General features: G+C 35.5%; 2 protein-coding genes across 3 annotated transcripts; one reads left to right on the top strand and one right to left on the bottom strand.

Annotated features, from left to right (window-relative positions):
* Nucleotides 1-1,796: 1,796 nt before the first annotated feature.
* Nucleotides 1,797-40,525, bottom strand: rtn1b (reticulon 1b). Of its 2 annotated transcripts, XM_051138046.1 has the most exons (9): nucleotides 39,864-40,525; nucleotides 25,929-26,660; nucleotides 24,418-25,218; nucleotides 5,636-5,843; nucleotides 5,421-5,559; nucleotides 3,257-3,326; nucleotides 3,087-3,133; nucleotides 2,927-2,985; nucleotides 1,797-2,844 (listed from the first exon to the last, which is right to left on the bottom strand). In XM_051138046.1, exons 1-9 carry the CDS (start codon nucleotides 40,084-40,086, stop codon nucleotides 2,802-2,804), a joined length of 2,322 nt encoding a protein of 773 aa, XP_050994003.1. In that variant the 5' UTR covers nucleotides 40,087-40,525; the 3' UTR covers nucleotides 1,797-2,801. The 2 variants fall into 2 exon arrangements, with proteins under 2 accessions (XP_050994003.1, XP_050994004.1); XM_051138047.1 differs by lacking the exons at nucleotides 24,418-25,218; nucleotides 25,929-26,660; nucleotides 39,864-40,525 and adding an exon at nucleotides 18,567-18,773.
* An 11,557-nt stretch (nucleotides 40,526-52,082) lies between these two features.
* Nucleotides 52,083-59,519, top strand: ppm1ab (protein phosphatase, Mg2+/Mn2+ dependent, 1Ab). Its single transcript, XM_051138945.1, has 3 exons — nucleotides 52,083-52,465; nucleotides 52,910-53,782; nucleotides 55,162-59,519. The coding sequence occupies exons 2-3, from the start codon at nucleotides 52,925-52,927 to the stop codon at nucleotides 55,303-55,305; spliced, it is 1,002 nt and encodes a 333-aa protein (XP_050994902.1). The 5' UTR covers nucleotides 52,083-52,465; nucleotides 52,910-52,924; the 3' UTR covers nucleotides 55,306-59,519.
* The last annotated feature ends 1,429 nt before the right edge of the window (nucleotides 59,520-60,948 follow it).

The following is a 60,948-nucleotide window of genomic DNA, read 5'->3' as shown; positions in this document are numbered from 1 at the left end:
GCTGACAGATGGGGAGCGTCCTAATTTAAGACATTCATTATTCATATATGTAACACAACAAACATCACTGACAAGTACATTTTTCACTTCTTGCTACAGTAATGCTTCCCTCCACTTCCTTAACGTTATGTTCTTCTGTCCATCTTTAACGGCTAAAGTAAAATGTTTACACCGTCATACTATTTTAATTATATTAAAACTTAAAATGGAACAAAATGAACGCCCTGGTGAAAAAAACAGCATATGCTGGTAGGCATGTTTTGATGCTGGGATGCTGGTTAGGTATGTTTTGGTGCTGGTTTAAGCTGGTCCTTTGCTGGTTTATGCTGGTCATGTTGCTGGTCAAGGACCAGCATAAACCAGCAAAGGACCAGCTTAAACCAGCATCAAAACATACCTAACCAGCATCCCAGCATCAAAATATGCCTACCAGCATATGCTGGTTTTTTCACCAGGGCGTATCCACCTTTTTCCTTAGTAACCGATGAGTGACACAATGAAGGATTCTAACTTCCGTTTGGGTGCTTTACTGTTCTGGTCTCCACAGAAACCTATGTTAAAACGGGATAAAAAAGTTTGACTTAATTGAAACTTCTTCAGTATAACTAAATATAAAAATGTGCGCAAGTTTAATGTTATAATGTTGGCTCGAAAATACGTTAATTTGACAAGAATCACAAGAGACCGGAAATGTAAAGCACCGCTGCAGCTGGGCGAAACGTCCGTGTTCAGAAAAAGGTGTATATACTGTATATGTGACGTTATATATAATTTCAGTTTTAATTCTAACAATTTTAATAGCCTACTTCAGATGAAACTTCCTTCATTTAGTTGTCAAATCAACATTCAAATTTTCATTTTAAGTTTATCCAACTTTTCCTTCAATACGGTTCCTTATCGGTTCATTATCTGCTATAGGGAAATAACGAGAAGAATAACAACACCCCTGGTGAAAAAACAGCATATGCTGGTAGGTATGTTTTGATGCTGGGATGCTGGTTAGGTATATTTTGGTGTTGGTTTAAGCTGGTCCTTAGCTGGTTTATGCTGGTCCTTTGCTGGTTTTTGCTGGTCATGTCATAAACCAGCTAAGGACCAGCTTAAACCAGCACTAAAACATACCTAACCAGCATCCCAGCATCAAAACACACCTACCAGCATATGCTGGTTTTTTCACCAGGGATGGAGTAAACATTTGCACTACAAACCAGTGTGCTCATAATTAAGATAATACGTTAAAATAATAAGGCAAGACACACCAGTTTGCAGTATCAGGCAGCAGAACAAGCTGTTTTGTACAGCTAAAAATAGCTGGAAGCAGATGAGACCAGAAGCCAGACCTATAAAATGTACAAATGGCCACGCCCGTTCTTACGAGAAGAAAAAGGTGGATATATTTATATAAAGTTCATATGTAGCCTATGTATATGAAATAATTTGACACTAAATTAAGGCAAAGCTAAATGGGACATTTATTATAATGGGTTTACGTTACGATTGTTGTAATCTTACTTAAAATAAAAGTTCGATCATGTTGTGTAGGCTAATTGTTGTTAATACATTTGATAATTGGCAGTTGAAGTCTAAATGACAACTATCAGTTATACTGAATGGTATTTTTTCCTTAGAAATTAGAGGGGAAAAAAATCCAAAGTATTGGTATTGATAGTAGATTCTGATAGCAGTTAGTAAAAAGATGCTATTAAATATTATTTACAAATTCACAGTTAGCATTTCTAACATCATTAGCATCAGTAGTTACAACAATGTTAAAAGATAAAAGATGAGCCATGAAGTACATTTAAGAACATTTATTTTCGCATTCAGTATTGAGTACATCTTAAGTGCAAATAGTTAAGAGTCAATGGCTAAAAGAATGAACAACACTTAACATAGTACAAAGATTGACAGATTCTAGCTGGCAATCACTCACTGACGCTTCCTTCTCCTCCCTCTCTTTTGTTTTGTATCATTTTCAAAAAAAAGATCAATGACAGCACCTAAAAACATGTATCTCTGTAGCGGAGTCCTACGAAAAAGAAACATACTGTAATGCTACGAAGTGAGCTGACCATATCTAATCAGAACATTGCTAAATAGTTGCGTTTGTGCCCAGATATCATGAACCTCAGCAGATCCATGCGTCTAGCTGACAATGACGGCTATGTTAATCGTGTTTACAGATATATTGATGGAAGAGGAAAAGCCCCACCCAACGCCCAATACACAAAAAAAGCTTTTTTTTTTCTTTTTTTTTTCCCAAGAAGAGAGTGTCACTGGAGAGCAATAAAGCTGGAGAGATCCTTCACATACTACAGAGATTTTCAGCACAGCTGAGAAAGCACACAAACTTAAAAGATAAAAAGAGAATTCATCAGCACTTAAGACTCTTGACTTCATGCACTTTATGAGCAAATACATACAAAAAAAAAAAAATCACATCTAGTCTTTCTGCCAGATTTGAATATGTTTCAAGGTTACTTCTACAATTCATTGAGTAGTTGTACTTTTGACTAGATCCTGATTTGAGAGACAGCACGCTTTGCTTTTTTTTTCTTTTTTTATTTTTTTTCTAAGGTTACAAGGCGAGGATGGGACTTCTCCTGCACAGCTCGGCCATTGCTCTAGACGTCACAATGTGTACAAAGTGGAACTATGTTCCAGTGATGTTTAATTGTGTCTGATGTCTGTGTGTGCGTGTGTATGTGAGTGTACAAAGAGGAACCCTTGCTCATCGTTCAGCTCTCTCTGTAATGAGACGTTCAGGGGCTCACAACCTCCTCCAGGGGGCCCTGTGGGGCCTATTCAGCCTTTCGTTTGGCCCCAGGAATCTTCTCCTGGATCCTGCATTAAAACACACATTTATATTATATTATATCACATTATAAAGTATTTATTATAATAAATGCTTAAAGGGAGTACTTACTTTCCTACCACAGAGTTGACTTGGGTTCTTATTAGGTCCAAATACTGATCAATCTGTGCCTAGAGACAAGAGAAACATGTAAAAAGTGAGTCATTGTAGTCATAGTGCTTATGAATTATACATGATTCTGTAGTCATGGTAACAATTTTATCACTCTGACCTGGTATTTCTCATAGACCACAGGCATCGAGAACATGGACACCACCACTAAAACAGGATGCAATGTAAATGTTAAAAGATGGGACAAAAGAGTGCATAATCAGTAAAGGCAGTAGCTATTCATGTATGTTTTAAAGTACAGGTGCATATGGAATCAAAAAAGATGCTCACCCATAATAAGAAGAGTGAGACCATTGAAGAGGGCTCCCACGTAGGTCAGCAACCACATCAGCACTGCAAACTTGAGTCAAACAAACACAACACACACAATTCATACACATACTGTATGCTGATACTGTATGCAGGTATCATATGATTTATGCATTTCCTGTGCCAGTACTGACAAGCTAACTAAATTAAAACTTTTTATATTCATGATGATGCATTTCTTACTTATACAAAATTTTGTAAATGTCAACCTGAAAATTTACAAAGAACATTTGTGAAATGCATACATATAGTAAAATTCAAAACTTTAAGGACAGTAAGATTTTTTTCAATTAATACTCAAAATAATAATAATAAAAAATACTAAATAGCACAACTGTTTTCAACATAAGAAAAAATAAAAACTCTTTCTTGAGAAAATCATCATATCAGAGCGATTTCTGAAGGATCATGTGACACTGAACACTGGAGTAATGATGCTGAAAATTTAGCTTTGCAATTACAGGTATAAACTACATTTTAAAATAATTTTAACTTAAAAACTGAAATGTAAATTATATAATTTTAAATGATACGATAATAATTACTGTTTTACTGTATTTTTGATCAAATAAATGCAGACTGGGTGATCATTAGAAATAAATTAATAAATACTTAAAAACATTTTAAGTACATTTTAACACCCCAAACTTTTGAACATTAGGGTACAGCCTGGAAAGTAGTGTAAATGCTTTGTCATGTGTGCTGGCATCCGTTCAAATTCACTTAGAGTAATTTCTTGATCACCTCCTATAATTTCTATACTGTCCTATTAATTATCAATTTAAGGAAAAATGAATCGATAACTATGGAAGCCCGTGTCCGCAACTGAATAAAAAATAAAAAAAGGTTATTGCAACTTTTTATCTCACAATTCAGACTTTTTTTCTCAGAATTATGAGATAAAATTTGCAACTCCGAGTTATAAAGTCTGAATTGCAAGATATAAACTGACAATTCTGACTTTTTCCTCAGAATTGTGTAATATAAACTCGCAATTGTGAGTTATAAAGTCCAATTTTGAGGAGGAAAAAAGCGATATGTTCTCAGAATTTTGAGTTTATATCTCACAATTGTGTGTTATAAAGTCAGAATTTCAAGATATAAACTCACAATTCTAACTTTTTGTCGTAGAATTTCGGGATATGAACTCACAATTGCAAAAATAATTGTCAGAATTGCAAGATAAAAACTAAAAAAGAATTGAGATGAACTTGCAATTGTGAGTTATAAAGTAAGAATTGCAAGATATAAACTCACAATTCAGATTTTTTTTTCTCTCAGAATTGTGATATAAACTTGCAGTTCCAATTTTTTTCTCAGAATTGCGAGATATAAAGTCCAATTTTGAGGAGGAAAAAAGGGTGATATGTTCTCAGAATAGCCTGTTATAAATTCAGAATTTCAAGATATAAACTCACAATTCTGTCTTTTTTTCGTAGAATTTTGTGATATGAACTCACAATTACGAGAAATAAATGTAAGAATTGCAAGATAAAAACTAAAAAAAAAAAAAAGAATTGAGAGATATAAACTCACAACTCGCAGTTGCGAATTATAAAGTCAGAATTTCAAGATACAAACTCACAATTCTAACTTTTTTCTCAGAATTGTGCGATATAAATAAAATAAAAACTAAAAAAAGATTAAAAAGAAGAACTGCAAGATATAAACTCGCAACTGCAAGTTATAAAGTCAGAATTGTGAGATATAAACTCACAATTAAATTTTTTTTCCTCATAATTGTGTGATATAAACCCTGAATTGCGAGATATAACGGCCAATTTTGAGGAGAAAAAAAGGGTGATATGTTCTCAGAATTGTTTATATCTCAGAATTCTGACTTAATAACTTACAATTGCGTGTTATAAAGTCAGAAATACAAGATATAAATTAGCAATTCTGAGAAAAAAATCACAGTTGCGTGACATAAATTGCATGTTTATTCCTCAGAATTGTGAGTTTATGTCTCACAATTCTGACTTTATAACTCACAACTGCAAGAAAAAAAGTCAGAATTGCGAGATAAATAGTCGCAATTACCTTTTATTTTTTATTCAGTGACGGAAACGGGCTTCCATAGATAACTGAATTACCCTGCTGTACATTAAATGTGACAGAGGGTCACCTTTAGTGAGTCCACCAGATCCTGCACCAGAAACAGTCTGCGCAGTTCTTTCAGTGTGCTGTTGATATAGTGCTGGGCGTTTTCTGCGTACTTCTGCATCTGATCATGGGAAAGAGACATCTCCACCTCCAGATATGATCTGCATCCGCAATAAAACATTGTTAGTAACTCACTCAGTGACACTCACAGTCTGTACACACACAGAGCAGGCTTACTTGAAGGGATGTCCCTCATCTGTTTTCTGCACAGCCTGCAGCACAGACTTGTAGACTCTGAAGCTGATGGTGGCAGAGAGTGCGGCCAGGGCCAGATAGGCCACCACGCTGACCACACTGAACTGCGTCAGAGAGAAAAGCAGCAGCAATAAACTGCCAAACACCAGCCCACTCTGCTTCAGGTCCCGCCAGTACAGCAACGCCATCACTGGATGAACAGAGAAAGAGAGAGAGAAGATCAGGTGAGGTCAAAATCATGCACAGTTGGGATGGGTGGTAATGGTTTAGAGTATGCCATAATCTGTTTGTCATTGATCTTTTTAGGATCCACAATTCAGCACCCACTGAACGGCATGACCTACGATGATGTAACAACTGGTGAATCACTCTGATTCAGCGCTGAGTCAGAGATAACACAATTAGAAATGATCACACAAACAGACAGGAGAGCATTCGAAAATATGCCTGGATTCAGCCTGCAGTATGAGACAGAAGGCCTGTGTCCAAATACGCGTATGTCCCTGCTTCATAATATGGAAAAAGTCGTCAAATGAGCACAATGTCTGAATACTCATTATTTGTGACAGAACAGACAAAAATATTGTATCTGCTTCAGATTCTAAAGTGTAAAACAGATTTCATTCTTGAAGAGACAGTTCTCCTAAAAATGAAAATTCTGTCCTGAATTACTCACCCTAATGTCGTTCCAAACCCGTAAGACCTTTGTTCATCTTCAGAACACAAATTAAGATATTTTTGATGAAATCCGACAGCTTTCTGACCCTGCATAGACAGCAACGCAACAACCACTTTCAAGGCCCAGAAAGTTAGTAAGGACATCATTAAAAGAAGTCCACTTCCAGAACAATATACATGTAATGTACTCCCTTGTCATCCAAGATGTTTATGTCTTTCTTTCTTCAGTTGTAAAGAAATTCAGGATTTTTCTCTATTTGATGGACTGATATGGTGCCCCGAGTTTGAACTTCCAAAATGCAGTTTAAATGCAGCTTCAAATGATCCCAAATGTGGTTGTAAACAATCCCAGCCACGAAGAAGGGTCTTATCTAGCAAAGCGACTGGTTATTTTCATAAAAATAATCCAATTTATATACTTTTTAATGTCAAACGCTCGTCTTGTCTTGCTCTTTCCAACATCTGTTTTTTTTCCGGTTCATGACAGTTAGGGTATGTTGAAAAACTCCCATCCCATGTTCTCCCTCAACTTCAAAATCATCCTATATCGATGTTTTACCTTTTTATTAAGGGTGTTTGATCTTCTTTGCATGTTCACTTTGCAAAGACTGGGTCGGAACTTTTGCAGCGATGTAGGATCGTTTACAACCGCATTTGGGATCGCTTGAAGCCGCATTTAAGCTGCATTTTGGAAGTTTAAACTCGGGGCAACATATCAGTCCATTATATGGAGAAAAATCCTGAAATGTTTTCCTAAAAAAAAAAAACACAATTTCTTTACGACTGAAGAAAGAAAGACATGAACATCTAGGATGACAAGGGGGTGAGTACATTATCTGTAAATTGTTGTTCTGGAAGTGGACTTCTTTAAAATAGTCCATGTGACATCAGTGGTTCAACTGTAATGTTATGAAGCTACGAGAGTACATTTGCGCACAAAAAAACAAAAATAACGACTTTATTCAACAATTTCTTCTCTTCCGTGTCAGTCTTCGAAGCATGAGAGTCACGAGAGTACCACAACACAGTCACATGGACTATTTTACCAATGCTCTTACTACATTTCTAGGCCTTGAACATGGTATTGTACTGTTGCTGTCTATGCAGTCAGAATTTGTGTTCTGAAAATGAACAAAGGTCTTACGAGTTTGGAACGACATGAGGGTGTGTAATTAATGACACAATTTTAATTTTTGGGTGAATTATTCCTTTAATATATATATTTTTATTTAGCAATAATTGTATTTCAAACTTATTTTGAATTCACTATGAAAGTAGTCATAGTAGTGGGAGTCATGAGCAGAAAGTAGTAGGTTTTTCATCATCCGCTGTCAGAGCAATGCATGTCCTACCATGTTCCTCTCGGTCTCCGTGGCCTTTCTGCACAAATTCTCGGAAACATTAAATTCTGGCCAAGTGACAGCATGGTGGCCATGGCAACAGACTGGAGCCAGGTGCACAAATCTGGCACCGTGTGGTGCCTCTATTCAAATGTTATATAATGCTATGTCCATCTTAATCTGCCAGACTAAATTTGACAGTAATGCTATAACTGTTTCTGAAGCCTAACATCTGAATGGTACTACATACTACATAATGCTCATTTAATAAGCAGGGTATTAATCCAAGCCAATGAACTGGTATAAAAAAAGGCAACAAAGCTTGATAAATATTGGTCACAGACACAGAGATTTACTTTATTTATATTTATTTAACTGATTACTCACTAATAAAACTCTCACAGATCATGTTTTCAGGCCACTTACACCTTATTTTATGTAACAAATTAGTTATATCTAAGTGTTTAAGTTGTTTACTTGCTTTTTTAAATTAGTTTTCCCGTTAACGCCATTATATTGTTTGTTCAGACTGATTCACGAGCTTGGAATGTGCCTAAATACAAGAGGCGGAATTTATCGCATGAACCAATAACAGCCAAACATAACCAGTCATATCCAATCATATCATGTTTGACTTTCCCCCATTCATTCTCAGTTACCCCCACCAAACTCACTGCATACTTTAGGGGATCTGTTAAAACTCAACGGGCTCAGAGGAGGTGAGAGAGATGCGGACTCCTGCTGTAACTTTACCTGCTGGTGTTGCTGTTGGATTGGCGTTGTTTTAATTTTGTATTTTTGTGATTTTTTTTTTTCATCTAATATTATGAGGAGACACTGCCTCCCTTAGTCTCGCGTAGACAAACCTTCAGACTGATGGAAAATGGTCTGGGAACATTGGCCGCTTTAAATGCCCAAGGCCCGGCCAAGAGGCCATATGACTGACATGTAACGTAATCAGTCACATTTAGTTTTGTGCCATCATGTTTAGCGGCGTAGAAATGTTGCCACAATAACAGACCAGTGTTTAAAAATGTGACATCTGAGGCTGAGACTAAGCCTCCCTTGCCTTCTCTGAGGAAATGCCCTTGTTAAGGATGTCTAGGTATTTTACTGACAATCAATCAGTCAATAAAAATACTGATGTTACCGGTATTAAAAACCTGAAAGTCTTAAGATCTCAAACAAAAATTTCCTTTCATTGTGAGTTTTTTGTAAGCAAAATTAGTGTATTGTTGTCATTCTCACAGTAATTGATATGTGATTTAATCAACCTAATCTCATGACGAGAACATACCTGTGCAAACTTTTTTTGCAAGACGTCATGTAGATTTTGTGGCATATTCCGATGTGAAATGTCCACTGAGTGGTGCTAAATGAGTGTTCGTTTTTTTCCCCGGAACAGATGAACGTACATATGGTACGTTTTATGTGACATTGGTTTTGTACGTGTCACCGCTGTTCTGTCCATTGAGTGGCGCTATAACACTAATGCTCCGTAAAATTTTAAAATAACGTACCATCTGCACTACACCTAAACCTTCTCTATTAGAGGAGTTGAAAAACTCCCATCACATGTTCTCCCTCAACTTCAAAATTGTCCTATATCTCTGTTTTATCTTTTTTTGTTAAGGGTGTTTGATCTTTTTTGCATGTTCATTTTGCAAAGACTGGGTCAGTACTTCTGCAGTGATGTAGAATGATTTTGAAATGATTTTTAAAGTTGAGGGAGAAAATACGATTGGAGTTTTTCGACATACCCTAACTGTCTTGAACCAGAATACACAGAGTTCAGGCAGAGCAAGAAAAGGTGAGTGTTTGAGATTAAAAAGTATTTCAATTGTTTTTTTGTTGTTTGTGTTTTTTTAATGAAAATATCACTAGATAAGACCCTGGGAGCATTTACAACTGCATTTGGGATCGTCTGAAGCCGCATATAAACTGCATTTTAGAAGTTCAAAATCGGGGCACCATATCAGTCCATTATATGGAGAAAAATCCTGAAACGTTTCCCTCAAAATACACAATTTCTTTACGAATGAAGAAAGAAAGACACGAACATCTTGAATGACAAGGGGGTGAGTACATTATCTGTACATTTTTGTTCTGGAAGTGGACTTCTCCTTTAAGAAAAGTGAATGTGACATAAAAAAAGCTTGTTTTTCAGTCTCTCATCTTTTAGCTCTTTCATCCTGAGTCATGTTTTTCACAGGATTCGTACCCAAGGATTCCACATCCTAAGTCCAATCCCGTGCCGGCTGAGCTACCGACCAAGCTTGTTACATCTGGAAAGCAAAACATATGGAGCTTACACACAAACGATTACAAGCGCTCGCTGTTTTACTGCCTCTAGTGTTCATTTCTGTTGGAAACTGCAGTGATATGTACTTATTGGTACATATTTTGCACCTTGCCAAAAAGTTCCCACAGGTCCGTTTTCGTCATGAGATCAGGTAGGATTGTTGATGCTAGATTTAATTGATTTGCAATATCGAACTGACATGCCAATAAACAAATGGAGCCAAGGATTCTGTTGTAGTCGCATAGCATCAATCCACTGTTTCACCACACCCATTCCAACGCTCTTCCCTCTGCTCTTTGTTTTCCACCCAATTTAAGATGATGCAACAGCTCAAGAGATTAAAATTAAGCAGCTTATAGTTCATAATTATAACCTAATAGCAGCAGTTTGCTCTAATCACAGGTACGTATCTGAGCTTAATGGAGCTTCGTGCTCTAGACAAGAGTCCTGTGATCATTTCCTGTCAAACTAGAGCATTATTTTGGGCTGTGCTAAGTTACAGCTGTTCGTAAACTAGTGCTATGGATCCCAACAGCACCTCGGTGGGATTCTTTGTTTGCGTTAGGTGTGGCAAACTCTCCTTTAAGCAATATGCGAAGCTCCTTGCATCATGTATAATTCATAGCCACTGTCATTCTACAGCTCATTATAGCCAATGATCAATATTTAGTCCTTTTCTATGCATCACAGTAGAATAACAAATGTATCTCTATTTATTTTTAGGTGGAAATCAGCACACAATAGGACTCTTGCTCATTTGCGCCCACTCTTTCCCAGCATGCACCAACATCGCTTGTTTATAGGGTCATTACGGTGAGCTTCGTATAAAATGTGTCGGCGTGAAGTTGGCAGTTGAGCTCTGAGATGAAGGGAGCGCGGTCGCCACGGAAACTGGAGAGATGGGTGCAGTGGAGTGAGCAGTGATGCAGTTGCCATAGCGATGGAGCTTGCCCCCCTTCACCGAGCGCTGCCTGCCAGACAGAGTAATAAGGTACTGATGAAATGATGGGGGAGGGGAGCAGGAGGTAACACTGCTATGACAGACACACAAGCAAAGACCCTCTTGCTTAAATCACCCCACTGCTGACTACAACATGCTCCTCGTTCATGCAAGACCTTTGCTTTTTATCAAGCTAAAGGACAACAGCTAACAACCGTCCGGTCCTTGGGGGCAAGAATTGCTAAAAATAGCTAGCGCTATGTGACTGCACTGCAAATCATTTCCTCAATCATCTTGTTCTTCAGAAGTAAAATTGTGTAAGACTGTGTAAGACTTGTTTTTAGAGAATATATAATGAATTCAGTTTATTTTGTATTATATTGGCAAATTGGCATTTTTTCCATAGTTTTAAGGACATTATATTAGGGTTGTGCTTAAAACAATTTCTTACTTTTGTTTCTTAAGTAAATTTTTCTTATTTCAAAGAAGCTTGGGTATTTTTACTGGAGAAAAAAGACAAAAATGCTGCTGATGATGGTTGATACTATTAATATTTTTATTATTATAAGTATTTTGCAGTTTAGTAAATAAATTAAATAAATCTAACATTTTATTCAATTTTGCTTCTCAAGTATATTCATCTTACTTTTTAAGTTATATTTTATGTATTTTACTGGGAAAAAGATTGAAAATACAGAAAAAAATAAATGAATATATAAACAAATAATAAATAATAGTAATAATACTAATAATAATTACATTAATATTGTTTTATAGATGTTTGGATATTTGTAGTGTATAAAAGACAAAAATACTTTATTTTTCTTAAAATTATTAAAATAATAATACAAGATTATATTATTATTATTATGTAGCATTAAGTACATAAAATTATTTAAATATATATGAATTACTAATTATTAATAATAGGATAAATTAAAGTAAATTTAGTGATGTTTAAGCTTAAAAATTTTATAAAAAATTTGTTTCTCAATAAAATCTCAAGGTATCAAAAATTAAACAAACATTTACAGAAATCTATTAAAAAATATCAAAATTAAAGAAATCTATTAAATGTATCTAATTTACATTACATTTTGGGTATAAATATGAAAAATAATCATAATTATTATTATTTTGTAGTGTAGTAAAATAAACTAAATAAATAAATCTAACATTTTACCAAATTCAACTTCTCTTTTTACTGGGAAAAAGATTGAAAATACAGATATTGTCAAACTAAATAAGTAAATTAATATTGTGTATTTAAGGATTGATATTATATTTAAGGATGTTTAGATATTTTTAGTCTATAAAAGATGAAAATACTTATTAAAAATTAATAAAATAATAATATAAGATTATATATTATTATTATTATTCTCATGTAGTGTTAAGTAAATTAAATGTGTTAAATAATTAATAGAATAAATTTAAAAAGTAAATTTAGTCATGTTTATGACAAATTTCTATATCTGATCCAATTTTGTTTCTCAAAATGTATCTTAAGGTATCAAAAATTAAACATAAAAAATTAAGAAATCTATTAAAGTATCTAATTTAAATTACATTTTGGGTAGATATAGGGGAAAAAAGACAAAGACAAATATTTTTATTATTATTATTATTATTATAATTATAATTTTTATTATTATTATTTTGCAGTGTAGTAAAATAATGTTTTATCCAATTTTGCTTTAAGTAAATTTATTTTATCTAATGTATTTTACTGGGGAAAAGATTGAAAATACAGGCACTGTCAAACAAAATAAGTACATTAATATTGTTTTAAGGATGTTTAGATATTATTAGTGTATAAAAGAAAAAAATACTCATTAAAAATTATTTAAATAATACAAAATTATTATTATTATTATTATTATGTACCACTGACTAAATTAAATTAGTTAAATAATTAGTAATAGAATAAAAAGAAAAGTGATGTTCATGCTCAAAACTAATTTTAATATCTGACCCAAATCTGTTAAACAATAAAATGTGTCTTAAAGTATTTTACTGAAAAAAAGACAAAAATACTGATGTTAACAAATAAAATAAATACATAAAAAATTTAACATATCTAATTTAAACAACATTTTGGTGAATATATATTAAAAAAAGACAAACATACGTAATTGAAATACCGTTTTATGAGAAATATCGCTTAAAATTATGTTTAAGATTTAGCAGGAAATGGATCTAAAAATGGATTTAAAAAAATGGTTTAACCTTGTATAACTTCAAAATAGGACTTCATAACAAGACATGCTGTATAATATACATACTTCACCATTAAAGGACACTTACAAACACGCATAAACAATTTATGACTTATATATGTATATTCTACAAGCCGAAATGCAGATTGTTTAGTACTTTTAAAGGGACAGTTTACCAAAAAAATTAAAATCCTGTCATTAATTACTCACCCTCATGTCGTTCCAAATCCGTAAGACCTTTGTTCATCTTCAGAACACAAATTAATTAATTAATGACAGAATTTGCATTTTTAGGTAAACTACCCCTTTAAGGTCATGCTCCATTTCAGACCCGTAGCCTGTATTTGACATCAGTAGATCACACTCCTAAAACAAAGAGATCACTTCAGACAGGCTATGACTAACATCATTACACACTAGACACTAATCTGGATGACAACAATCTTGGCATGGGACAAGGAGCTTCAGAAAGACAGAAGGCAAAAAACATTTCTCTGCTAGCAATAATGAAAGCTCTTTCAAAGAAGTGTCACATGCTGTGACATCCACAACAGCCCCCAGATAAACATAAAAAACGGGCCTGGATAAAACAGTGAAGAAAACTATATGGATGCCACAATGAGACAGAAAGAGATTCAAAAGTCAGCAGTATTTAATGGCTGAGTTTAATCACTCCTCCAGACTGGTTCATCATACTGCCGAAGTCTATAGGGCATACATGTATACAGTAGTCAACATTTGAAGTGAATCAAAAAAGTTCATCAAAGTTGTCGTAAGACAAGAATAGGTATTGTTTTGGTTTTAAACTTTGATGAGGTTTTGATCCATCAAATTAAGCCAATTTAGGGATGTAATATATATTCTTGCTTAAATGAGACCTATCATGCCCCTTTTTAAAATATGTAAGTCTCAGGTGTCTGCACAATGTGTCTGTGAAGTTTCAGCTCAAAATACCCCACAGATCATTTACTATATAATTTATGCCTATTGATTGAAAGCAGAAACAGGTTGTTTTCATGCATGTCTCTTTAAATGCAAATGAGCTGCTGCTCCCCGCCCACTTTTCCAGAATAGGGCTGTGCCTTTACATCTTACATCTGTTTGGTTTTGATAATCATGTCTATCGGGCTAAAATCATGTGTTTTAAAGCCATATTTGTTTGAACTTCTGATAAACGAGAAAGTTCTCTGAGCGCGCACATCCAAAGCAGGTGCACAGAAAGCGGCTGTCGCACGGCATGTGAGTACTAAACTAAGTTCTTAATACGTTACGGGGGAGTGAAATCTGACGTGCTTGCAAAAAAAGGCTTTCCAAAACGACGTTGGGTTGACCTTTTTTACATTTTCTGGGCTGGTAGATGCACTGGGGACCTGATTATAGCACTTAAACATGGAAAAAGTCAGAATTTCATGATATGTCTTCTTTAAAAAACTGGGATTCTTTAAAAAAAAAATAGGATTCTGTCCCAAGTAACATTTTTGGACCCCATACAATGAAAGTCAGTGGGGTCCAAAAATTGTCAAAATGTCTTCTTTTGAGTTCCACAGAGGAAAGGAAGTTACACATATGAAAACAACATGAGGGGGAGTGAAAGATGACAGAATTTTAAGCACTGTTGCTAAGAGACAAAGTATCACACACTTATCTTAAACAATTTGCTTCTGTATTATTATGGGATTTGCCGTGACAGTATGTTTGGTTTGGATATTCTGACCCACAGGAAGGTCCGCAACAAACAACTGAAGAACTATCACTTTTCACAAATTTAATTACCACTACTGATGCGCCTTGTAATTTCACCAAGCAAATTGGGTTAAAAGGGGATGAAAACTCAAAAATAGACCTTCGACCTACATAACACTGTCGTTGTAGTGTCACCTTACAAAAATGGCTGCTAAATAGCATGTCCTGCAACATCCTGCTCTGATCACAGTCTAAAAGACGATATGGATCTCTGTTAGATCATATGACACAGTGATAAGCCTGGCTGACAAATGCTTCTCATATCCTCTATTGAATAACCATTAACATTAATCACATCTTAAAGGGATAGTTCACCCAAAAATGAAAATTCTGTCATTGATTACTTACGCTTATGTCGTTCCAAACCTGTAAGACCTTTGTTCATCTTCTGAACACAAATTAAGATATTTTTGATGAATCCGAGAGCTTTCTGACCCTGCATAGACAGCAACGCAACTGACATGTTCAAGGCCAACATGCACTGAAGAATGACACAGAAGAGAGGAAATTATTAAAGTCATGAGCGTTGAAAACAAAATAAATAACGGAATAGGCCGCCTTGTTGGCAGGGTTTATTTATATTACCTTTGCCCACTAACGTCACAACATTACAAAAGACGGCTGTTTAAACACGTTTCCAAGTGGTAAAGCGAGTAACTAGTATTTTTTTTTTGCCGCAAACGACCCGAGTCCATGTCCGCTTATTGCCGAAATCATTCTTCTGCATTTTACATCGGAAAGGCATTTGTTTTTTTAATAAAAATAAAAATGAAGGAAATAATCGAAAAGTTTGAATAAAGTATCGGGTAGGGTTAGGTGTATCTGAGCGCTTTCTGAGATGCTTTGTTTACTTTGCTGTGTTTTGGGAATGCAGCAGGGGCGAACAACTAGTAAAATCACAAAATGGAGTTTAATTAACATGCAGTGGTGCAGTGCAGGGTATACCCAAGTATAGTGCGTATACCCACTTCTTTATCAGTCAGCTTTGCGTATACCCACTTCTAAATCCCCTCTGATGCGCATCATACAGTAGTTTCCTGTATTAGCCAAAATCATGACAGTCCACCAGTAGCTAACATTAATCAAATTGCATGTGGATAAATGCAAATATTCCCTAAACACACCCAGTAAAGACAGCAATGCGGTCAGGACCGTGGCGCCTGCTTCCTTTGAAATATATTCGATGATTGCGTCTTATGCGCCCGCGCCCTCTCCGTCCACTCCTCCACCCCAGATGCTGCCTGTTCATACACGTGAGCGTAAAGTTTTAACTATTAGCGCATTCGTCATGTGGAATGGATTTGACTGATGGCACTCCAAAAAGTGCGCAGACATATCCGCCGAATTGGAGACGGTAAAAGTGGGTGAGTCCGATATCATTGGTCTTCAAAAATGGGTGGGTCCTGTCCCATCCCACATTTAATGGTTCCGATGCCCATGATTAAAGTTGTTTTTTTTTTCTTTGCACACAAAAAGTATTCTCATAACTTCATAAAATTACAGTTGAACCACTGCCACATGGAGTACTTTAACAATGTCCTTACTACCTTTCTGGGCCTTGAACGTGGTAGTTGCGTTGTTGTATATGTAAGGTCAAAAAGCTCTTGGATTTCATCAAACATATCTTCATTTGTCTTTTCTAAAGATGAACGAAGGTCTTACAAGTTTGGAACATGAGGGTGAGTAATTAATGACAGAACTTTCGTTTTTGGGTGAACTATCCCTTTAAGAATTTTGCTGTAACTGACTAACACGTTTGTTAGTGTGAAGTAATGAAATCTGTTTTATGATTTGCAGTTAATGGAAGAACTGGCAGAGATTGTTTTGGCCTAGTACCAAATGACCATCAAGACAGTAACGGCCAATGTGGCGACTCACGCCACAGTTTTGCCTAAACCGCATACTTGAGAGAAGACTGTGAGGAGAAACAGAAACTGCTGACTTAAGAAAAGCCAGCACCTTTGCTGCGGTTTGACTTTATAGCGTTGAATCGATACCTAGAGGACACAGATATTAGCAATCCTGAGCCAACGGGCATAACTAAAGAATGAGATGGCAACAGAATACACCACCCCGTGCTGACACAGACACATCCTCATCAAACACCACAACATATTTGGCATCTATAGCATTTAAAGGGCGAGAAAGCTTTGTTTTTATCATGTTTATATCTGTTTTAATTTTTTTAATGGCTTAGTGTTGCAGTGCCAACAGAGCACTTTAACAAAAACTGCACACTATGGTCTTCGCCACTCTAAGGAGAAAATAAATCTTAAAAGAGTCCAGAAAAGACCTACGTTTTCTTAATTCAAGCGTGCATTAGTGATAATAAGTAGTTAAATGATAAACTATATATAATGATAGATAGATAGATAGATAGATAGAAAGAAAATGAAATATCTTCTTAAATAGCTGCTTAAAACACATCCAACTTTTATATAGTCAATCTTAAAAAAAAGCAACACTTTGCAATAAGGTTCAATTAATTAACATTAGTTAATGCATTGGATATCATAAGATAATTATGAAAAATACTTTACATAATATATTAATCCAGGTTAATGTTATTTTCTACACATACAAATACATTTTAATATTTCAAATTGTGTAAATTAATATTATTTGATGTTTTATGAGTGACAATGAACTAAAAATAAACAACAGTAATTTTATAAATTAATATTACATTAATAAAGGCTGTAAAAATGTGTTCATTATTAGTTCACGATACCTAATGCATTAAATAACTGAAATTTATTGTAAAATATTTCCATAAATCTTAAATACGAAAGGAACAAAGAACAAATGGCATAAATATTTAAATACTCTCACATACAGAAGCATAACGCTTATTGAAATAGATCTATTTATGTTTATAAGCCCTTGAACTGTCAGAGATGCAAAATGCTCAATATATAAATAGCTACTACCAGAAACCCTCCCTTTTAAATCGTTCTAGTTTTCTTCCTCCTGCACGAGTCTCTCTAATGTGATCTAGGTATTGGATTGTTTAAAATGATAGATGCATCCATTGTACAATAAATGAAAGTCACTGTGACTATACACATAAAGACGCATCCGCATCCATTCTTTCAAAGAACAAGCAATTTTCAGGACAAAAATGGTTTACATAGACAACGCTATGAGCTGACTATACAGTCAGGTAGCCACACCCCACACATCTCTGTTTCGTCTTTTCTTCTGTCGCTTTCTGCTCCCGATGCAGCCTGAAGGCCTTTATGATCAACACAAGCAAGCCAAACATGAAGACACTTGAAAAGGCATTTGACAGCTCTTTATGGAACTATCCGCATTCAAATGCGCATCTGACCTGAAAATGAAGCAGTCATGCACATCAACGCCAATTAATTCTAATCAAACACACCCAGAGTCTGTGAATTCAGGATGGACCCCCTAAGTACAACGAGGAGGGAGGAGAGAAAGGGCGTGCCCAGCTGTCTCAAATCCCCCCAGTCTGGGTCTCATAAGCCCATGATGGCGGCCTCGATGTTAAAAAAAAAAATAAATGCGGGCGTGTGTCTGAGTGTCTGAGCATCTGAGATTCCCACATGCACCTCCCCTAAAAAATCCAGCAGCCTTAATAAATCAACCCTACAGACGTGCATATGCATCCTCTCCATCCCACTGCATTAAACCCCATCTTGCATCCCTTGTACCCCGTTTCTCCTACCCTGGCACTTCCAGTTGCTCCAGAAACCTTCCATCTTGGTTGAGTCTGTGGCTGCCATGGTGCTGGCCTGCATGCTAGGCTGGGTGAGGGGAAGGACTGCGAATCGCTCTCTGCTAACGCTACTGCTACAGCCTCTCCGCTGCTTGCGCCGTATCTGTCGTTTTCCCTCTCTCTCTTTATCTCTCGCTCACCGGTTCACACCAGTGCATGAATGACCCATAGGAGGAGGAGGAGACAGATAGGGAGGGGAGCCAGGGATGGAGGAGAGGAGGACTAGGAGATGTGGTGACAGTGCTGCCCACTGGTGGAGGAATTGAGAAATTAAGAATCGATTTTTTAAAGGCAGACATTTGGGGGAGGGGCAAGGCATCATGATTGACACCTTTAAAGGAAAACAAAAAGGATGTTAAAAAATACACCCAGTTTTGACAGTCCATTCACTTTCTTCATATGGAAAAGAGCAGCATGAACATACTACTAAGCATCTCTTTTTGCGTTTTACGTATAAAGGAAAACAATACAGGTTTTGGAAAGACATGTGAATAAATGATGACAAAATTGCAATTTTTTTGGGGTTGACTGTCTTTTTAAAACCCTGCTGATAGATTCTAAAGTGGGAGGGTGAAATATTTCTTTTTCTTTTTCATTTTAGATATGAGACTAATCCTAACTAATCTTTATAAGGATGTTCAAATCTGGTGGTAAACACTGCTGCAGTGCAGAGTCATTTTGCTTGTTCAGTGCAAAGGCTCATTCTGTATTTGATGCATCATCTCTGACAAATTTCACTCGAGAATGCTATAACAGTGAGTGTGAGTTTGTGTATATGTGTGTGCGAAGTAGGAGACATCATGAGGCAAGCCTCATGAGATACGAAGAATGACTCAGCTCTCTCGGTCGAAAGAAACGGGATGAGCGCATGGGCAAGCGGACAGTCCTGTCTAGTAGTTAGGGATTGACTGACCATACCAAAGTCATTCGGGCTTTTTCTGACCAAGCCAACTTGTGGGCAGGCTGTCAAAACCAAATCTATATAAAAAGTAAACATTACTAAATTTTCAGACAAAAAGTTACCATTTCATCAGGCCTATCATTTAAAGTGGCATATATAATATATACACTTCAGTTCAATAAGATTTTCTATGTTTTTTTAAAGAAGCATTTTATTTATTTGATTAAAATAAGAGTTAATAATGTGAAATATTATTACAGTTTTAAATAACTGTTTACTATTTGAACATATTTAAAAATGTAATTTATTCATTTGATGACAAAGCTGAATTTTCAGCAGCCATCACTCGGATCTTCAGTGTCACACGATCCTTCAGAAATCATTCTAACATGCTGATTTAATTTCAGATGCAAATGTACCCACACTTCTACACATTGTTAATGATCTGCACCACAAAAATATTATATTATATTATTAAATATTATCATATTTTTAATATGTTACGTTAAAATCTCACACTACGAAGTATCAGCTCTAAATCATGGTCTCTAATTCTAGTCATGGCGGGATGGCAGACTGTAATGAGACACTTGAGTGCACAGAGAACCTCACCATGATCCCATATGTCATGTATTGTAAGAGATAACAGTAACTGCACCCAGTTCATTTATCATGCAAAAGAGCAGTACTTCACTGTGAATTATGCATTATCTTAGACATCTCAAAGATTTAGCATGATGTTGTATATATTTAAACGTTTATGTATACAAAAAGAAGAAAAAAAGAAACAAATGCACATTCAAACACTGGCAGCTTCCACTGAACTCATGGTACATGAAATGCCAGGGGCCTTTAAAAGTTAAATGATTGATAGAGACACAATAAAGCATCACAGAAACTATAATGAATAACTGCTCGTGTTTGCCATTCTAAATGTAATGATTAATGACTGGTTTACCTACAAAATGTGGAATGACCTTGCCACAGAGTGAACTTTAAATTGACCCCCTCCAATCATAGTTTTTAGTGTGGGTACAGAACCCCAGAATAAAACTGAACCCCTAAACATACTGCTAGGCTAGTATAAAATGTTTGTTAAAAAAATTAAAGGGAAATTTCCCTGCTTGGCTAGTTTTAGCTAGTCATTCAGCCTGGTCTTAGCCTGGTCTTTTAGAGGGGTTTTGACCACTTAGGAGACCAGCTGAAACAACAGCTAAAACCAGCCTGACCAGACTAGCCAGGCTGGGAGACCAGCTAAAACCAGCTGGATCCAGCTTAAAGCGGAAGTTCACTTCCAGAACAAAAATGTACATATAATTTACTCATCCTCTTGTCATCCAAGATGTTAATGTCTTTCTTTCTTCAGTCGATAAGAAATTATGTTTCTTGAGGAAAACATTTCAGGAATTTTCTTTATATAGTGGACTTCAATGGTGCCCCAAAGTTTGAACTTTCAAACTGCAGTGTAAATGCAGCTTCAAATGGCTCTAAACGATCCCAGCTGAGGAAGAAGGGTCTTATCTAGCAAAACGATCTGTCATTTTCGAACAAATTGACAGTTTCTATACTTTTTAACCTCAAATGCTCGTCTTGTCTCGTCTCTACGATGCACGTGCGTAGCCTGTGTAATCCGGGTCAATACAGTTAGGGTATGTCGAAAAACTCCTTTCTCGTTTTCTTCTTCAACGTCAAAATCGTCCTAAATCCTTAGTCCTTTTTTTGTAAAGGGTTCACATTTACGTCACGATTTGGTCAGTTACCCGGATGCACGGCATTTTGTTGATACTCAGATGTAAACAACAGCATGGATTGCATGGTTAATGTACTACTGAATATGCTGTTCTTCTAATTTATGCTGTCTAAACCACAGAAAAAATGTTTGGACGTTGCTAAATCATATAGAGAAGGAACTAGTAAGCAGGAAAGGGCCCGATATTTTGACATGCTAAAGTTAATATGTGGTAAAGATACATACAAGCAGTATTAATTAAGATATTAGCCTAATATTTCACCCACAGTACCTGACCGGAAATGATAAGAACAAGAATAAGACAATAAGAACACAAAAGATTCTTGCCCTGGAAATCCTGGTTCAGCTCGGCCAACCACAAATGCCTTTTGTTCCTCAGACAGTTTTTTGCACTCTTCTCCTCATTTTATACAAACACACACATAATGAATGATGACAATGCATTACAACCCCTCTCCAGTCTGCGGGCTGACAGCCAGACACAGTCAGCATGTGGTAAACGGAGCCCTCTGCTGGAGGAAAATTGCATTTTTCCTAAAACTCATCCTCAGAATGTACATGTCCTTACAAAACCCATCTCATTTCTAGAGGCTTCGGTAAGACACTGAGCTCGACAAAGGAGGGGGGAGGGGGTGCGGTCAGACACGGACTGTGGCACCATACTTAATTTGCAGACCGCCACAGACATACACACATGCAATGATCAGCAAACAGCAAAGCCACACAGTTATCTATGTTTCAAGGTGCTGTAAAGAGGAATATATTGACTGAGAAGCATCATATAAAACATTGATTGTATTAGAAAATGAACTGATTATACAACCATGACTTGACAAATTTCCAGTTACATTAGTACTGAATGACAGGATGCAGAGCTATCTGCCAGCCTCTTGCCAAGATATACTTAAATGTTCATCTGCCAAGAATGGAATTATGAACCCCAAATGAAATGATATCAGAGCCTTTTATCTCACTATGTGACTGTGCAATTTCTCCTCCTCTCATGTTGCAGTGCGGCTATGTAATCACAAGACGGCAGCACTTACTGGTCACAAATGCAGCAGACAGAAACTGACCTGAACCATAGGGGGATGCTTTGTTCTGAAATCTTCAAACAACAGGCCAGAGCATTAATAAAAGGATGTTGAGTGCCTTCAACAGACATAAACAAATGACGTACCCATCTACTATTACACAATGTAGTCAATAATTATTTATTTTAGAGAAAACTATCATTAAAAAATTGAAAAACTATTAAATATTATCTAACTATATTTTTAAAATTGCTAAAGCAATTTTTTAGTTAAAATATAGCAAAATAGTGATTAGGTCCATATAAACAGCAACACAGCCATATTATCTCTATTTTTCATTATTTATATCTCTTACTCACTACTGGGATGTGTTCCATTCACTGAAATAATAAAAATGTTCCATAAATCATAAGGTTTTACAATGCACAGGCTGCTGTAGGTCAGCCAGATCTTTCATAAGCATTTTTCACAGTTTCACATGATATTTCCACTGAGCTCTGCTGAATCCTGAAGACACAAACAACAGATGCAGGGAGCAGTCAGGTGTGAAATAAAATCTAAAACATTAGCCGCCTATCTAAAGGCTCAGGGGATTGTGTGAGAAATGTGTCTTGTAAAATTGATATTTCATGTGCGTGACCTTCTTGAGTTCTGGGGATGATTAGAAACGTCATCTCACACTGTGTTGTATTACTGTGGACCACTGCTTTTGGATGATGAAGAAAAGCAATGACACGTGTAGTGAACGGTTAAGCAGGAAGTGCCTTTATGAAATCTGTACCTCATCACATCTGTCTCTGTCAACACCTTTGATTAATTTGTATCAATTCTGAACAATCACATTATCTAGGTCTGTTACTTTTTAAGTGCATGTAAACAAACTGATATCTAAAAGAAATTGTATTCAATTCCATGTTACCAATTACCCAGCCTTTATATAATATTAGGAAAATATTAGATGTAAGCTTGCCTGTGCTTGCCCAGCACTGACTGATCCTCAAGGGACTGATGCACTGAAATGTGTTTTTTTCCTGCTGTTAAAGCCAAAGGGAGTTTCCAGGGTGAGGCCAATAAGTGTGAGTCAGTTTTTTATTTTAATTTCAGCTATTACAGGCCTCTCACCTTAAAGGGATAGTTCACCAAAAAATGAAAAGTCTGCCATAATCTAAAACTAACCTAGACTTTTTTTCTGTGGAACAAAAATTATATTTTTAGAAATGTCTCAAGTGTTGTTTTTAACTGAGAACCAAATCTGTTACCAACAATGTTCAGAATGTCATGTTTTATGTTTCACAGAAAAAAAGTATATCAAACAGGTTTGGAATGACATGAGGAAGAGTAAATGACAGATATTTAATGAACTGAATGAAATTCAAGAATTTTCCATTTTCCACAAGTTTCCACAAGTTCATAATGTAGTAGTTCTTATTGTATTGTTTACTATATTTATTGGTCAGTGTCACTAGGTGCGTTTCCATTACAGATTTGCAAAATTTCATAAATGTCAATAAAAACTATTGTGAAAAGATGGTGTTTCCATTAACCAATGTTATATGACTCAAACTAAATTTTTCTTCTCCGTTTAGTCATGATGACCGATGTTGGTGGGTAGGGGTGTAACGATACGTGTACCAGGTTTATAAAAACCTCTAGCAAACCTTCATTTTTTGGCTAATTTATTTCTTTATTCTTTACTTGTGACTACACTAATTGGCACTGTGCTTTGTATATTGTGCTGGTTGATATTTAAATGAGATGTTGCGTCTGTGTTCATTAATTTGCGCATTGTTAGTAAATCACCCGGAGAAATTTCCCCTTCCATGCTGTTTTGTAATTGCGCTCTTGTGCTAATTTACCCTGTTTAGTAAAATTAGCCCTTAGACTGTAAGGACCTTCAGATAACTGAAATCATTTGGTGAAGTGATATGGACATGTGGTCAAAACCTGGCTGGAACTACTTTACCCGTGTGTTTCTCTGAAAGTAATTGCACACCCTACAACGTTTGTCAGCCAGTCAGATTTATGTGTTCAACAGCCCCATAGTATAACTCAAGATAGTGACCATCAGAATTGTGTCTTGAGGGGACTATTAGCTTTTGGGAAGCATGTGTTTACCTTTCTCCCTGGTTAGACCCTGGAAGATGACGGGAGGTGCAGTTGTTCTCTCAGAGCCCCTGCGGGCTTGACTGGACCGTCTCCTTTCTTTCTGGTGCACCTCCCCAGCAGGATGCTCCACCTTCAGCTCTGGCAGGCTCGGGCTAGGGGTTGTGCTGCTGGGTTTGGGCTTCTCTTCCACGGTGGATGTCTTCTCTTTCGGAGCACTGGTTGGGGCCGGTGCCAACAGAGGAGGCGCAGTGGGAGTCACGATTGGTTCTTTAGTTGCCGAAGTCGGGGTTGTGGGTTTTTTGACTGGCTGTGGACTCTCCTTCAAACCCTTTGTGAAGTCGAGGGTCAATCTTTTGGGACTTTCCTCTCCACAGGACTCCAGAGCCAGTTCACTATCCAGCTCAGCTTCACGTTCCTCCCTCAAGATGCTGTACTGCATTGCAGAACTCTGGGCAAATGCAGGGGTAGAAGACAGGGCGGGCACAGTGGAAGGTACTGTGGTTGATGAAGTGGTGGTGGGACTCTCACTGAAGCTCATGTAGCCAGTGCTGGGAGCTCGTGGACTAGGCTCTTCAGACACCAGTTCAATCTCTGAATCGCCAGATTCGGCGCTGCTGCCGTCGACATCCTGGGGGGAAGGAGGCAAAGTGGGTTTTGGGGGAGAAGACTTCATCTCCATTGGGAAACTGTCCTGCTTGGAAGTAGGTTGAGAAGGCGAGATGGGGGATGTTTGAGTCTTGTCTTGGGTGGAGCTCATTATTTTAGTTTCACCAGCCTGGACGTTTGGATCCAAAGGAGAGTCAGACTCTTCTATAAAGAAAGAGAAGGAGAGATAAAGGACAGGGAGTAAGGTAAGGTGTCTTGTGGCCATCTGGTCTGCCAAGGCATCCCACAGTGTAAGCATGTGTGTGTTATTATATTACTAAAAAGGTGGAATGTACAGCCAGTAAAGTCAATGAGTTGCTCCTCTTAAATCTTGGGTGTTTCCTCAATTATGGGCACTTTTGACTTGGTGGATTTTTAGAAGATCAACTCCCAGACAACTCCCATACTACACATACTTTGGTCTGGGATAAATGATAACAAGTTTCCAAGACAGTTTTCATGTAATAAAAAGAAAAAAAGGCTGAATTCCATTTGTTTTAAATAATCTTCTAGAGCATAAAAAGGGCCTGAAGTTGAAGAATCACCATTTTATTTATTTTGAAAATGCTTACTTTTGCTACTTCAATAGGTTTATGCTGTTTCGCCTTGCCTCACCTATTTCTGTCCTAACTTGAAATTTTCCAAAATGTTTGGAACAGGTTTTGCTGCTTTTTCCACCAGACCTGTCTCTTTTATGTTACAGAACTGCTCGTTTTTCAGATAAAAGTGAATCAACTGAATACATTCAAATGTATGAATGTTCCCAGATCGACAAATACACCTACACAGGAGCAAAGGGTCAGCTAGTAGAGAAATTAAAGATGGTGTAGTGGATACATTACAGTGAAGTGCTTGTGTGGGATGGTGAAGCCCACCTGTAGGGGGTGTTGATGACTCAGGGCTTTCATCCTCAGGCTCTGAGAGGGTGACGGTTGGCACTCCCTCCAGCCCCAGACTCAGAATACTCTCTTTCTCTGACACTGTAACTGTGGGGCTGTGCTGGACTGTGGTGGGTGATACAGATGTATCAGATGGCATTTCTGTCAGGGTGATTTTCACTGGGCTGGCACTGCTGCCAGTACCTGGAGACCGATAGGGCTGGTAGTCTGACAGCTCTTCATCAGATGGTTCCTCCACATATGGGAAGGTCTGCGAGTCCAGAATTGCAGCAGAACCGATGTCTTCCATGTCAACTTCTACTGGTGATGGGCTCTTCTCCAGTTTAGTGTACTGGATGGGTTCTGAGAGGCCGCTCATTCTCCAGTCCTCGAGGGGGCGCTGTGAGCTACAGGAGTCCTCTTTACGACTGATGTCCATGTAGTTGTAAGAAGAATCAAAAGCTTTCTCAGTGTCATGGATTTTGTGAGCGCTGTCACTCTGGTCTGCACTGGGGTTTATCTTAATGTCGGAGTCTGAGGTCAACAGGAAATTGGATCCAGAGGTGAAGTCTTCTGTGCTGGATGTATTTTTGTCACCAGATCTGCTCAGGCTGCCAGAAAAGTAGGAGGTGTCTTCATGTGAGGCATAGCTTTGATTGGACAAGAGGGAGGTGTACAGGTCATCCCTGTCATCAGTAGACTTTTTCTGGAAGTTGAAATCTGATTTATCTGCGTGAGAAGAGAGGAACATAAACAAGAATTTTAACTTATTTTAACATTCTTACAGCAACTTACACCCTTTTTAAATATGACACTATGGAGCCCATAAAGGGACGTAGTCTGGGAATTTACTCTGCAGAGGCAATGGAGGCAGTGCCTCCTGAAAATATTGGATAAAAAAAAATTATAATACAAAAATAAAACATTGCCAATATTACAAAACATAATATTAAAAACTGTATAAATCACTGGTTGTTCTAAAGAAACATTGTCCAACCAGCAGGTGAAATTACAGTGGGAGTCTGGGTCTTTCTTGACTCTCCTGAGCCCACTGAGTTTTAACATACCTCCTAAAGTGTTCAGTGAGTTTGATGGGGGGTAATTGAGAATAAATGGGGGTAATCACAAGAGAGGAGGCAATGCCTCTATCGTGATACGACTGGATATGACTGGTTATGTCCGGCTGTGGTTGGTTCATGTGATAAATCACTACATCCCGCCGTTCATGCCTAAATCCCTGTTTGTGCGGATTCTGTGTCCGCAAATCAGTCTGAATGAACAATATAATGGCGTTAATGGGAAGACTCATTTTAAAAAGTAAGTAAACAACTCACACACTTAGATATAACCACCTTGTTACGTCAAAATATGACTTAAAATGGCACGAAAACATGATCTGTGGGAGTTTTTAGTGAATAATCAGCTTGGTGAAATTTAAAGTAAATCTCTGTTGTGGTCAATATTTACCGAGCTTTGATGACTGATGATCTGAAAATTTCAAAAATAGTTCAAAGGAAACAATTAAAATAAATAGGTGATTATAAGTTCACAAATAAAATATATTACTGTCTTGAGTTGGAGTAAATGTCAACGCTTAAAAACACTAACTTGATGAGATTCATACTTGGCTTTAATAAATAAAATATTGATTACATTGTTAATGTAAAAAAAAAAAAAAGCCAGGACTTTGATCAAACATACGAAGTTTGGTGCAGATTGAACATGGTATGTTTGAGTTAGTGCAAAGCAAGATGTATCCTGTTGCCAACAGGGGGCGCTATGATTATAACTGACTATTGGCCATTAAATGTCATGGACCGGGACTCTTACCAAACATGTTAAGTCTAGTGCAGAATGGACATTGCATGTTTAAGTTATTGTAAAACATGTCATTTCTTGTTGTCAGCAGGTGGTGCTATGATTATAACTGAATATTGTTGTTATCGAACGGGTGAAGTTTGAGGCAAATTGGATATCAGTTTTAACAACCTCCTTTTACATGGTGAAACATCGAACTTTGTCATGCCACCACGGACACACCCTTTATCAAAAACTCAAGATCTTCGCAATTTAACATCACAAAGGCCTTTAGATTAGACTGACCAAATATAATGTTGATCTCATTAAATCTCTAGGAGGAAATATGCCACTTCCTTTTGCCAGCAGGTTGTGCTATGTCTATAGCTGAATATGGTCATGGGCCTGTGTTCAGGACAGGACTCTTATTGAATTTTGGTGCAGCTCGGACATTGCGAAACATCGAAATTTGTCACTCTGCCACGGACACGCCCTCCAACAAAAACTGAAGATCTTCACAATTTAACATTACAAAGGGCTTTAGATTAAACTGACCAAATTTGGTGTTGATCTGTTTAAATCTCTAGGAGGAGTTTGTTTAAATACAACGCTTGAAAATGGCAAAAACTGCAATTCAAAATAACAAACTCTGTGTTGGATTTCGGACTTTGTACCGCTGGACTTTTTTTGTAGGTATTGGTTTGTTACATGTGCCTACTGAATTTTGTACATGTATGTAAAATATATAGCTCATGGGGAACTTTGTTGAAATTTTATAGGTGGTGCTATTGAGCCATTTTGCCACACCCACTTCTGAAACTCATATCAGATGTAAATTTTCACCACTTTTGGCACATGTGCAAAATTTCATGAGTTTTCGAGCATGTTTAGGCTCTCAAAAATGCAATTCATTTTGAAGAAGAAGAAACTGAGCAATTCCAATAGGGTCCTCGCACCATCGGTGCTTGGGTGCTAAACAACTTTGAGGACTTTGCCTCCTATTTCAGAACACCACTGCACAGCACTGGGTGTATTGATGGGAAAAAAGTCATAGCAAAATGCTACCATTAAATGCTCTTGCGTTCACTCACAAAACTGTTGCGTTCCCCTGAAAAATTTAGCATTCACTTGCAAAATGTTCTGCATTCTCTCACAAGCGATTAGTGATCTCTCGCAAACTTTTCGTTCACACACAATGCCACAATGCTTTTGCTTTCATGTGCTTCACATTTGCATTCACTCACAAAACTGGAGAACAAATGGAAACCAAAATGGAAATGTTTCTCTGGGAATGCAGTGTTTTTGGAAAATATTTTCCAAAATGACACACAACCAAGTTTGTCATGGAAAATCCAAAACTACTGAGAAGGAACATAAAAGCAATAAAACATATTTCTTCCTCCCATCTCATATTTTTTATCACCATGTAAAGGGACATTTTTGTTGAGCTCAGTTAATAAATGTATTTCATATTACTTGTCACAAATACAATGGATTATTTGCATATTTTTATTTGTTTGCATATTTTTATAACCTGTTTTTAATGTCTCTACTAATACGATCATACATCATTATACTGTTCTGCTGCAGTTGTATTATATTGTTAAATAAATACTAGATGAGAGCTGCACACCAGAGCAGCAGTCTGACCTGATCTGTAATGGCACGCTGTGCCTCACAAAGCTTCTTACATCAAGTGACCTTGGGGTGAACTCAACTGTGTCCATGTGTTGTCTGTTGAAGTCAGATGCTAGAATAAGAAAACGTATGTGTGTGTGCATTTCAGGTGGTAATTTTTTTGAAGTGTCCTCGAGAGGGCTTTATTGGGGTGTGGAAGTGACAGCTCTGATCAGCAGTTAGTGACGGCACCGTCACACCGCCCTCCACACCAGTTATCCTTGTCTCTAAGTCCTTCTCATCAAATTGGCCACTCCTCTTTGTCTCTGTGTCCTTCTCTCCATTACTGCGGCTATTTGTGGCGAATGACAGTTTTCCAGTTCAATGTTTATTAGAAGGTCGACTGCAGTAGTGTCACAAAAGGGCTTGAGAATCACAAACACACACACTCACACATCAGGGATCAGAAAATGAGCAGATTAGTGGTGACACCCGAATATGTCCTTGCCTCAGTCTACAAAAAATACTGTGATAATTGGTGTAAAAACTGGAGGATCTCCAATGTGTTAATCTTTCCTTAAAAGGCAGTACTAAATATATATATATATATATATATATATATATATATATATATGTATATGTATATGCAAAATAAGAAAAAAAAAAAAAAAAAAAAAAACATTTCCTTTCTGCTCAAAAGTTTTCACCCCCCAGCTCTTAATGCATCGTGTTTCCTTCTGAAGCATCAGTGAGTGTTTGATTCTTCTGTAATAGTTGTATACGAGTCCCTTAGAAAAACCAAAGAATTTGTGGGACCTGAAGGATTTTTCTGAAGAACAGTGGGCAGTTTAACTATTCAGGACAAACAAGGGACTCATGAACAACTATCACTAGTATAAATGTAAAAAACAAAACAAAGAGAAACAAAAGAAATCCCTATCATGTTTTACATGCAAATGATCCAGACTTGAGGCAAAAATGAAGATTATTGAATGGTTTAAATTAATGTCATATCATAGCTAAAATTAACTTTGTGTCTTTTAATAGCTTCGCTGATTCTGATCATGCTGTAAGTGAATAGGTGAATGGACAGATGGAGAGGTGGAGAGAGGTTAAGGAGATGGATGGAGTGGATAAGTGTGTATTATTTTAGATTATCATTTTGTTTCTTTCTCATTTCAGTTAGTTTTAATCCATTTGTTTGAATGATGATTAAATTTAACTAGGCTAATTTTAGTTTTTTTCGTAACAGCGCCACACATACCATCTGCCTGTAATGAATACACACATATAACAGAAACTACATCACACTTAAATAACACTGAAAATTACCTTCATAGTTTAGCTTTTAGTTAAAAAAACACATTTTTATTTAAAATAGCAAAAATATGTTTCATTGGTTCAGTTTCTGTTGTCAGGTGTGTTTCCCGCCACACTACAGATGTGTAACTGTGGATAATTATATGGCTTGTGTAAATCGCCATATGAACATGACCCCACTCCATCAAAGAGCCTGTGCCTCTGTCTCTGTACTGCCCTACATTCACTGGGCAAACTAACTCCGTTGGGACTCTATTTTTAACCATCAGTAGCTAAGAAGTGTGAGGATCTATGAAAAAGTGCAAGGAGAGAAGAGAGCCACTGATACTTCGATAACAAAAACCACATCAACTCACACCCTTTGTCATCACATTGGTAAGTAACACAACAGGTTAACTGATATAGCAACCTTAAGTACCTGCAACCATATACCAATTTGACCATCTCAGTGACTGCCACAGAAATATGTCTCTATGTGACGGACGATCCTGCATGTGCATTCACAGCACACAATCTCCAGCCCACACCTTTAACCCTCAACATTTAAGCAGCATGCAAGCTATGACTCATCCTCTCAAAAACATAGTGATAGCGAGAACACACAGGGCCTTTCATTTCGAGTCCCTGCTACTAAAATGTCTTTCACCTGAACAAAGACGGTGCTTAGATTTTTAAAAACGGACATGTATGATTTGTTGCTTCTACCAAATTCTACTACACTGGTAATTCTCTAACTTGTATATTGTAAATGTTTTCTTTCTGTTCTAAACTAGTCATGTACTACAGTGTTTTCCAATGTGATCCACTGACAAGGATATTATATTTTTAAAGACTCTATGAAAATAGTTTTTGTGGCATTTGTCCTTTCTGTTTTTTTGAAGGGGTCATCGGATGCCCATTTTCCACAACTTGATATGACTCTTTAGAGTCTTAATGAAAAGTCTGTAACATACATTGGATAAAATTTCTCAGTGGTAATGCCTTGTCAAAAACAGCTCTGTTCACATCGACCCCTTTAAATGCTAATTGTGAGTTTATATCTCACAATTCTGTCAAAATTGTGGCATATAAACACAATTCTGAAGAAAAAAAGTCAAAATTGTGGCATATAAACACAATTCTGAAGAAAAAAGTACAAAAAAGTGACACGTACATTCTGAGAAAAAAGTCACAAATTTGAGTTTATATCTGGCTTTTCTGAATTTATTGCTCAGAACTGCGACTTTATTTCTCAGAATTGCGAGTTTATATCACACAATTCTGACTTAATTTCTCAGTATTGCAAGAAAAGTCAGAAGTGCAAGATGTACATTCATAATTGTGAGAAAAAAAGTGATAATTGTTAGATAGGATGTCACAATTACCTTTTTTTTCTTCCATAACTTTTTTCAGGATTTTTTAATGAATTAAAAGTTTGAAAGAACAGCATTTATTCTAAATAGAAATCTTTTGTAACAATACAAGACTTTTACTGGCACTTTTCACAAATGTAATGCAACCTTGCTGAATAAAAATATCTAATAAAAAAAATCTAACTGGCCCGCAAACTCTGGAACAATGTAATATAAATTCAAAGTTATGAAAAATAAAGTTGCAGCTGTAAGATATTAAGTCACCTTCCTGTTTCAAGAGAAAATACATCAACAAAGGAAAGAAAGCTACTTTCCAGCCATTGAAATTGGGTATTTTCCTAGGCCAAAGGCAGCAAGACATACATTTGTATGAACAACCAAGAGTAGCACAGCTAGCATTCCAGTATGGAATATGGATGATGTGGAAAACCACACCTAGATCAGCTGAAATGCTAAGACTTTCATAAAACTAGCTTTGTATGAGGGATGTCTTCAGCTTTACTGAAGACCAAGTGTCAACAAACAGCTCAGACGTCCACAGAAAAAGAACAAGGACATTTAAAACATAACCCTGTAGTATCCAAATGATGTGAGACATTGCAAATTGCCATAGCAAAATTTCCATTAATCATGGTTTTACTATAAATAAAACCAAAAAAACATAGTAACTATAGTTAAACCATAGTCACCACAAATTAATCATTGTTTTGCTACACTAACCATAATTTAACTATGGTATTTGTAGTAAAACTGTGGTAAATGGTAATCAATATGGTTACTACAGTTTTACTACAACAACACCATGGTTAATTTTCCTAAGGGACTGGCTGTGTGAGTGTTTGGGTGTGTATTTGTTGCATTGTTGGCACAGGTTCTGGAGCTCAGAGTAAAGCTCATGTTCTTACCTCTTATGTTAGGTAAGAGTCAGGCATTAGCCATGGGGCTAACACTAATGCACTGAAGCTAATCACTTCTCTGCTTAAACCTAAAGAACTCAGAGGGGAATTAGCAGGATCCACTGTATAATCATTAGATCTGAGACTTATAACACTATACAGCGCCAGACTCATCACTACATTGCTAAATTGTAACATGGATTAACAAAGTATAGGTTCTCCTAGCAGCTAAATGAATGTTCAGTTTCAGTTAGCACAGCACTCCAGAAACTATACTAAAGCCAGTGAAAATGATATCAGAACTGCTATTCTGACTAACCAGCAAAAAACAATTGTTATTGTTGAGCCCTGATCTTGCTCTTTCACAACTTGTTGTTTTGGATGTGCTCTATTTTATATGATGTTTTGATTATCTTGGTACTCTGACACATAAGTGTGTAATCTACTTTTGGCAAGAAGTGACTTTCTCTCTCCCTAGCTGTGCAGCTTTGACTGTTTTAAGTGAGCTTAGAAAGATCAGTACATTGTGAGGACTTCCTTCCTCTGGTCTGTGTTATTTCTGGTCAGCGCCAGGTCTATCTTCACAGGAAGACACTGATGAAGCGACACCGTAAACTTTCCTTAACAAACGAGAGTGACAAAAAGTGACTGGGAGGGAAAATATGACAGGCGTTATGTTTCAAAGCAGCATAATTATGTGCCACAGTTTTATATTTATATATATTTTGAAAGAAAAGCTCTGTAAGCCACTAAGATAGGCTGTATCTCTGCTGTGCCGCCAGCACATCTCTGCAGAGCAGTACACCTGTCAGACTGATAAGATGAAGGGAAGATCAGGATGCCACTGACAGGTTTATGGCACATGAGGAGGAGTTGGTGCCAACTTCAAGTCACTGCAGGCACACTTTCACATGGTTACTCCGTGTGTATGTGTATGAATGCATCGGATTTACTTCTTCATCAGAACAGATGGAGGTGGTGAGCCAGAGGCAGCTGTTGGAGGTACATCTTTTGTACCTGAAAACCAACTGTTCCAGCATGCCAATGTCTGCAGGAATAGTGGGTTTACAGTGAAAATTCGTACTCGTACAAAGAATCAAAAAATTATCTGTGAACTAACTCAAAGGAGAAGTTCACTTACATAGCAAAAATTTACAGATAATTTACTCACCCCCTTGTCATCCAAGATGTTCATGTCTTTCTTTCTTCAGTCGTAAAGAAATTATGTTTTTGGAGGAAAACATTTCAGGATTCCCACTTTTTGGAGTTTGAACTTCCAAAATGCAGTTTAAATGCAGCTTCAAAGGGCTCTAAATGATCCCAGCTGAGTAAGAAGGATCTTATCTAGCAAAACGATCTGTTATTTTCTAAAAAAATGTAGTTTATATACTTTTTAACCTCAAATGTTTGTCTTGTCTAGCTCTGCAATGCGCATGCAAACTCTGTGTAATCCGGGTCAATACAGTTAGGGTGTGTGGAAAAACTCCCATCTCATTTTCTCCTCCAACTTCAAAATCGTCCTACATTGCTGCAGAAGTACCGACCCAGTGTTTACAAAGTGAACGTGCAAAGAAGATCAAACGGCCTTTAAAAATTTTTTAAACTTTTTAAAATGATGTAGGTTGATTTTGAAGTTAGAGAAGAAAATGAGATGGGAGATTTTTGACCTAACTGTCTTGAACCGGAATACACAGAGTTCATGCAGAGCTAGACAAGACAAGCATTTAAGTATATAAACTGTAATTTCTTTTTTAGAAAATAACTGATTGTTTTGCTAGATAAGACTCTTCTTCCTCGGCTGGGATCATTTAGATCGCCTTTAGGCTGTATTTAAACTACATTTTAGATGTTCAAACTCGCAGGCACCACAGAAGTCCACTATATGGAGAGAAATCCTGAAATGTTTTCCTTTAAAAAACATAATTTTTTTACGACTGAAGAAAGAAAGGCATGAACATCTTGGATGACAAGAGAGTAAGTAAATTATCTGTAAATTTTTAAAGAATCTTTTAAGAAAAGAAAGCTTTTAAGAATCATCAGCTTCTGAAATCCATTAGGCTGTAAATTCATTTCCTGAGAGATTTTTTTTTAACATAACCATTATTTTCTCTGCATCACTGGGGTCAAATGCCATAGAGAACAATCTGTCAGGAAAAGAAAACAATAATCTGTCTACCTTGTAAGGCTGGACAAATGAGCATATGTTTAGAGCGTTTACATAATCGCTTATGTGATGCAATATGCTTGCTGCATTGAGATTCATTCATAACAACAAACAGTTCATTGGCTATGCACACCTTATGTTTGGTCATTAAGCTTGTTTCTAGTATTTTTCCTACACGCTGAAAATATTCCACAAAAACAAAAAGTAAAGAATAAATATGAAAAAAAAAAAAAAATACAATATTGTATTTAAATATGATAAGCATTGGAGGTTGGGGTATCTTTTCATTCTGGACTCAATTAAGTACCAATGTCTTATGATGAAAACCATTAATGCCTTTGATTTTCTTACAGTCAGTATTTTTAAATGGACGAAAGAATTTCACTGGGATTGTGAGTGGCATTTTTGTCTAGTTTTAAGCATATGATGCCATTTTGCTTCTAAAGTAAATCTTGTTTAAATGTTGTTTAGCCCTTTAACTGTCATTGCCCCCAGGTGGGACGCCTAAGTTTACTTCACCATATTACAAATAAATCCTAATCTAATCATGACAAACTATACATCATTGGAAAGGTCTAAGACTCCTAAATAGATATCTTACCATATTTTAGTGATAGAAATTATGTAGGAAAAGTAATAGAATAATATATGTCAAGATTGCAACTTAAAAAAATCTACATCATAGCATGAGTTCTGACCTTTGTCACAAAAGACTTTCTTTATTGCCTTTTTCCTTATCACTCAATAGAAATCATAAGAAATTATATATCAGTTCAAAACTTAAAATTTCAAAATTCATCATTTGAAAGGCATTTTAAAATCAGACATTGTATTACCACAGAAAATGTACATCAAAATCATATTACAAAATGTTTTCATTCATGAATTATTATAATTTAAGTCTGGATATTGCATTTTTATGTCTGTTTTAAAAAATGGGAGTGACAGTTAAATGGTTAGACACTTTTAATAGAAAACAAAAAAAAAAGTAATGCAAACAGTCTGAAGCACTATAGAGTAACATTTTTTAAATTATACTCTATAATGTGATTTAAAGGGATAGTTTACCCCAAAATAAAAAATCTGTCATTAATTACTCACCTTTATATTGTTCCAAACTCGTAAGGCTTTCCTCATCTTCAGAACACATATTAAGATATTTTGGATGAAATCTGAGAGCTTTCTGACCCTGCGTAGACAGCAACACAACTACCACGTTCAAGGGCCAGAAAGGTAGTAAGGACATCAATAAAATAGTCCATGAGACATCAGTGTTTCAACCGTAATGTCATGAAGCTATGAGAATGCAAGTCTTTGCCGGCTGTTGCTGTTTATGCAGGGTCAGAAAGCTCTCGGATCTCATCAAAAATATTTTTGGAACAACATGAGGGTGAGCAATTAATGGGAGAATTTTCATTTTTGGGTGACCACCACTTTTATTACTTTATTTTAGAATATCAGTATAGAAAGCAGTTTCTGAACTATGCAAGCATTTTAAAATCATGACAGCAAGTGCTGAGTCAGTGCTAATGAGGCGAATGTGTTACCGCAAAGGGAAATAGATTCTTTTAATCTTATGTTTCTTAGTACTTATTGATGCCCATGTGATAGCGTGCAACCAACAACGCTTTCTGTATGTGTGTAAAGAAGGAAGTGAACTTGCATTCCAGTGTCCCTAATGAATCACGGTTCACTGGAGCGAAGACATTAAACACAATGAACGGCCTGTCTGTATATAACTCAAAAGGCTTTCTGATTTCTGATCGAGGCACCACGAAAGATAACCCAGTGGGGGCTCTCCAGTACACAAACTATACATGATATATAATTGCTCATTATATGCCTTAAGTCAAATAGTGTTGGCAGTAAGCCTAGGAAGCGGTGCAAGATATACTTTATTTACTGTGGTTCAATACTGGTGAACTATTTGTAGAGAAAACTGTTAAATGAGAAGAGAAGGAAGTTATCAGGTTTGTAAATGCTCACGGTGAAAGACAAGATTAATTGCATGCAAACAAATTGTAACAAGCAGTTGTAGTAGTAGCAGATGTGTAGAATTAGTAAAGATAATAAGGTTATAAAAAACATTAATGTTTGCTCTTGCTCTGACTTATCTGTTATTAAAAAGAGGATGTGTTCACATTAAATGCATTCTGTCAAAGGTTATGTTTCATGTCTGTCCAAAATTTTCATGCAAACGTTATTGCTAAACCTTAATCTAAAATAATCTAAAAAGCCAAATAAGTAACAGTGCTCTCACCCAAAGAATTAGCCATTAAGAATAAGTTCAGCAATGTGCTCTAAATGTGATCCAAAGGCAAAGTATCACATCCTCTAAGAGTCAGTACTGTGGTTCAGTAAGCACTGGGACAGGCTGTCATTCAGCTAATGAGAGATTCAGTCTGATAAGAGGATTTTACTTCAGGACTCCAAATTTCATTCACTTGTCGACGTCAATCTGGTGATTCAGATACAAACAAAACTTCCACAAATCTTGTGTGTCTCATGATTGCATCTATACGGAAACATAATATGTTAAAGATACTAATTCAAGCTCATTAATCAGTGTTTTAGTATTAAACTTCACAGTGACCACAGTAAATCACTGAACCTCATATCCAGGAGTTATGAATCTGCGCAAGAAGTCTCTGATATCAAAAAGGGTATTAATTAAGTGAAAATGTCACAAATTTCCTTTTGTTTGGTTAATTGAAAGCAAAGAGCTTGCAGTTGAAGCACTTTTATTGCTGTTTTACTCCTGTAATATGTAATGATTTGATCATCTAATACCATTTCCACATCTGCTTACTGTTTTAGAGCTCATAATTAGGTTTTTGTTTGTTACTTTCCCTCACTAGAGTACAGCATTAACATACATCAAACCCAGAAAGGCAGGCTTGTCTAAAACCACAAATAAAAAAAGAAAACGCTTTTCTAATTTCATAACAAAGATCTGACGGTTTAAGAGCCATGCAAACCTGAAAAAGCTTCCTACTGCATATACTCATTTCTTATATTTTTATCCGGTTGTAAAGACTAATTTTGTACTGGTGTTTTATAGAAATGGAGCTACAATCTCAAGACTAGTCTGAATAGCTCTGTCTGTCATTCATAGGGTTTCTTCACTACCTAGTTGCATAATGTCATATAACAGAGTTTCGATCCAAGCCTGTGAGATGTTCAAATGGCAATGTCAAGTATTGATCCCTATGCAGTAAAGGACCTGTAAAGGTTACTGTAATGTGCCTGGTCTGAAAAGCAGCTGAGGCGCAATGAAATAATGACAACAAAAATAAATAAAGGGAAAGAGCAAGTCATATGACATCTCAGCTACACAGTATTTAGCATTTGCAGTTTCTTTATGGTAAGTTGTAATGTAACTCTATAAATCATAATAATAAAAGTAGTTTTAGTAGTGTTTGAACAGAAGTAAACAGGTCTGAAATGTGAATATAAACACTAGATATATGGAGAACAAATACATGCCTCAATTGTGTGATACTAAATGAATATAGTATGTTTAGCACATTTATTTTGTTAATAAATGCATACATTTCATACACTACCAGTCAAAAGTTTTTGAACAGTAAGATTTCAAATGTTTTTTTTTAAAGAAGCCTCTTCTGCTCACCAAGCCTACAAATATCCAAAATACAGTAAAAACAGTAAAATTCTGAATACTATTTAAAATAACTGTTTTCTATTTGAATATATTTCAAAATGCAATTTATTTATGTGATCGAACATACATTGTCAGCGTCATTGCATGATCCTTCAGAAATCATTCTAATATGCTGATTTGCTGTTCAAAAAAACATTTATAATAATAATAATTATTATTATTATTATAATTATTATTATCATCAATATTTAGAACAGTTGAGTACATTTTTCAGGATTCTCTGATGAATAGAAAGATCCAAAGATCAGCATTTATCTGAAATAAAAAGCTTTCGTAACATTATACACAATACAATTCAAAAGCTTGGAGTTGATATATGTATGCATATTAGAAAGCAATGATAAAAATTATTACTTTTATTTAGCAAGGATGTTTTAAATTGATCCAAAGTGATGATAAAGACATTTATTATGTAACAAAATATTTTTATTTCAGATAGATGCTGTTCTTCTGAACTTTCTGTTCAACAAAAGAAACCTTAAAAACTGCTCAGTAACATAGTAAAAAAAAAACAAAAAACGGTTTTTGAGCAATAAATCAGAATATTTGAATGATTTCTTAAGGATCATGTTTTCTGGAGTAATGATTCCAAAATTTCAGCTCTGAAATCACAGGAATAAATTACATTTTAAAATATATTAAAATTGAAAACAGTTGTTTTAAATAGTAAAAATATTTAAAAGTTGTATTGTTTTTGCTAATTCGGATCAAATAAATGCAGGCTTGGTGAGAAGAGACTTTAAAAAAACATTAAAAATCTTTAGTTTATTAATCGATTCAATACGATAAATAGTTAGAAAAGAACCATATGCCGCCTCTAAAAGTCTCTTGAAATAAATCAATTTCTTATTTGTTAAATTTGATCTGCTGAATTTAGATTTTTTATAAATTCGTTCCTCAGAAGTAACGTTACTAAAAGAAGCAAAGAAAAAGCGAATTCCTTACGACGTTTAATAAAACTTCCACTCCAGACAGAGCGATCCAGTGAGCCAAGGTAACTGCTACCTGATATAACCAGGCCCCGGTCGACAGATAATTTAAGCATCGAATTAGTGGTATTTCAAAGCATTGCATATATGACGATTTATATCAAAATCACCTTACCTGTGGAAGCAGTTTCCATGACAACAGGGAGCGGTTGCCGGTCGCTTTCGGGATGGCTGGAAAACTGTTTCTCCTCACTTGATTCGTCCTCACAGGCTCTCGTCTGCCGCTCCACTTCCAAGTCATTACGCCGGGCGGTGGTGGTACTCCCAAAGCGGTCAATCTCCTCAAAATCGTCCCCGTACCAGGTGCCCTCCGAATCTGCCTCCGGCTTCACGGACATTTTTGAGCGTTCCGTCTGTGTGCGATGCTCTTCAGAGAGACGCGGTCACTGACAGAAGAACAGCAGGCAAAGCACTGTTCAACTCCTCGGATGAGACGCTGGGTAACTGTCAGAAGTGGTCCGGACAGGCCGAGCGCTCCGGCAGAGGCTCACGCTGCTGAAAATGGCTTGTTTAGTTCAGTGTTTCGGCGCTGACGTCACCGTGTCTCGAGCTCATAGTGGCACGCAGCATTTAAACACACAGAGCTGCAACTGGGCATAAAATAAGGCTTTCGGCAGCTGATAATAAATTAGGACGGGGAATTGTATAGAATCGTTTGAGAGAACTCGCTCTATGGATTGGATTCAAATTAAATAAAAAAAAAATAATTTCAGTCACAAAATTCTTAAGTAGCTAACGCAAACACTACTAAACTGACTGTAGCTGGATCTGAGCATTGTCCTGAAAGTTACATTCGACTGTTAGTGCGTAGTCATGGGTCTTATTTGCTTTTTTAGGGAACAGTGTCATCTTGTGGTTTCAGACTTAACTACAGCAGGGGCTGTAGACCTTTTTCCGGGAAAATTTCTTTGAAAAAAAACTTTGGGACGTAAATGTGCCTCAAGCTAAAAAAAAAAAAAAAAAAAAAAAAAACTACATATTGTATGAAACTCAGTTTTAAAGTCGTAACTACATAAGTTACATGGATACTCACAAAAAAGAAACTCAGGGTTTTTTTTTTTTTTTTTTTTATATATACTTCTTTTTAGTTCATGACTGTAATTGCCATCTGATACTGTACATGGGCCATTCTACAGAATTGGTGCAAACTGCTGTCCCACAACCAAAACACACACACACACTTAAGGCATTTAAGTATTAGATCTTCACTAAGATCCTTTTATATTTATTAAAACCCACAATAACATTTTAAATATCACTAAGCTTAATAAATGTAAAATCATCATTTAGTGGGTAATTTCAATTTGGAGGTAGCTAACCCTAACCCCTATATTTCAACATTTTTAAAATAATATCTAATAAAATATATTATATATATTTTATATAATTTAAAATAAAAATAAGTAAAAATATATATATATATTTGTTTTATATTTTCTTTGGAAATTTTGTGTTCAAAAAAAAAAAAATTGTGTTCTGCATTTTCAAGTCACTACCGAAACAGTGTATGTTTTAGTCCACTGGCTGAGACTGATTTTAACTACACCCCTACATTTATGATCAGGAAATATTTATATGTCGCTCTCTCATAGTTATAAGGTGTAAGTGTCACGGTATAGTCGTCATGTGCAAGGGATGATGCAGGAGAAGAGCGGAGATCCAACTAAGTGCAGTTTATTTAAATGATCCAAAGAGTACATAAAGCGAACACAGGGAAAACAGCAGGGAACCAGCAACAATGACGAACATGAACGGAATGACAATGTCATCACCGACAAGGAACCTAGGGGACAACCAACCTTAAATACACAGACAAACCAATGAAAACAAGACAGGAGTGAATGACGTAACTAATGAGAACAGGAAACAGGAAGACCAAATATGGGTAACACAGGGAAAACAAAACCAAACAGTCCAAAAGGCACACACACAGGTCTGACAGTAAGTAGATAGGTCCCATCATTTTGAGGTAAATGTTTTTTTTAAAAGTCTGAAAATGTGTCATTTTAAGGATTGTCACTAGCAAACACCTTTTTTTCTGTAATTAAACACTTTTTTGGGTGATATTCCATAGTATTTAGTTTTTATATGTGTATAGCTGTTCAGAACTGTGTAGCTAACCATGTGCTGATTAGCATATTTGAACTAGGTTCAAAAGTATCTAAAACTGTCACTACCAACCGAAATATGCCATCATTGTTCGGTAGTGACAAAAGGGAACACATAATCTTTTATTTGTGAGAAATAAACAACATTTTCATACAGTTATGCATTGTATTTTATTTTAGTAGTGTTTTAGTATGTGATATGGTCGCTACCAAAACATTACTGTCACTACTGAAAATGTGCAGTCACAACCAAAAAATAGAATGTTTTGTCAAAAATAAAGTCTATGAGTATGAGTTATCAACCAAGATGTTATGATAGTGTATGGTTCAGTGTATATTCAAACTAATGATTCCTTAAGTTTGAAATCAGTATGATCAACTTTTTGCCTTTTACAAAGTAAAAATTGAATCCAAAATACAACAAATCTCATAAATTGCATTTTAACATTGTTAAAATTGTAATTGTTATTGATTTACCTCTGAAAACATTTTAATAAAATGACAAAATACATACTTACAAGGCAGATGTAAGCAAAATCTTAATAGATCAATGTCACCCCTCTTATTAAATTATATATTACTGTGTTTTGGTAGTGATAAATTTAGGGAGAGGACAAATATTCCAAAACTTTCTGGAAATACAATATGAGAATTAACTACGCCGTTACTAGAAATGTGTATCTTGGATATTCAGTTTGCATACATACACAAATGTGTGGAAAAAAGACACATTTTTTCAAGATGTTTCCAACTCTGACTTTGCACCAATTCTGCAGAATGACCCAAATATCCACAAATCCATAAATTTTCAGTTATAGATGTTACATAACAAGAGCATTTCATTTAATGTGCAAATAAAAGTGACTAGCAATTAAATTAGCAGAAAAACTGTATTTCAAAAAGAAGCTCCGTCCTCTTCTGTGACAAATAATTATTGTGTAATGTAGGAATATGTTGCTACGATACTTAGATGTAATTTCTCATTACATTTTATAGAGATTTTTTCATTTTTTCTATCACATAAATATATTTCTTCATTGTGTCACATTGCATTTTACAGACAGCTAGTCACAGTTCAGTGCTTTTTGAAAATGTTTTTTGTTTATTGTTAATACAGTAGAGATTTCACTTATGAAAGAAATCTGAAATCTGAAGAAAAAAAAGAATGAAAGCTAGCTTGGTCACAAATGAATGGAAAAATAGGATAGAAGAAACAACAGCAACAATAGCATGCTCTGCACTCAATTTAGCATGCAGTGACCATTCCCTCTATCTCTCCTGAGCAAATGAGAAGTGGATGTTCTATTGTCCCCTCGGACCATTATGCATTTTTTTTTTTCACTTGCCCTCATGTCATTAAATGCCCCTGGAAATAACTATTCATTATAACTGCTCTCTCACCAATGAATTCAATGATTTCTTTCTTTCTGCACTGTGTTTCATTAAACCATCGTTCTGACCCTGACCAGATCCACTTGACCACTCACCACGTTTAAATTATGGAGAAAAGAAACAAATCCTTTGTATCTGACTGAACTATTATTAAACCTAGAACATTTAATGATGTTGCATATATCATTTTTATATATTTATCTATAATTATTCACTACAAAAATCAGTTTTCTCTATTATTATTATTATTATTATTATTATTATTATTATTATTATTATTAGAAGAGTTATTTAATTTAATATTAGCACAATAAGAAATAAAAAAATAGCATATAAAAAGTATTTGATGTAAAGCATACAAAAATTAAATACCTGCACCTGTTTGTATTCATTTTTATTCACTTTTTTGTTTTATAAATGTATTCATATTTCATATATATTAAACATATTTAGTAATTTAATTGTTTTTTGTTTGTTTATGTATTGCATTATTTTTTACTGCATTTAGAAATCATGCATTACACATAATTTATTATTATAAAGAATATTATTATACATAATAATTAATAATCACAGTGTTTAGTAGCGTTGCATTTTGTTGTTGCAACCACATTGTCACTAGGTGGCATCAGCTACCCTTTGAAATAAGATCGTGATAAGGCGCTCATGATCAGTGTAGCCAAAATAATTATTATTAAAAATAGATGGATTTTCACATTTGTTCTAGAATTGAATTAATGTGCAGTGTCAATGAATGTAGTTAATCATGCACAAATGCAATGACAGAATTACAGCATCTGTCGATTTTAATACTCACAAGTAGCACTTAATGATATGGGCAGGTCAGCCATATGCATCAGTAATAATTACACTTACATTTTCAGTAATAAGTGCACTTTCGTTTTTCTGCATTAGTGGCTGCCTATGGAACCTGCAGTTTGAGACAAGCCTCCTGATTTATTCACCATTCTGATAATGCAGCCTCACATCAGTGGAAGCAGATGGCCAATCAAGTGAGAGAGTCTAAAATTAATTCACATATGCATGCTTGCACATATGCAGTGCCAAGCTGACTATATGAACACTGTCACTGAACTACTGCTTTACACTAATTTGAATTTGCATTAAGGGCCTGAATTATTAGTTGGAGTCTCCATTTCTCATGAATTGCACATATTGTTACTTATTCTTCTCCTTTATTGCTTTCTCTCACTTCTCTCCTAAACATGGGTTATGAGCTATTCAATGGGATGGAATATGATGTGTGAACATTACAGTTATATATATATATATATATATATATATATATAACTAGCAATAAATTACCAATTTTCAACTTTCCAAAGTCAACATTCCAGTTAAAGTAATCATACAAATGATGTATAAGTTAACCTGATTGCTAGTGTAGTAGAGGAAATCTGAATGTTTGTCTTCCACTACAGCTTTGCAATAAAATTACAATATGGTGTTTTAGTAGATCGAGCTAATTTATTTGATAAAACTATTATATAATGATAGATTTTTTTTGTTTAAAAATCATAAAACAGACTTCACTGCTCTTGATGGTAAAGTGGGAATTTGTGTCATAAATAATTCTAAGGTGGAACACGATAGCAACAAAATATATTTTGTAATAATTTTAATCTATCTATCTATCTATCTATCTATCTATCTATCTATCTATCTATCTATCTATCTATCATCTATCAATCTATCTATTTGTCTATCTTTGAATAGAATTCATTTTGTTTTTGTGTATCTGTTTTATATATTTTATTGTCTTTCTATTCTATTATGTATGTATTTATTTATTTATTTATATTTATTTATTTAATACTTTATTATGTCTTTCTATTTACTGTATTTATTCATTTTCTATCTGTCTATCTATCATCTATCTATCTATCTATCTATCTATCATCATTTAATGAAATTTATTTTTTGTGTATTTGTTTTTATTTATTTATTTCAATTTATTTATATATTTATTATGTCTTTCTATTTAATGTATTTATTTATTTTTTCTATCTATCTATCTATCTATCTATCTATCTATCTATCTATCTATCTATCTATCTATCTATCTATCTATCTGTCTATCTATCATCTATCTAGCTATCATTTGATAAAATTTATTTTGTTTTTGTGTATTTTTAATATATTTAGTTAGGTCTTGTAACTCATCTCAAACTTCATAGTAGATAAATATAAAACATAGTAGATAAATATAAAATTATAAAATTATAAGATATTTTTTTTTTATTTTTGTGTATTTTAAGTTTTCATTCCTGTGGTCTGCAGACTTATTTCAAATGCATCTATTTATTAAATTATAGAATTATTATTATATATATATATATATATATATATATATATACATATATGAATTTTATATATCATAATTTATATATATTTATATATACAGTCATGTGAAAAAGTTAGGACACCCTTTTGAATTCCATGGTTTTCCGTATCAGGACATCATTTAAAAAAAAAAGGTCTTTGGCTGGTCTTAAAATTTTGAAAATAAAACCTCAGATGAACAACAAAACATGACAAATTGCACTGTGTCATTATTTACTGAACAAAACTGGAAAAGCTGGAAAAGCCATGTGTGACAAAGTTAGGACACCCTTACTGTTTACATTGGAATTAAGAGGGTAAATAACAGTCAAGCACTGCTAATCAAATACCTTTGATTAACTGATCATCAGCAAGTCTGAGCGCATCTATAAAAGCATAAGCTTTGGCAGTTTGCTGGTCTGGAGCCTTCAGGTGTGTGTTAACACAATGCCAAGGAGGTAAGACATCAGCAATCATCTTAGAAAAGCAATTGTTGCTGCCATCAATCTGAGAAGAGTAATAGGGCCATTTCCAAACAATTTGAAGTTTATTCACAAGTGGAAGACATTGAAAACAGACACCTCTCCTTCCAGGAGTGGACGTCCCAAAAAATTCACCCCAAGATCAGACCGTGTAAAGCTCAGAGAAATGGCAGACAACCCAAGAACTACACCTCAGACTCTACAGGCCTCAGTTAACACGTTAAATGATAAAGTTCATGACAATACCATTAATACAAATATGGGACAAAAATGTGGGCATGTTTGGAAGGCTTGGCAGAAGAAAGTCACACAGAAAATGAATGCTTCAAGTTATTGCTGCTAAAAGTGGATCTACAAGCAATTGACTCATAGGGTGTCCTAAGTTTGTCACACATGGCCTTTCCCTCTTGGCTGTATTTTTCTTAAATAAATAATGACACTGTGTGATATGTCATGTGATGATGTTTATCTGAGGATTTATTTTCCAAATTTTAAGACCTGCCAAGGGCCAGATATTTTTTTTATTATGTCCTGATACAGAAAACCATGAAATTCAATAGGGTGTCCTAACTTTTTCACATGACTGTATATATATAATTATGATATATAAAATTCAGTTTTATGTGACATTAAAATGTAAATATCCCCTAAATTTCCTACTAAAATCATTTAGTGAAATTCAAGTAATTATGTGTGGTTCATGAAAGACACTTTAGCAACCACAGTACAGTCCAGCAGAGAAAGAAAAGCAATTACATAGAAAGACAAGAACAGGACAAGGCAGTTAATCCAAAGAATTTATTGTTTTGTTGTTATCATAGAAATAAACTCAGCTGCTGTCAACAGCAAGGTCAGCGGCACTGCTCCAAGCACAAACCATCAGAACTCACTGTGTCAAATTAGAATTGCAGCAAATAAGCAAGTGTAAAAATTAGGCCATGGATTTGTGCGTGCCATTTCACTTGGACCATATTACAGTGGAGCTCAGCTGGTATTGATAATCCACAGTGTCTTTAGATTGTAATCCCTTGTTGGAATTAAGGACACTGGAAAGGATTTTTACACAGGAATAAGACCAAAAATGATCTTATGTCATTACTAGATCTAATATTGTAGCTGTTCATTTGGGCGATGTCCATTCAGTCGGTCTCACCAGGGTTCAACAACAAAAGGAGCTTAGACGTCTCCTTTTTTTCTGTTTAAATCACATGCATAGTGGAGCAATAGTAAGGGGTCATGTGAAGATTGAATATGGAACATTAATCTCTAATCTTAATGTTACTTTCGCAATATTAGCAAAACACTTTAAAATAATTGTTTTGTTTATCACTGATTATCTGGATTTTGTATTTTTAATAAAACAAAGCATCTTATTACATGCTAATGTTGATCCTAAATACAGACAAAACAATTGTTTGTTGAGAATTTATGAGGAGTGAAAAGACAGACAATTTAATAATAAATAATAAAGCAAAAACAATAAAATAATATCTACAGTGCAAAAACAGTCATGAGACAGAGAAAGTGCGTCTTTTTTTGTCTCACACACACACAAATAACAGTACCTTTAGAGCTTTTTAGTAAAAGGATAGCATTGTGGCTCCTTTGTCCTTGAGAAAACATGGAGAGGAGAAAAGATGAAAGGGTTGGCAATAACATTTCAATTACTGCTTGGCAAAGAACATGGCAACAGTCCATCACAGGTGCACTTTTCATGATCTAAATGAAAAGCAGAGCTCGGAAGAACAAGACTCAGCAGACAAAGATAAAGTTTTTGTGTTAACTCTGTGTCTTGTTATCGACTGTACTGAAAATGACCTCCAAGCACTTTAGGATTAATAATATATAATACTGCAGTGCCCCCTTTTTTTTTTTTTTTTTTTTGCTAGACTGATGTTTTTATATACATTTCTTCAAGTGTTACCCTGTTTGCATGATCTCCTTGAGATACAAAATGTTTTTAAAGATTAATGACAGTAAACTGTGAGTCACTTGGTTTGCCTCACACATTGCCACTTTCACTGCAGCTGTTGTTGTTATTGCTTTAGACAACAGAGTCCAAATACAGTCTGGAATTTGGAAAGAGGGCGTCATTGTTGTGGCACGTTGCTCTGGATACTTTACCTGCGGTTGCCAATTTGGTAGGCAGTCTGAAAATTCAGTGGTTGGTGTTCATGCATCTCTTCCTCTGTCATTCATCCAAATCATTCTGTACATAACCTTCATACTTGTTTCATATCTGACATGCTTCAAATGGTCAGAGAATTAGGAAGAGTGGCATTTTTATAGCTTATTCCAATGGATCTTTACTGGTCGGTCGCAACCCAAGAATGGGTTGCAGCAGGTCTGTTCTGGAAAAATGCAGTCTATCATAGTTAAAATAGCAACCAAAAAATATTTTTTTGTGTAGTGAATTATTGGCTGCTAGGAGCATGAAACTTTTATAACTTCAATGGATCTTTAAAAAACGAATTTGTCACTTCTCCTGTTCAGCCTATCCACCTTATTTTTCTTGTAAAAGTAGCCGCGACCATAGGTCTGGTTTCCGTGCCATTCGCTTACAGCTGCATAAAACTGCCCGTTTTGCCGCTTGATACTGCAAACAGGTGAGTCTTACCGTATTATTTTAACGTTTTATCTTAATTATGAACACACTGGTTTGTAGTGCAAGCAGTTTTACCGTTTAGTGAACTTTGTTGTTCTCCTCGTTTATTCGCTACTGCGGCTAATAAACCGGAAGTCTCGCACATTAAACAGCATTTTTGTATTGTAAACAATTTTGGTACTTTGTTGAAGTTCAATGTAAAATATAGGTCCTGAAGCAAAACCAGTTAAGAACCACCATTATTCTTTAGCCATAAAATAATTTAGCTTAACCATTAACATAGTGGAAAAGCCTGGTAATAGCTTTAGGGCCTTTTTTTGTTTTGATATATGTTAGAAACAGTGCAATTCAGCATCACAATTGCAATCTAACTGGAGGTTACCTCATTCAGGTCTAATGCTTTTGGCGTTCAGAGCAAGAAACTACTTACCCTAAGTGCACATCACATTATGAGGAACACACTGTTAAGTCACCTTGCAGACAGCATATCTTCAATGTAAGATGCTTTTAATTTGGACTTACATCAATTATTTACCTCTAGTCATCAGCATTATAGAGAATGCAGCCTTGTATATGTCATGATACAAAAGCATGGTGACACTAACAGACATAGTACAATCCATTTAGTGTTACTGGGTGGCCATAAATTATGTTGACATTGTCTAAAAGATTCCTTTTACTATTGCTCTTGGACATGCCATTAACTGCAGATAAACAAATGAAGGGCTTATATTGAGGATCTATTCTAATGCCTGTGTAAAAGTGTTGTTGATTATGACATGTGCAGACTTAATGCAAATTTATGCAAACTTAACCTAAACAGTCCACATGCAATTCTGTGCAAAACATGTAACCTACATATTGTAAACAGCACAATACATCTAGTGACTACAAACAGCTAAAAGGGAAAAAGAGGCCATGTGGTGTGTATTACAGGTACAGCCTGAATGGTGCTACAAACCAGTATGTTTATGATTATGATAGAAAATGTAAATAATATAATGACAAATACAAATTTGCAATATCAAGCAGCATAACAGAATACACAGTTAAATAACTGGAAGTGATCGACACTGAAAGCTGGCACATTCAAGGTAAAATTTGTGCTCTTACAATAAAAAATAAGCTATTAATTTATTATATTGAATGTGTCAAGTTTAATAGTCTGTTTTAATGACCAACGTTGGGGAAAGTTACTTTTAAAGTAATGCATTACAATATTAAGTTACTCCCTAAAAAAAGAAAACTAATTATGTTACTTAGTTACTTTTTATGGAAAGTAATGTGTTATGTTTCTTTTGCATTACTTTTTAAATCTGGGCAGGGCTTGCTTGTTTGTTTTTAATAAAAAAGTTATATTTTTTGCAAACATAAAAGTCCTTTAACTGAAGTAAAATGAATCAGCCTCAGGCTGAAGGAAAAGTACATTTATTTGTACAGTAGAACTCAGGAGAAGAAAGTTCAGCACAAATGTTAGTTCATGTAAAGCAGTTTGGTTGTTTGTATGGTTGAACTGGATCATTGAAGTTCAGCAGCAAAGACATTGGTTAATTATTTAATTTTGTTTCATTTAACATATTTCATTATTGCAAGTTTGCATTTCACAGTTTTTATTCATTCTGAGGAATACTGAATCTGTTTTTGTGCAAGTGAGATAAATAAATGCATGTTCACATTTAGTTTAGAATACAGTAGCCATCACATTTACACACAATGCACACAACGCCTCTGCACCTACTCCTGATTTCTCTCTAAATGGGGACAGGAGAGCAGTCAGTCAATAAATGGTTAAACAAAAAACTGGCGTTACTTATTTGAAAAGCAACTCTGATATTTTTTTTATAGATTAAAAAGATTAGATTAAAAAGTAATGCGTTACTTTACTAGTTACTTGATTATGTAACTCGCATTACTTGTAATTCATGAATACATCTAGTGACTAAAATAAAAATGTTTAACAGCTAGTCAAAAAAGCCAAATATAAAATTCTAATGTAGTGTTCTTTGTGTTACAGGTACAACCTTCACTAGGGTTGCCAGGTTTTCACAACAAAACCCACCCAATTGCTACCTAAAACTAGCCCAAAAGTAGCCCAGTTGTTTCGAGGTGGGTTGGGGGAGGGGTAAAAATTATGTTCCTGGGGTAAAATACATGTATTTTGGACTGGCATAAAGACGTTGGACGTTGGATATTCGCAAATTTAAGGACCGTCTCTAAAGTTACATACGACATTAGTATACACTTTTCTAACTACTTTTTCAATAATTTAAAGCTCAGTAGCATTTGAGTAAAATGACTTACAGTCACAAAAACAACTATAAAATGTTCATGTAGGTGTCAGCTATAATGCACGCCTTTTACATTTTTGATATTAATTAAAATATACTGTAAATCATATGTTAAAAATGCTATTTTTTTTATAACCGAATGGGCTCAAAAACAACATTTTCCATCATTTAAAGCTCAATAGCATTTGAGTAAAATGACTTACAGTCACAAAAACAAGGTGGGGCTCCCCTTTCAAAATTAGCATTCCGGGGGATAAATATTGCATTATTGAGTTCGCTTTATCCTGCCGACATGAGAAACAACCCAGCGGCAACAGTGTTAATGTAGCCCAATTCAACACTGGCAACACTGACCTTCACAATCAACTTTATTTTTCAACATGTAGGGAAGCTATTTGCTGTGAATGTGCGCGACTTCCGATTCATTACCCGCTATATGTAAATAACTAAGAATAACAAGTGCAGTAAACCGTAAAACAAATCAGTATAATGATTACGATAAAAATGTAAATAGCAGGCTATAATCACAAATACATATTTGCAGCATCAAGCGGCAACAGAATATACAGAATTAAAATAAGCAGCTGGCACATTCAAGTTACAAAATAAAAATAAGATAGCTAAAAAAATATAGTAATAACTGTTTCAAACTTTAATAGATTTTTTCAGTCTGTTTTTATTTATTAATTTATTTTAAGGCCTAAGGTATATGGTAACGAATAATAAGCCAATGAACTAATGAGGTTACATGGGATTGCTGTAGATCACTGTCTTCTGGGCGTTTTAAAAAATTAAACCTATTTTTTTTTTTTTTTACGTTTCATCATATATTAGTCACGTTTTCAAACGTCATACACGTCAAACTCAATGAGAACAAGTTGTAATGCCTATTTATAAATACCATTATTTCTGATGGGTAACGACCCTGTAATTTACACGACAATGTAAATAGCCATATAAACATCTGCAGTAAAACTGCTAAGCGCGGTTAAATAAACAGCAACAGTTTCTGCTGTCTGTAACATAGCGGTTTCTCATTCATCAATGGATCTATTTCCAGCCCTCAATTGCGTGGCAGTGATGATGTAATAGCGAGAGCGGAACGCGCACTATCCGCCGCAGCATCCGGGTCCCAAACGAACCCGTCCGCGCGGAGAAAGAGGTGTTCTGAGCGCGAGGCTCCGGTAACCCCCCCTCGGGAAAACAAAAAACCGGAGCCAGAAATGCCCCACCGCCCAGCTGCGGACTGCCTTAACGGGCTCATGTGATGCTTTTCATATGCTTATGATTTTTTTTTTTTTTATTTTCGTAATCGATTTCTGGCAGTTTTGACGTTAGTTCGCGTGCTAATTGGCTAGCTATCGATTGATGGGTGTTGTGGCTGTGAGCGCTGGTTTATAGTGTTTGCTATCCGGCCCAGCATACTGATATTAAGGCTCTTACCCGCGGCTTTGGCGCCTCGGTGTTTCTTCATCCAGCACAGACCACGAAGAAGCTGGGTAAGTCATATTATGTCACTCTGACGTACATTGAACACAGGAGTTAGCCTCTTAATGCTATCTGGGTGTGCAGCAGTTCGCATATGCTGATAAGGGCAGGGGCTTCATTAGTAAACACATCACAGTTTCTTTAACGTCGAATAGGTTTGTTCATTTTGCTGCGTTGGTTCTCAGGGGCTTTTAAAAGGAAGCTGAAATGTAAACAACAGTGGGTTTGTAGACAAACAAGTTTACTCCATTGACGTAATAACATAAACATTTATCTAAACAGTTTACTTGCTACTGGAAGGCTGCCGCACCTGTGGCTTATCGTATAAATCATCATCCCATATCTGTCATATGTGTGAATTTGTTGTTGTTTTGTCACTGCTGAGTGAATGAGAGTCACTTGTGTCATCACGCTGCACCTCTACTCACTTTGTTTTGTGGTTATGTTTGTGTCAGAGCAAAATAAGAAGAATGGGTGCGTTCTTAGACAAGCCAAAGATGGAGAAACACAATGCTCACGGGGAGGGGAACGGCCTGCGCTACGGACTCAGCAGCATGCAGGGCTGGCGTGTGGAGATGGAGGACGCGCACACGGCTGTGATAGGGCTGCCTTACAGCCTCGGCCTGTGGTCTTTTTTTGCTGTGTACGATGGGCACGCAGGCTCTCAGGTTGCCCGTTACTGCTGTGAGCATCTGCTGGAACACATCACCAGCAATCCGGACTTCAGGGGAGGCTCCTCAGGAGGTGGGGACTTAATTAACGCTGAGCCCTCCGTGGAGAGTGTGAAATGTGGGATCCGCACAGGCTTCCTGCAGATCGACGAGCACATGCGGGCCATGTCCGAACGCAAGCACGGAGCGGACCGCAGCGGTTCCACGGCGGTGGGCGTGATGATTTCCCCTCATCATTTTTATTTCATTAACTGCGGTGACTCCAGAGCCTTGCTGAGCCGCAAGGGTCGCGTTCACTTCTTCACCCAGGACCACAAGCCTAGTAACCCCTTGGAAAAGGAGAGAATCCAGAACGCAGGTGGTTCAGTTATGATCCAGAGGGTCAATGGCTCCCTCGCCGTCTCCCGCGCTCTCGGCGACTTCGACTATAAGTGCGTGCATGGGAAAGGCCCCACTGAACAGCTGGTGTCCCCGGAGCCAGAAGTGTATGAGATCGAACGCTCTGAGGCTGAGGATGAGTTTGTGGTGCTGGCCTGCGATGGCATTTGGGACGTCATGGCCAATGAAGAACTGTGTGATTTTGTGCGCTCGCGCTTGGAAGTGACAGAGGACCTGGAAAGAGTGTGTAATGAGATTGTGGACACCTGTTTGTACAAGGTAAGGGCAATTTGAGTTGGATGCTAATGGGTCATTTTTACCTGAATCTATTAAACTGATCAAAAATACATTAAAAATGCTGTTCGTACATAAGTGACTGAAATTCACAATTATGGGAGTCTTTTTAATTTCTGAATTTAAATTCATTTTGGAAGGAGGTATTATTTAAACAAATAAAATGGTCCCTGATATCAAAATAAATAAACAAGCCTCATTAAAAGAATAAGGTTATTTAAAAAAACAAAAAAACAACAGCAACAACAATATTGGCATAATTTTGTATTATCATTTCTCAGGGGGGAAAATCCTGCTTCACTGCTGATTAATATATGAAAAAATAAACTCATGTAGTGCAACTAACATGCAGAAGTATACAGAGGGGAAAAAACATCAAAAAGGAAACAATATCATAGGGAAGACTCCTGCAGACCTTCATGGCTTTGTGTCTTTAAAAATATCAGAAACATTGACCCGTCTAAGGCAAATATAGTTAACACTGTAAAGTGTCATGTGGTGTGACTCCAAAATTGTATTTTTTTTAATTATTCATAATATTTATAAAAATACTGTATACCTTGTAAAAATATATATCATGTATTATATAATATATAATACATTTTTTACAAAGTAAACTATATTTTTCACAAATATAATGAATTATTATAAAAAAGTTACAATAATTAAAAAAATATATATATATATATATATATATATATATATATATATATATATATATATATATATATATATATATATATAATTATATATATTTATATATATTTATATGTAAAATGTTATGTAATGTATATTTTTACATAGTAAACTCTCTCTCTCTATATATATATATTATAAATAATAAGAATATATATTTTTTATATATATAGATATATATATATATATATATATATATATATACATATATGCGTTTTTATAATTTATAATGATTCATAATATTTAAAAAAATATATTCATATATTACATAATAAATTATATAATTTTACAAGGATATACATATAATTCATAGTATTTGTAAAAATGTATACATATATTACATAATAAATTATATTTGCACAAAGTGTATACATTTTATATATATATATGTATATGTGTGTTTATAATTTGTAATAATTCATAATATTTGTAAAAACATATTCATATATATATTACATAATAAATAAATAAATAAATAAATAAATATGTGTGTGTGTGTGTGTCTAATATATGTGTATGTTAAAATAAATAAATCAATTTTACTTAAAATGTACCTTTACTTCTCTTATAAATACTTTATACTTAATGGTTATGACATTTTAGAAGTGGTTCTAACATTGTAACCTGTCATTAATCATTTTTTTCTGTGTTAATTTGTTTCTCAACAGGGTAGTCGAGATAACATGAGTGTGGTGCTGGTATGTTTTCCTGGCGCCCCAAAAATCAACCCAGAAGCCGTGAAGCGAGAGGCGGAGCTAGATAAGTACCTGCAGAACAGAGAGGGCGCAGCATGTAAAAAGGCGAATAAATAAAATGTATTACGAAGACGGAGAGAGCTATAGAAAGTGAGCATTTCTTACTTAATTAGGTGAGTTTGTTAGATGGCAGTTTACACTTGCCAATGAAGTATGCGTTACAGTTAACGTAAAGTTTCCAATTAACGAATCCCCATATTGGAGAGGAACGACTCACTGGTACTGTATTAGCACAGTTAGGACTATTCAGGATCAATTATAACCAGAGAGAAATACCACAGTGTGAATTTATTTGAGCATATATTGATAATTAGAGGCCTTTAATTATTTATTGCCAATATTGAAAAGCACTTACACGATGTAGAGGTAACCTGTAGCTTTACCAGAGGTTTTACTGTAGTGCATCTGAGAATCCTCCGCTCCAGTGCGTATTATTAGCTACTAAGTGATGGTGAGTAAGTGCAATTGTAGATTAGGAAAAAGGAATGATGAAAACCCAACATTTGGCTCTGCACTTTTTCATTAAACGCTGCTATACTTAAAGGCATCTTCTAATAATAAGAGAGAGACCAAATTTGAGATCTCAGAATACGATATGTTTATGTGTTCGAACAGATTTAATACAAAGTGTAGTTTTGCGTTCTGTTTGTGACCGTGCGTTCTTCAGATAGTTGTATTCATCCACTTGTACAAGCATGTGTTTAAGTCTGGCACTCGTTTCATTTGCATCTTTCTGAAAAGTCGTTCTAAATGAGAGTGAATGTCAGGCCTCCACTGCTGATTACCTGAAATTGTAGCTGACACTGCTGTACGTGGCCTGATGGTGCATTTTCGTGTCTACAGCAGTGCCCATGAGCATTTTAAATCTGCATGATTCCTGTTCTGTAATATGGAACATTGTTGCCTTAGTCCTAATTTACAGTGACTACCTTGATTAGAATCGATAGGTTAGCACTTGGTTTCCAACCCCAGCTGCTTGGAAGAGTAGAATTAAATCCAGTGGACACATGGTACTGAAAGCATGCACTGTACCGATAGCACGATAAGTTGTGTACACCTCTTGCATGTACGCTACATTAAGAAAAAACAGGGATAGACCTTATTTAGAGTTAAGTTGGTCTGACAGAAGTTTTATACTTTGTACAGTATACATTTGTAACCCCCTGAGGAACAGCTTCCGTGTGAACTGAACACAGTATTTGAAAGATTGTGTCGATGTTTTACAATCCTCTCCGAGTTGTTTACTACTTGTTGCCTCAAACTAACACTTTGTCAATCCTCTGGTTTGTCTATAGAACTATTAAGACAAAGTCATTTATTTAGGAAATTCTTGGTGCATAGAATGGGATTCAGCCTGTCAGCATTTTTTGAGATGTAAATCCTTGTTGGTACAATGATTAGTCATTTATAGGACAATGGTACACTGTTTTTGTGTCTGTAAAACCCAAGATTTGGCTTTGTTTTGTCCTTCTGTACCTAAGATTTTGGAAGCGCCTCATTGAATTTTCAGTTTTTGAGCCCTTTGGATGTGTCCAAACATGGCGTGACTTAACAAAATTTTAGCGACAAGCAATTTGTCTAATGTTTAATCGATAGTTCACTGAAAAATGAAAATCATTTACTCAGTCTCATGTTTTTTTTCAAACTAATTGAAAACTTTGGTTCCCCTTAACTTTCATAACATGAATACAATCAGAGTTATATAAAAAAAAATGACCTGGCTATTCCAAGATTTATAATGGCAGTGAATGGGTGTTGATATTTTGAAATCCAGTAAAGTGCATTCAGTTCATCATAAAAAGTACTCCACATGGCTGAGGGGGGTTAATCAAGGCCTTCTGAAGTGAATTGATGTATTTGTGTAAAACAAAAATATCCATATTTAAAACTTCATAAACAGTAATTTATAGCTTCCGCTAATTGGCGTATACAAGTTCATAAGGGAGTGGTATTTTAAAAGATGGTGTAGGTGTAGCGTAAGCGCTGGTGAAAAGTGACGAACATGAAAACATAGTGGAGTGAGCAGAACAAAATACCAGGATTCGTACAAGGTGCTTACAATGGTTGAAGTACTTGAATGTGACTTTGAAATTTAAGGCCTGGAAAACACTTGAAAAAAGCAATATTCCTGAAGAAGTACTTAAAGTGCTTGAATTGTTAAAAGATAGTGTATCTAAGACATAAGTGTTTAATTTTTTTCAATAATCAATTAATGTTAACAGACACACCAAATCAGTTCAGTCTTTTACGCTGGTAACTGCTCAGACTGATTCAAACTGATGACTCCATCATGCATTTAAAGCGATTCAAAAACCAGATCATATTGAAAGCCATTTTGAGTCAAATTTAATCATCGCTTGTAACGATTTTAAAAAGTAGAAATGGGTGAAACTGAGCTTTTCGAAACTCCTAAACAGTTAATTGTGTCACAAAATGATTCACTCTTTCGAAGTGCTCCAATCAGATTGTGTATCACGAATCATTTGATTCAGATTGAAATGGGTTTATGAATCATTTTGCGAAATTAATGATTCAAATCAAATGATTTGCGATGCACTATTCAGATCAGGATTTCTGAACCATTTTGTGAATCTTTTTTTCTGAATCCATTTCCATTGACCCATTTCGTGAATCTTTTTTGTTTCTGCCATTAAGGCAGTACTGTTCTCTAAAATACAGATCCCTTAAGAAAATTAACAGTGGTTTTAGTATAGTGAAAGTGTTGTATATTTAATAATACTTTAGTAGTAGTACTTGCATGTGATTCACTGTATTTTTGCCTTTTTTTAATTTTAGTTAGTTTTTAATTTGATATTGAAGACATCATAAGTGAGATCTCTTATAGAGTCCTTGAAAATCAATAAAGTAGTGCTTGAAAAGTCTTTGAAAGCCCTAGAATTTCATTTTAAAGTATCTGTATGAAACCTGGAAGTACTAAACGAGGATTTATAAAGAAAAATATTAGAGGATTTCAACATAAGCCACAAGGAGACAAATTTTTTTCTTTGCTGTAAATACAACTTCTTGTGAGACTAGCATATTCTCACCGCTGGGACGCCACTCTCTCGCAAACACACATACGACAAGAGATAAGCTAGAGATTACGGTTTATAAAATTTTAAATAGGCGGATCGATTCACTTCAGAAGGCCTTTATTAACCCTCGGAGCCCTGTGGAGTACTTTTTATGATGGACAGATGGACTTTATTGGACTTCAAAATCTCAACACCCATTCACTGCCGTTATAATGCTCGGAAGAGCCAGAACATTTTTTAAATACAACTCCGATTTGTCTGGAAGAAGAACGTCAAACACCTAGGATGGCTTGAGGGTGAGTAAATTATGGGGTAATTTTCATTTTTGGGTGAACTATCCCTTTAAATATAGGAAATTTTCTGTTGTGGATAGGTCTACCAGTGCACCACAAGAGGAAAAGAAACTTTTTTTTTTTTTTTTTTTTTTTATCAAGTCGCGCCTTGTTACGGAAACTAATTTTTTTTGCCTACGTTAGTAAAGCATGGTTCCTTTTCTTTAGCAAAATTTTCCCTTTTAACCAAAAGATCCCACACATTCTTTGCTATTTTAGCTTTAAGATATGTTTAACTGAATGAAAAACATAGTGTGCCTGCTCTAAGAGAGAACTCTCAAGATTAAAATGATTGTAGGTCATTCCTGTATCAGTATATCAGTTTCATTTTGCTTTGGTGTGCTGTCGTATCTCCTCACTGTTTGACATAGCTTGATAATCCACAGTTTATTAAATCAGCCTTAATTATTTTCTTCCATAATAGCACATCTGAGATCTGTAAGCTTTGATGATTTGTATACCTACAAAGAGTGACTAGGTTTTTCTGGAAGAGCCTTTAATTGTGCCTAAGAGTGAGTCTATGGCCAGTTGTAGCATTCAGATGAGTCTTTTAAGATGACGTTATTCGTTTTGTAACATTACTCAAGCTTAATTTCAGCTTGTGCATTTGGTAGCACATTTGGCCCCTTACAGAAAGTGCCATGCGAGTGATTTTAAACCATTCACCTGAGATTATCGCTGCACAAAGCACAACCCAAACCCCCATCGAGTCAAACATGGGGTGAAAATATTGCCTTACTGAAAAACAAAGCAGGCATTAAATGGGCCATAAGGTATTGTAGGAGATTGCCTTGATTTCTAACACTGTAGCACCATCAAATTGAGGGAAAAGTCTGTACTTCAGTTTTAAGTTCATTGGATTTCGAGTGAAGCAGCCGACTGCGAATAAAATAGGCTTTTGTAACACATTGGATAATTTCAAAATGTATCTTCTGGAGTATTAATCAAAAGGGCGAAAAGCCCATTTAATGTCATATACTCGCGCTGTGTTGTGCTGTTGGTCCCTGTGTGTCACTTCTGTCTTTACCTCTCAGGTCCAAACTGACAAGCAACAGAGGACACTATTTATTTGAATTATTTATTGTCTTGATAGTATTTTACCTCTTTTGAATGAAACTGTCCATGCATTCCATTTTCTTTAGCCAAATAAGCACTACTAATGCAATGAAAAGCTTCTATTCTTTTCTCCTTGTATTTATGGTTATACACATCCATGTCATGACTAGTCCATGTGAACCGAAAGCTATGTTAAAATGGATCATGTCTTGGGTTCCTCTACACAAAGTAGTTTCTTCACATGCTATTCATGCTTTTCACTATTCTGTCAGAGTAGATCGGTCCAAGGTTAACGGTGTGTAAGGGTTACAATCTATGATCGGTCCTTTCTTAACCCAGCAGACTGTTTGTGTCTGTGTTTGTTCAATTTTACCTCTCAGAAGGTAACAGTTTTATAAAGCTCATTTTGAAAGATTTTTCAACTACAATTTCATAGAAAAGTATTTCAATATTAGAGGGTGAGCACCCAATATTTTCTTTCTTTAGTTTTTATTTTTGTACATTAGCACCCGGGTATTAGCAATGTAGACAAACTGTGATCTTGTCATTCTTGGCTGTCAAAGATGATTCAAATAAAATTATTTACGGAAACCCTGAATTTGTGAGTTTTTATTTTATTTGTTATTTTTCAGATAAAGATGTTATTCATTTAAATTGAAAATGAATGTATGATAAACAGATTTAAAAAAAAAATCTCTGAAATTACATTTTTAAAAATGGCAGCTGGTTGCAAGAACTTTCCCATAAAGGATGTAGTAGCAATATTTTAAGTTTTACAGGTTAAACTTAAATTTACAGTAAAAAATTAACTGAAACAGTATAAATATATATATGATTACCTATTATAATATACTAGCAGCCACCTTAACAACACAGCTTTTCCACAAGTTGAGCTAAATACTAAGAAAAGGTGGACAGTATCATACGCAAACAACACAAAACACCATCATGGTAACACACGTGAGCCTCAAATACTGCAATAAACATTATTTTAACAACATAAGATGTAACAAAACACTGATGTACATAGTTTATGTGAAATTACATTAAATGTCTCATTAGATCTATTACAGTTTTTCACTATATAGGATGGAACTTACCATTAACCGGTTAACAGGTTTTTAATCTAATGTTATTTACTTGTTTTTAGTCTTTTACCATTAAAATTACGATCATTTTTTTTAAAGACCAACTGAATGAAAAACATGCTTTATTTTTGGCATAGAGTGTGAGTCATGGAGGACATTTAATAGGCTTCCTGCAATGAAGAAGCAGTG

The sequence above is a fragment of the Labeo rohita genome, chromosome 20 (assembly GCF_022985175.1).
Source record: "Labeo rohita strain BAU-BD-2019 chromosome 20, IGBB_LRoh.1.0, whole genome shotgun sequence".
Classification (NCBI taxonomy): domain Eukaryota; kingdom Metazoa; phylum Chordata; class Actinopteri; order Cypriniformes; family Cyprinidae; genus Labeo; species Labeo rohita.
This window is presented reverse-complemented; position numbering and strand designations above follow the sequence as displayed.

Coding starts and splice junctions, on each gene's coding strand:
- rtn1b (XM_051138046.1), bottom strand. CDS start 40,086: ATGTCCGTGAAGCCGGAGGCAGATTCGGAGGGCACCTGGTACGGGGAC. Junction 26,661..39,863: donor CATGGAAACTGCTTCCACAG/GTAAGGTGATTT, acceptor CTTCTCACGCAG/ATAAATCAGATTTCAACTTC. Junction 5,560..5,635: donor GATGAGGGACATCCCTTCAA/GTAAGCCTGCTC, acceptor TTGCGGATGCAG/ATCATATCTGGAGGTGGAGA.
- ppm1ab (XM_051138945.1), top strand. CDS start 52,925: ATGGGTGCGTTCTTAGACAAGCCAAAGATGGAGAAACACAATGCTCAC. Junction 53,783..55,161: donor TGGACACCTGTTTGTACAAG/GTAAGGGCAATT, acceptor GTTTCTCAACAG/GGTAGTCGAGATAACATGAG.